Source organism: Meles meles, chromosome 10 (assembly GCF_922984935.1).
Source record: "Meles meles chromosome 10, mMelMel3.1 paternal haplotype, whole genome shotgun sequence".
Classification (NCBI taxonomy): Eukaryota; Metazoa; Chordata; class Mammalia; order Carnivora; family Mustelidae; genus Meles; species Meles meles.
Window position 1 is genome coordinate 49,640,560 of NC_060075.1, and position 71,332 is coordinate 49,711,891.

Genomic DNA, 71,332 nt, shown 5'->3' on the forward strand with positions numbered 1-71,332 from the left:
TTGAAACAATCCATTTATTCCTTCACCACTTCCACCAAACCTACTTCTTGCCACTGGGGAATCGTGAAATACTATTTCTTCAAAAAATGAAAAGTTCCCAAACCGTGCCCAGTTCCTTCAGAAAAGCTACCTTGCTCTTAATCTCTAACAATTCTCCAACATTCCAGGAACTGATTGAAACAATGGTCAGGGTCAAGAGGCCTTTGTGAGAATGTGAAGCAATACTGGGTGATTTCTTAATAAGGCAGTCATCATGTTTTCAGGGAGGACAAGAAGACAACACACCACTCAACAGACCATGGTGAGCGGAGACCTAACAGATGGTAGGGCCACGGAAGCAAGGCTAGAAATAGAGTGGTATTGATTTGGGGGTGCTTCCAGGGGGCAGATAAAGGGCCCTCTCCAGCTATGGAGTGCTCAGAGCTTGACCCCTTTTGCTCCCCAGTACAGTCCAAGAGAAGTGTTTTGGCAGTCCCAGTCAGTTATTAACGGAATGACAAAAAAGGGGCACAATTCACAAGTCATTCTCTGCTCTGCCGAATTCCCCATTGTAAAATGGCTACTTGCTTCCTCGAGCACTAAATTCACCAAAGATTCATCCGTATCTCTGTAGCCATGTTTTCACTGCAGTTCCAAAACAAAATCATCATGTTCCCTATTATCTTAACTGCCCATACTTGATAACTTTCCTAATTAGCATTACACATGTTTAAGTCTCTCTAATTACTTAATGATGGTCACCAGGTAATCCATAATAGCAATTACATATCTGAACTGTCATGGACTATTGGACAAGTACGTAATGGGGCATTTTAAAGGCATTTAAAATGTAATGTTAATTAGGAAGGTTATCAAATATGATACTTACCATAATAGGGAACATGTTGGAATTTTTGTGGTACAAAACAAGAAACTAGTGTTTATTAGTACTTAGATTTTATTAATGTAAGCAAGAATAAAATCAAAGGGTATGGAGAATTGTCTGGAGCCAGGTGCATAGATTTAATGCAAGATTCTCATTGTTTTGTTTGTTCGTTTATTAGAAAAGCATCAATTAATCACCTACTGCATTTCCCTATGTATGCAAGGCTCTTACCAAAAAATTAAGAATATGTTGCTTGCTCATGCTCTGGGGATGTCTGAAATCTGGTAGGAGAGACAGGCCATAGAGAAATGAAATTACCAAAGACCAATTAAACAATTATAATATTGCCATCATTAAAAAAAAAGAAAAGAAAACAATTCTGGGGTACTGGACGGGCTCAGACGGTAGAGCAGGGGTCTCTTAGTCTCAGAATCAGAGTTCAAGCCCCAATTTGGGCATGGAGCCTACTTAAAATTTTTAAAAAGGGGGGGTACTGCCTGAGTGGCTCAGTCAGTTAGTGTCTGACTCTTGGTTTTGGCTCAGATGGTGATCTCATGGGTCAGGAGACAGAGCCCTACCACCCTCTAAAGACAAATAAATAAACATTTTAATAAAAAATGTAAAATTCCAATTACACACAAAGCCTTGAACAAAGCATGACAAAGACTCCTCCAAGAGACAAATTTCAAAAAATTCTTAAAAGGAGCAGGAGGTAGAGATAGATGTGTACTGACAGAGCACCAAAGAGAGAGTGTTCTAGATCAAGATAATTGAGACTGCGGCATAAAAACTCAAGAAAGGACGCTGGGCTTAGCAATCAGAAAACTTGGGTTGACATCTTGGTTCTGCTTCTCACCAGCATTTTGATCTTAAACAAGACAACCTGCATAATTTTTAGTTTTTACACCAGTGAACTGAGGATGATAAAACCTATCTCATGGGCTAGTTGTAAAGATTAAATGAGGGAACATATGTGAAACTATGGTGTTCAACAAAGTGTTTGACATAAAAGGCATGTAGATGCTCTTTAAACAAATGAAAACAAAGTTGTAACCAGAAGTCGAAGCAGAGAGTGTGTTTAGGGAGCAACAAGTCTGTGAGGTTGTACAAGCAGAGGTGGTTCATCTGGTAGCATGCCTTGAACACAAGGTTGAACCACTTTATGTTTGTTCGGAGTGACTATCAGGACCTACTGTCAGTTCTTGAACAGGGGTCTGGGAATGTGACCTTGATACTGCCCCAACAATTATGGGAAGAATGGATGGAGAAAGGATCAGCTGGAGATTAGAAACTATAAGGCTATTGGTGCATTTATGCATGGGGAGGTAAAACACAAGAAAAGGGCTGCCAATCAAAGGAGACAAAGAAAGAGAAGGAAGAGATGAGAGTTGGACATGAAGTAATTTGTATAAAGTTGGTACTTAGCACTATCACCTTGGTCCGAATCACTACCTCTCACCTCTACCCTCAGGATCCTCAGCACTAATTAGAAATGCTTTCAGCTGCAGCTAGCATTTCAGCTGACTATAAGGAGGCTTAAATAATAAAGGCTTTAAGCCGTTTCCAAATCAAAAAGTCTGGACAATGTAGCTCCAGGGTTTTTTCAGTGGTTCCATGTCTGTGTCTCTGTAACTTTCTTGGTCTTTCCCTCATGGTCACAAAATGGCTGCAAAACAACTCCAGACGTCATCAGGTTACAAGCAGAAAGCAAGGCACATGGCAATGGGGGAAACGCCATACTAGCCAATAGCCAACACTAGTATCTGTTCCTTTCTTCAAGAAACACAGTATCTTTTCCAGAAGCCTTCCAGCAGACTTGTTTTTATGACACAAATCTCAGATCTGGGTCACATGGCCACCTCTGGCTGCAGGGAGATTGGAAAAATAAAAACTAGGCTTTCAGACAGTGTGGTGAAAGGAGCAAAGAGGCTAGAAGTTAACTTTTACGTAGCCAATCAACAGTATCTGCCATGCCTTCCTAACTAGTTCCTTGCTTCCAGACTTGTTCTCCTGTAGTCCATTCTCTACTCACCAGCCAAAGTGTTCTTTTAAAAATTTAACTCAGATTCTATTATCCCCCTACTTAACGCTATTCAAAGATTTCCTATTTACTTAGATTAAGTCTGGACTCCTTACTTAGGCTGCAATGCCCTGCACTATCTGGGTCCTGCCTATCCCTCTAACTATACTTCTCATGGCCCCTCTCCTAACTCACTATTTCATCCTCACCATGACTATTAGCTCCTCCTCAGGGATTCTGCACCTGTTCCCAGTTTGGAGATGAATTCTTCTCCCACATCTCACCCAGCAGCAACTTCTCATGCTGCTCTCTCCCCCAGAGAAGTGTTCTCAGACTATGCTATTTCAAGCAGGTTTCGTGACTCAAGCCCCATTGTTCTCTTTGACCAAACCTTGTTTATTTCCTTAACGGTATTTATCACAATCTGTGATTTCATTTATTTTGCCTGTTTTCTTATTGTCTATCTCCCCTTTAAAATGTGAGGTCTATACCCTATGACCCAGCAATTGCACTACTGGGTATTTACCCCAAAGATACAGATGTGGTAAAAAGAAGGGCCATATGTACCCCAGTGTTCAGAGTGGCAATGGCCAAAATCACCAAACTGTGGAAAGAGCCAAGATGCCCTTCAACAGACGAATGGATAAAGAAGATGTGGTACATATATATACAATGGAGTATTATGCCTCCATCAGAAAGGATGAATACCCAACTTTTGTATCAAGACAGGACTTTTGTATCATGGACAGGACTAGAGGAGATTATGCTGAGTGAAATAAGTCAAACAAGGAAAGTCAATTATCCTACAGTTTCACTTATTTGTGGAGCATAAGGAAAAACATGGAGGACATTAGGAGAAGGAAAGGAAAAAGTGAATTGGGGAAATCGAAGGGGGAGACAAAGCATGAAAGACCGTGGACTCTGAGAAACAAACTGAAGGTTTTGGAAATGAGGGGGTGGGGCAATGAATGAGCCTGGTGGTGGGTATTATGGAGGACACATATTGCACGGAGCACAAGGTGTGGTGCCTAAACAATGAATCTTGGAACACTGAAAAAAATAAAATAAAATGAAGATGTTAAAACAATAAAATAAAATGTGAGCTCTATGAAGGTGGATACCACCTTCTTGTTCACCCTTTCATGATCACTTCTTCTCACAGTGCCCGGACATATTAGGTGCTCAATAAATATTTGTGAATAAATGGCTAAATGAGTACATCATCAAGAACTGGGTCTTAAATAAGGAGAGGAGAAAGAAGAACCAGTGAAAGAGAAAGTGTGATCAGAGAGTTAAAAGAAAAATCAAAGGAGTGTGTATTGTATAGGCCAAAAGAGCTTGGTATTCACGGAGGGAGGATTCATCGAATTCAGATGTCATAAAAACAGGAAAAAGAGAAGAGTTGAAACTAACAGTGGATTCAAGTAGGAGGGGGCCTGTGGTAACTTGGGTTCAGAGGTTATACAAGGAGTGCATATTCTACCTCTTGCCTTGGAGTTTCAGAATGAAAGAAAGGACATGGTGGTCCTGAAAGCAAGTAGTTTGCCTTCTTTCTTGGTTCCAAAGACACTATATGGTATCTTTTTTATGCTTCAGTTCTCCAGTGATGCTACAAGAGAAATATCTTAAATCTTCCTCCCCACCTTGGAGGGACACCTCAAATAATTTAAGCACTCAGGATGCTATGAGACAAAATAGATTAATAATAAAAACCCAAAAGACGGATGTGTTTTTGGAAAAGGACCCAAAACAAGCATGTTCATTCTTCTCCACTGGAAGAACCACTGACTCCATATCCTTCAACAATCTTTACCATGACCTATATCCACCCTGCCTTATATAACTCTCATAACTTTCATACACAATTGTCAGTAGCAGGCTGGCAGGAAACCCGCACAAACCAGTTATGAGCGAGGAGATTTCGAGAGTAATTGCCCCATAAACTTCTACCTTTTTCACTTAGCTGCCATGTGATACGGTTCAAGTCATTACTAGAGGGAACAAAGACAATTCTGACTCACAGCCTGTGAACATTATCCTACTAAGGACGAAGCCTGGTAATACTTAGCAAAGAATATCTGAAGGAAATCGGGAATTTCCTGGTGGAGTCTTTCCAGAGTTATTCCCATGGCACAAATCCATGCGACTATTTCCATTATATGTCCATGAGCTTTAAAATATTGTCCCATATGCTCTTAGAAATAACAGTAGAAACAAATGCCTTACCTTCTGTACGTATGTTGCCAAAGTGAACACATAAACAAACGTCTTACCTTCTCATCCTCTTCAGACCAAGATTTAGTTGGACATTACCAGAATGGTTTCTCGTGAATAGCCCAGTAGAGGGAGGAAGCAAGTGGGTCAGAAGTTAGGGGGCCAAGGTTTTCTCTACTTTGCAACCATGAGAAAACCTAGGAACCTCCTCTGGGTCTCAATAACAGTATGGGTCTATCTAGACAGTCTCTTATTTACTTCTGTCTAAAAATTAATAAGAGCACTTAAGGAGATTCAATTATAGCATGAAATAATTTTCTGGAAATAAAACTGATTTTTTTTTAAATTAAAAAACTTAGCAGATGGACTTGAGAGGATAGCTGGCCACTGTGGGGGTGTGAATTAGAGGTAAAAAGAAGAAATAATCTCAAGGAATAGAACAAAAATTCAAGAGGCAGAAAATATGAGGGAAAGGCTAAGAGTCTTAGAGGATATCTATTATGGGTAGAGCAGAAGTTCTAAAGAGAGACAGACAAGCTAATGATGATGAACACATGGAAAAGATGTTCCTTTGTCTACAGCTTCAAAAGACACAAGTTTCTAGCAAGTTCGGTGATAGAGGACACATCCATAGGAATATCACTGTAAAATTTCCGAACCCTAAGTAGAAAAAGAGAAGCTTCACAGCTTCTAGACAAAAGTTGAGTTACTCAACTCAAAAAAGAGCTCTACTCACACTGATCTTCTTCCCTCCAGGCAAGGAAACTGAACTAACAGCACAGATGTCTGAGGAAAGGGAAGCTGCAGTCTGTGAATGCTTAAATATTTCTAGATATCACTCACCTATAGAGGTAAAGGAAGATACTTGCATATATAAAAGAACACAAAGAATATATCACCCAGGCATCTCTTCTGAAGAAACTAGTTTAGAAGTAAAATTACTAACCATCTCAGCCTAACCTAGGAGGTAAGAGCAGAAAAGAAGTGGGAAGGGAAGTACCAAGTACAGGATTTTGAAGATCTCATCCGGGAGAGAAAGGAGACAGAGAAAGGGGGGATGCACAAGTACTCCAAAGGTCTAATCTTGGGAGTGGGGGATATCAAGAGGAAGTAGCATCTTATCAAGGAACAGAGTAGACATCTCGCTTCAAGTAATATTAGAGATACTTGTATGTGACGAATGCTAAGAAAGGATCGAAATCAGTAAAAAAGGACAATCAAATGTGGTTCCACCTTATTGCCTTATGAAGAAAGGCAAGTCTGAGTTTTTTTTTAATTTTAAGATTTTACTTATTTACTTGACAGAGAGAGAAAGAGAGAGAGACAGAGAGACAGAGAACACAAGCTGAGGAAGCAGGAGAGGGAGAAGCAGGCTTCCGGTCGAGCAGAGAGCCCGATGCGGGGCTCAAGCCCAGGACCCTGGGATCACGACATGAGCCGAAGGACACTTAACGACTGAGCCACCCAGGCGTCCCAAAGCAAGCCAAGTTTAAATCATTTTTTAAAATGCCATTTTTACCTAGGAGATTGGCAAAACACAAAAAGTGTGATAATATCCAGGCTGGCTTCCGGGGACAGTGGGGGCGGGGAGGTAGACTTACATAGTTCCGATGGGAATATAACAAATGTAATCATTTTGAAGGGCAATTTCCATAACCTAGCAAATGTAAAGTGAGCATAACTCCATACCGAATCACTCCATTTGTATTTTTTTTAATTTTTTTTAAAGATTTTATTTATTTATTTGACAGAGAGATGACAAGTAGGCAGAGAGGCAGGCAGAGAGAGAGGAGGAAGCAGGCTCCCTGCTGAGCAGAGAGCCAGAGGCGGGGCTCGACCCCGGAACCCCAGGACCTGAGCCGAAGGCAGAGGCTTTAACCCACTGAGCCACCCAGGCACCCCTCCATTTGTATTTTTAAACGCACATACATGAAACATATATTATTCTAAAGTTATGAGGATATGAAGAAACTCTTAACTGTGGTTATGGGGGGTACTTGGAGCTTGAGAAGGGAATTTGCACTTTCCACTTTCTGCACAGATTTTCTTAAACGCATAAAACTAGTTCATTAAAAATGTACATGTCCTTTACCCACAGATTACATTTCTAGGAAGTTACTCAGCCATCAAACATATACCTGTACAAGTGTGAATAGATATGGGTATAATGAGCATTCCTAAGCATGGATTTGCAATGAAAAGAAGAAAAAAAAAAACTAGAAATAACCAAAACGTCCACCAGTAGGAACTTGTTAATAAATATAGGTACATTCTTTCTTTTTTTTTTTTTTAAAGATTTTATTTATGTATTTGACAGATAGAGATCACAAGTAGGGAGAGAGGCAGGCAGAGAGAGAGAGAGGAGGAAGCAGGCTCCCCGCCAAGCAGAGAGCCGGACGCGGGACTCGATCCCAGGACCCTGGGATCATGACCTGAGCGAAAGGCAGAGGCTTTAACCCACTGAGCCACCCAAGCGCCCCATAGGTACATTCTTTCAATGGTATGTAATGCAACATTAAAAAAGAATGAAAGTGATTTGTATCTATACGTACAGATGTAGAAAGATGAAGTTGAAGACCTTGTTTGCTAAACCAAGCAAATTGCTAAACAGTATTACAATCATATTTGTAGACAGAGGTTTTTCAAGGATATATATACATATGACAGTAAATATTTATGGCAGGAAATTTTACCCTCGTTTTCCTCTGGATGGTGGAAATGAGGACTGAGAACTAGGGAGATAGACTTCTGTTTTTCCCCCTATATGCTTCTGACTTTTATATAGTTTTAATTTTTTTCCATGAGCATATTCCTTTTGTAATTTAAAATATCAGTTAACTTTTTAAAGGGGCAGTAAATGATATGTGTATCTGTATACGTATTCTCATACACACACATATGTGAAACTGTGCTGTGCCTAGGACTCCATTAAAAATGCCACATGGTGGGGTGCCTGAGTGGCTCAATGGGTTGGGCCTCCACCTTCAGCTCAGGTCATGATCTCAGGGTCCTGGGATCGAGCCCCACATTGGGTTCTCTGCTCAGCAGGAAGCCTGCTTCCCCCTCTCTCTCTGCCTACTTGTGATCTCTCTGTCAAATAAATAAATAAAATCTTTTTTTTTTTAAGTGCCACATGGTATGAAACATCAAAATGCTGGTTACAAAAATACCATATTACCACGTGGTGCCTTGTTAAATAATTTGCACTTAATTGTCGAGCATTTTTATCTTGGCATTTGGGGATCCCTTTTCACACCTTCTGTAACTAATTACTCAACACTAATTGCTTCTCTCAGAAATGTGTTGCCCCATTGGGAAGCCCAATTTCAGGGCACATCTACCGTACTGGATAAAATCCTTGTCTCTTGAAATCTTCACTATTCTGCACGGCATTTGAGAAACATTTAAGCTGTAATATCTAGAAATGAGAAAATCAATATAATGTGCTATGTGTGAAGTCCAGCATCTTGAAAATCTATTGCTCAGCAGTTTCATCATTAATCGCATCGATGTAAATCAAACCCTCTAATAAGAAGGATAATTACAAAAATCTGACTGGGTCTGTTACAAGCACATTTTTTATTTAAAAAGGTGAATGCCCGTCGCTAAAGCAGCCTCATCTGCATATTCAAGATGTTATTTCTTAGTAGTTTTCTAATATAAAATATTTGTCACGTTTCTCTTTTGCAGTCTGTGAGATTCCACACATCTTGTTCATGTCTTTCTCCAATGGGACACTTACCTTCAGTGATGAAAGATAAATATCATTGATACGAGAGGAAAATGTTTCACGCACAGAAGTGGAAGGATCCTTTAATGGCATAATAAGCTCAATGCTCAGAATAGAGATAAATCTTTAGAAAATTAGGTTCTTTTGTCTAGTTCATTTCCAGAGGTCTTTTTAGGATATCACAAATGAAGAGCAAACAAATAACCTTTCTTCTTCCTTTTCACGTACATACTCACTTCTTGCCCTCATGAGCAAAGAGATAACAATCCAACTGAACCTAGCATCTAGTTTATTTGTTATTAGTGGACACCACCAAGTACCTACAGAAATCAACTAACAATTCAAAAATGTTTCCAAATATTTGGAAACCGCTCTCCAAAATACAGACCAAGGCAGCCTATAATAAACTATGATTCAGAGGCAAGCTTGCAGGGCCGGAGTCACTTGACCTGGGTGCAAACTCCAGGCTTCTCGTTTTCTGCGGCTGGGTGCTTTAGAAAACTACAAGCATTCTTGCCGAGCATCACTTTCCTAGTTTATCAAAGAGAAATGAGAATTACACCTATCTTCCATCAAGAACATTCAATAACTATTTGTTGACTCCACAAAAGCAAGACTAGGTGGAGAAACAGAAGAACTAACGAACTTGCAAGCACACAGCAGGTAGAATAGAGTATACGAATATTAGAGGCTTGTACCATTAATGCCAACAGAGGCAACCGAATACACCAACTGGGTTTTCCAGCCCCGGCACCAAACTGCCTGAATCTCAATGCTGCCTTACCTCTCCAAGCTTCACCTGTTCAAGTGGAGATAATAACCTTTCTTATTTCATAAGTTATGGGGAGGATTAAGTGGTATAATGCACAGAAGCATTTAGAACAGTATCTAACCCATGGTAAATACTCAGTACACGTTCGCTACTTTTAGTAACGCCATTAAATCAGCTTTGAAGTGTGATATTGAAGACTAAACTCTAATCCCAGCACCAGATCATACCTTCTTCCCTTGTGGGATCTGGAATTGCTGATTGTCTACATGCCCTTTGTTTTGTCACCTTGAGCAATGACCCCTCGTGTTCCTCCCACTGCGTACATCTAACAGAATTATGGGAATTTAAATACTGTGTAGTTCCCCAAAAGCTTTCAACTGCCTAAGTGACATTCTGAACTAACCCTTTACAAGGACAGTCTGATTCAATGCAAACAGAAAAATGAAAAAGCTGAGCCCTCGCACAGTCCCAGTAATACAGTGGCATCACCCACATCTCTAGGAAAAGTGCTTTTCCAGAGTAATAGAAAAAAAAATCGTGCAAATTTACTGTGATTTTTAAGATGTTTGGAGTCATGGATTCTTTTGAGTGTGTTATAGAAAGCATGTTGTCTCCCCAGAAAAAAAAAATGCATATGCCCATATGTGCAAACAATTTCACATATGATTATAAGGAGATCAGATGTTCCCTGAAGCCTACCATAATTAAGCTCAGTTTAAAACATACTTATGCATGCATCAAAAGATACATTTTTTTAAGATCTTATTTATTTTTTTGACAGAGAGAGACATAGCAAGAGAGGGAATACAAGGAGGGAGTGCGAGAGGGAGAAGCAGGCTCCCTGCCAAGTGGGGAGCCCAATGTAGGGCTCAGTCCCAGCACCCTGGGATCATAACCTGAGCCAAAGGCAGACGCTTAATGACTGAGCTACCCAGGTACCCTATATGTATATATCTTTTTTTAATTTTACTTATTTATTTGAGAGAGCAGGGGAGTGGCAGGCAGAGGCAGAAGGAGAAGCAGACTCCCCGCTGAGCAGGGATCCCAATGTGGGACTCCATCCCAGGACCTTGGGATCATGACCCGAGCTGAAAGCAGATGCTTAACCAACCAACTGAGCCACGCAGATGCCCCAAAAGATATATTTTTATCATACAGATGAAAGTTTTTCAATCTGAAAAGGAGAACACCAAAATACTTCATTGTTTCCTTTGATGAGCTTGTACTACTTTTAAAGTTCCAGTATATTAATATTACACTGTACAGCACAGAACAGATTCAGTTTGTAACCTAAATTTGAACTAGATTCAAAGGTAAAAATTCTTACTCGATGTTTGGAAATATGTAGGTGAGTTTGTTGATATAAGTAGGGTGAAATTCCTGTTGGTGGGAATGCAAGTTAGTGCAGCCACTTTGGAGAACAGTGTGGAGATTCCTGAAGAAATTAAGAATAGAGCTTCCCTATGACCCTGCAATTGCACTGCTGGGTATTTACCCCAAAGATATAGATATAGTGAAAAGAAGGGCCATCTGTACCCCAATGTTTATTGCAGCAATGGCTACGGTCGCCAAACTGTGGAAAGAACCAAGATGCCCTTCAACGGATGAATGGATAAGGAAGTAGTGGTCCATATACACAATGGAGTATTATGCCTCCATCAGAAAGGATGAATACTCAACTTTTGTAACAACATGGATAGGACTGGAAGAGATTATGCTGAGCGAAATAAGTCAAGCAGAGAGAGTCAAGTATCATATGGTCTCACTTATTTGTGGAGCATAACAAATAACATGGAGGACATGGGGAGATGGAGAGGAGAAGGGAGTTGAGGGAAACTGGAAGGGGAGATGAACCATGAGAGACTATGGACTCTGAAAAACAACCAGAGGGTTTTGAAGGGGCGGGGGCAGGGGGGGGAGGTTGAGGAACCAGGGGGTGGGTAATAGGGAGGGCACGTACTGCATGGAGCACTGGGTGTGATGCCAAAACAATGAACACTGTTATGCTGTAAATAAACAAATAAAAAAAAAAAGTAGGGTGAAATTCAAGAGAAGTTTCAAGGAAGTGAGGGAAGAGTTCAACACTCGTTTCTTTTTTTAAGATTTTATTGTATTGTATTTTTTAAAGATTTTATTTATTTGAAAAAGAAAGAGAGCAGAGCGGGGTGAACGGCAGAGGGAGGAGGAGATTCCCTGCTGAGCAAGGAGCCCGATTCAGGGCTCGATCCTGGCACTCCAGGATCATGACCTGAACCAAAGGCGGATGCTCAACCACCTGAGCCACCCAGGCGTCCCTTAAGATTTTATTTTTAAATAATCTCGGCACCCAATATGGGGCTCAAACTTACAACCCGGAAATCAAAAATCACATGCTCTACCCCCTGAGCCAGAGAGCTACCCCAACACTCATTTTTATTCAGTAGGGGATACCTGCTGGAAGAGGTGGTACTGGGTCCATGAGGAAGGAGGATTCCTGATGATCCGTGTCCATGGAGATAGTAACCATAGCAATGGAGCCTTGCCTTCCTATTTTCAATCCCAGTTCTGAACCAGTCTACACTGGAAAAGTGTGAATGGGCAGGAAAAGAACAAAGTACTCCACTCTGCGTGGGATTCCCAAGGGCCCAGGGTTCAGCCAGGCTGTGAGTCATAGCCAATCAGAAAGACAAGGAGAAGGTCAGGTTGGCCTTTAAAACAGAGCACATCAGAACATTTACCCACAGTATTCGCCACTCATGACAGTGCCTGTGACAGCAAGGGCTGGTCCAGGTAAAAGATCAGTCTGTAAATCAGTTGTCAGGGCGAAGGACAGGCATTAAAAAAAAAAAAAAAAAAAAGTTAGCAAAAACTGAAAAGAAGGGAGGTCCTATTTGTCCAGACTTCCATAACAAAGTACTTTCCTTAATTAAAGTATGTCATTGATTACTTGGTCCTCACTACTACTACCATTCCAGATATTAATAGAAGGCATGGCAATTCTAATCCTTCTCTAGTAAGTGTCCCAGCCTGTGGAGTCTGAACTTTGATCATGAAGATCTTAGGAAGCAGCTCAAAACAGTCCACCAGAGCCATAAAATTTCTTTGTAGTTCTTGCGTTCTTACAGATTGCTCTTAAAATTATGCAAATTTCACATTCTAGCCATCAGCATATGTTTGTTCGTTCAAAATTATTATGCCTATATTTTTTAACAAAATGAATGAACATTTCTGCTTATTTGAGAAGAATCAGGCATTAAACTTTCTCCATTTTGCAAATGAGAGCCACACAGCTATTTAGTGGAAGAGCTGAGATTAAACATGCAATTTATTGCAAATTGACAGCGTTCTTTCTATGGTTACATGTGGCTAATGAGGAGAAGGCAGAGGGATGGGGAAAGTAAAGGCCTTGTTGGTAGACAGTCAATAGTCCAAAAGTGGGTTTTCCTCCCGTCAACTTTTCTTTTGCCAATACGGATCTCTGACTTTGTCCTCTTGGAAGGGCTGGATTGTTGCTACTGTCAAGTAACCTGCTCCTTCTCCTGATGGTGCCGCAGTGACCCCTTAACGGTTTCCTCATGTTGCTATCTGCATGGACACTTGTGTGTTCAGATCTGCCCACAGTCTCTTCCTGAGCCTTCACTCTCAACACCAGTCAACACAGTGCAGCCCAATGAAGAGACCCCTCTACTTTTCTCCAGGAACTCAGAGCATCAGACCTATTTCAAGTTTAAGTGGGAAGATACTTCTCTTGATTAAAAGACTTGGTTGGCCCTACCAGGTTGTATTTGTGTTTTCAAAGAAGAATGCATCTATACAAGTAAATCTCTAGTGTAAGTAAAATCTCTAACAAAGAAGTTCAACAGAGGGTAGGATCTAGCAAAGAATCCCTGTTTTACAAAAAAAAAAAAAAATCTGTATGTTGAATATTTAATATCTAGCATCAAGCCCAGCAAGCAAAATACTAAAGATGAAAAAATAAGAAATAAAAACTAAATGAGAGCTTTGAAGCACTATATTGCAAATATCAAAAAATGGAAAATACTCCCTTAAGGCCTAGACTTCCACATCTAGCCAGACTAATTATTAAGGAGCCTAAAGGATCTGAGATATTGCCACCAAGGTAAGTTTTAGGACTTGCTATAAAGGATTAAGACAAGGGGCCAGCATTAAATTTAATTCAAACATAATCAATGCTTTTGCTCCTATTCTTATAAATTAAGTAGGCTCCATGCCAGACATGAGGCTTGAAATTACCACCCTGCGATCAAGAGTCACATGCCCTACCAACTAAGCCAACTAGGCATCCCTCTCCTTTTTCTGACTTAAGGTCATTAACTTACCCTTTCTGGCCTCAGTTTCCTCCTCTATAAAAATTTAGGCCTTAAGAAAGTCCCTTCTAGTCATGTGTCCATAGTTTTATGATCCAAATCAGCTGCACACTAAGAATGAAGTGAGAAATCCAGTCTGGAACCTTCTGGGGCTCTCAAAACTATGGCAAGTATATGAAGGGCCTCCACATGCCTAATCAAGTTCAGGGCAGTCTCTGTGGTCCTGTGACAGCCTGGACAGGATTTGAGTAAGGTTGGAGACAGTGTGGGTGGGGATGGGGAGGCTATGGCTGCTCTCCAGTGTACAAGTCTCTAATGTCCCAGCATCACTGAGGAGAAGTCATCGAAATCTAGAGCTTTTCAAACTGTGGGTCAAGACCCTCTAATGAGTCAAGAAATTTAGTGGGTTACCAGGTTGTTTTGGAATGGAACAGCATTAAATGGAATGGAAAGGAAACCATCAGAGCATATGAGTAAATATAAATATTGTTTTAGCAAACTTTTGTTTCAGTGTGTGTGTGTGTGTGTGTGTGTACTGGGTTGTGATATGTCTTTCTTTATTGTGAGAAACATTCAAGAGTTTGGAAAACCCAGATCTAGTTGTGTGTGGAGTGAGGGGCATGAGGAGAAGGGCCCTTCCAAGCCAGGCACAGGCCTGGGAGAGGGTGGGGAACAGAATAATGAGATTGGAATTCATCCCATGGCCCAAACCCCCAGCCTGATACTCTGAAAATTACCTCAAGATCTTTGAGAAAAGGGAAGAGAGGAAGGCCTCCCATATCCAGACAGAGGCCCCAGCCTGTTTGTGGAGCTCCCTGGGCACTGGCGTATGGTGGTGGCCTGGCTTTTCTGTGTATTTCTCCCCCAACAGCTCACTATGCAGAAACAACCCGGGCTTCCAAAGTCTTTACACCAGCTGCTGTGCCTCACATCACCGTGATATTTCCAAAATTCAAGATGACCCAAATAGGATTTTCAACTTATCTGTGTCGTGATTCAATTTGCAATTCTCGCTCCATTCTTGGTGTCTACATCTCCTCTGGGGAAGATCATCCCTCTTGATACGGTCTGCACTTCAAAGCTTCCTACCTTATCTGCAGGTACCGGAATGGTTAGAAAGGTATGTGTTACTAATTACTCAGTCCTAAGGGGGTGAGGGGGGTGGGAAGGTAGTGGCATTGCTCTCGGTTTTACATCCCTTATTAAACAGGAGCTAGGTAAGTATTCTTCCTCAAAGAGGACCCTGAGGTTGAGGAGGTTAATTTTCACACACAGCTAGTTAAGTGGAAAGGGGGATTTGAACTCAGGCTTTCCTGGTTACAAAGGCTACACCTTGGGGCATCTGGGTGGCTCAGTCATTAAGCGTCTGCCTTCAGCTCAGGTCATAATCCCACAGTCCTGGGATGGAGCCCCACCTTGGGCTCCCTGCTCCGTGGGAAGCCTGCTTCTCCCTCTCCCACTCCTCCTGTTTATGTTCCCTCTCTCGCTGTGTCTTTCTGTTAAAGAGAAAATAAATAAAATCTTTTAAAATATAAATAAATAAAGGCTACACTTTTTCCACTCCATCAAGTCACCCTTTTTGCTGCTGAGTAAGCCAACTATGTTTCTTATGAATCTGGACCTACTTCCATTTGAGCCGCTCTAGAAAGTATTCATACTGCTCTCCCAGGGGAAGAGTTGAAATTATTCTCAAGCAATAGTGAAAACCAGTGTTGCACGTTCCACAGACTTAAAATAAACAGAGATCACTGAGTGTTGTGTTCAATGGGAATTGAAATTCATATAGGTTGATTGTTCGCTGGACCAGCTTCTTTAAAGAGACAGGACGAAGATCAAACGCACAGAGGCCGGGTGTGGAGAATACTTCTTGGCATGAATACTGGAAATCTAAAGCTCGATTTTCACTATGTGTCAAGTCAAAACTATTTACTTTAAAATATATTCCCAAAATTATAATGCAAATTGTTAGTAAAGCATAATTGAAAATATACAATTCCTGGAGCACCTGCCTGGCTCAGTCCGTACAGCCTGTGACTGTTACTCACGGGGCCATGAGTTCAAGCCCCACCGTGGGTGTAAAGTTATATATATATTAAAAATATATATATACACTTCCTTTCAATAAAGCCTTTTCATGTCCCCACCAAGTATATAAAATTAAGTCAACTTATATCAACGCTTTATATATTTGCAACTAGATCTTATAAAATCCTTGAAATGAGAAGCTGCCTTTTTAAGATTTGACTCTCTGAGGGGTATCTGGCTGACTCAGTTAGTTGTAAGATCTCGGGGTTGTAAGTCTGAGGTTTGACCCCCCACACTCAGCACAGAGATTACTTAAGAAAAAATGAAATCCTTCAGGATTCCTGGGTGGCTCAGTGGGTTAAAGTCTCTGCCTTCAGCTCAGATCATGATCCCAGGGTGCTGGGATCAAGCCCCGCATCAGGCTCTCTGCTCAGCGGGCAATCTGCTTCCTCCTCTCTCTCTGCCTGCTTGTGATCTCTGTCTGTCAAATGAATAAATAAAATCTTTTAAAAAGAAAAGAAAAAATGAAATCTTTTAAAAAAAACTATTTAACCCTTTGAAAGCCATTTAATAATCTTACATGAACATTCACTTCAATTTGGCTCATTCTTAGCTCCTGAGATAAAACATTTTCCTCTGAGATAAATCAGCTGAAGAAACTTTATTTTTAACCTTTTACAAAATCAACATATACACCGACCTACTTTACTGTACCAAGTAACTGATAAGCAAAATTTGAAAAATCAATTATCCCCAGCCCATGCACACCACACTGCTAGGTCCACGTGCCATTCACTGTGTTCTTCATGACTTAATGTCGTGGGAAATGAGACAATGCCTGAAGAACAGGATGAATGGCAGAGTGCCTGGGGCACCTGGGTGGCTCAGTTGGTTAAGCATCAATTCTTGGTTTCAGCACAGGTCATGATCTCAGGGTCGTCAGATCTAGCCCACTGCACCCTGCTCCACAGTCAACATGGGATTTTCTCTCTCCCTCCCTTCCCCCCATCCCACCTACTGGATGCATTCTCTCTCTCTCTCTCTCTCAAATAATAAATAAATAAGTCTTTTTTAAAAATAAAAAATAAAAAAGATAAAGGCAGAGTGCCTAAAGCAAGCACAAAATGAGCTATTTCATATACCTCTTCTCCCAACAATGTGTTGCTTTGTCCTGAAATTGGAATAATTGACTTTGAAGGGAGAAAGGAATAATGTACAGAATTTGTTCTAAACCATGTATATTAGCTAATAGCTGAGGCAACTTCCTCTAACCAACAAGATTGTCCATCAACAAAGCATGGGAACGCGTACTAAGTCAAGGAATTCTCTTAGACAAGACAACATGTCTAAAAATTACATGGTAACGAAAGGAGCAAACTAAATCTTTATGTCACTGGGGCTTAACTTCACAGATAAGGAGATCCACAGTTGATCACTGAAGATAGGAATCCATCTCAAAGTCATCACTGATGCAAAGTACCATCCCACCACTAGGCAAATCTAAATATACCACACATCCAGAAATGCATATACTAGGTTAAAATGGCATTCAGTGAAATTTGGAGGATAATTCAGTTATCCTTCAGCAGAAACTGCCTCTTCAAAGATTTCTAATAACCTTTAAAAAGTTTCATGGATCTGGGGCGCCTGGCTGGCTCAGTGGGTTAAAGCCTCTGCCTTCGGCTCAGGTCATGATCCCAGGGTCCAGGGATCGAGCCCCGCATCGGGCTCTCTGCTTAGCAGGAAGCCTGCTTCCTCCTCTCTCTCTCTCTCTCTCTGCCTGCCTCTCTGCCTACTTGTGATCTCTGTCTGTCAAATAAATAAATAAAATCTTTAAAAAAAAAAGTTTCATGGATCTCATCCTGATAAGGTAAAGACTCCAATGTGAAGAGTATTCCTGGCAGTACTGTGGATAGAGGGGTCATAGGAAGAGGATCTGAACCTCAGTTCACTATAGGAAGGTCATAAGAAATGCAAAGTTAGTACACTTGAAACTTACAAGATATTAAATACTGGTTTTACCTCAAAAAAGAAAAAAAATGAAGAGTTCAAGAAATTAAGAGTCTGACAGAGACCGTCCCACAAACAGTCGAGGACACCAGCATCTGCCACAAATAAAACCCAGAATTTCCCTCTGCTTCTTCTGAGTCTGTGTAAACTCTCACTCCGTTCTTTCAAACAAGAGGCAATCTTGTGACATTCAGACAGAACAGTCCATTATCAATAGTCACATGAAGACAACTAAGTGTTCATCATGCTCCCACTCTGTTGTCCACAAATCTGATTCCTCCACAGATGGGAAAACACAACAAAACTAGCAAAGGACCTTTTGTCACATCTTACTAAAACCTGTAGTGCACAAAATAAGAGTGAGATTTCCACCAGGCCCGTATGGTAATTCTAGCTTATCAAGAGTATCTGACCTAGAGTAGAGTGGTCCATATACTCTAAGAGTGTGATCAATGACTTTCCTCTACGTACCTTCAAGAACAGAGCATGCACACTATCCACCATGAGCTCAAACCAAGTGGGGGTCTCCAGACCCAAGTGGCATTTCCTATTTCCACCAGCCTGCTTTATGATCTGAGTGATATGCTGAGATTTGCAGTTATACTCAACTCTGCCTTTCTTTTCTATCTCCTCTGATCTGATCCAGATGTCCTAGCAAATGCAAGCCTCTGGCTATGGCAACAGAGAAAAGACATGCTTACGAAGATGTCTCTGGTACTTCAAGAACTACTATGTATATATTGAACCAAATCTATTTCCTTAAAAAATAAATAAATAACCTTTCCCCTGTAGAAAGTAGAATTATTGACTCCTTTACAAGGAGATCATGGTAGTTCAGAAGCATATCCTGTTCAGGCAGTGCTAAAAGCAGTTTCCTGGAATTCTAGAAATTCTCTTTAGAAGTACAAGACTTGTGTTTTACATATATTTCTTCCAGAGTCACCAGTACCTCCAAAACCTTATCTCTGGTCTTAGACAACCATGATCCCCAAAGGCCAGTTCTGGTCATCTAGATAACAGAGGCTAGCAGAGCTCCCCAAAGCTTCTTCCCCACCTCCAAGGCACACTGAAGTCAACATGCAAGCTTACCTTCTGGAGCCTGCAAGCAGAGCTTGTAACTCCTCCTTTGTACTTCTTTCCTGGTTGTTTAGTGGGGCAACATCTAGGTGAGATTGCACCCCCTTGCCCTGTTTCTCTCAGCACCCTGCCTTTCACTAATTCCAACTGCTGACCCCAGCGACAAACAGCTGGGATGTCAACTTCCCATGAAGTCCCAAGAGTGTCATTAAGAAATGCAGCTTTGGGGCTCCTGGGTGGCTCAGATGGTTGAGCATCCGCCTTCAGCTCAGGTCATAATCTCAGGGTCCTGGGATCGAGCACCCCGTCAGGCTCCCAGCTCAGCAGGCGGTCTTCTTTTCCCTCTCCCTCTGCCTTTCCCCCTGCTTGTGCTCTCTCTGTCTCTGTATCCGTATCTCTCTCAAGTGAAAAAAAAAAATTTTTTTTTAATCTTAAAAAAAAAAAAAAGAAAGAAATGCAGCTTTGAACTTTGGATATGGACATGTTAACATTGTCCAAGTGAAACACCAAAGGAATATGTAATCACCCCCCCACCCTTGGCATCAAAACAAAATGAGAACAGAGGTGGACTATTTCCTATGCAACATCCTGTGCCTGCTCTAAATCCACAGTAGCCATACAAGATCCATTTTGCCTAGAGCAAACTGAAAAACCTATAAAGTGAAGTCGTTGGCCAAATGGTCTTAAGGGTCATTGCTGGTTCTGAATGGCAGGGTGCCTCCAGTTTATGAGCTTGGTATATCCAAACCATCAAAGTTGGATAGGTGGTAGATAATCTTTTTTTTTTTTTTTAAGATTTTATTTATTTATTTGACAGAGAGAGAGAGCAATCACAAGTAGGCAGAAAGGCAGAAGAGAGAGAGGGGGAAGCAGGTTCCCTGCTGAGCAGAGAGCCCGATGTGGGGCCCTATCCCAGGACCCTGATACCTGACCTGATCAGGACCCAGGACCTGAGCCAAAGGCAGAGGCTTAACCCACTGAGCCACCCAGGTGCCCCAGGTTGGTAGATAATCTGAGTGGATCATCTATATTTAAAGATAATAAAGAGACCCAGATCTTTTCCTAGTAATCCCAATCTCAGTTCAATTACAATTAATAACACTTACTAAGTACATAATACATGCTAGGGTAAGCTTATGCTTTCCCTTGCCAGTGGTCCCAAATTTCTCTGTGCGTTAGGATCACCCAGGGGAGCTTTGATAACCACAGATGTCCAGACTACAGCTTCCAAGATTCAGATTCAGAAAGTCTACAGGTGATTCTAATGTGGAGCCAAAATCAAAACCTTCCACGGCTAAAGCCACCGTGACCACCAGTCTGCCCCAGCTCTGTGGCAAACCCCAACAGGCCAAACCTACATAAGTGGCCTCTAGTTTCCTTCACCCCAGAGAAGGTGGTACTTGAGATCAGATCATACTGCCAGTCCAGCGGGGAAATGGAAGTTGGAATTAGGAGTAAAAGATTAGGAAAAGAACAAAGAAAAGGAAAAGGGATTAAAGGGCTTTATGCTTATTATCTCATTTAATTGTAACACCATCCCAGGATGAGGAAACTGCACTTTGAAGCAGTTAAACGACTTGCTACATCACTCAGCCAGTAAGCAACAAAATGAGAATTTAAACCAATCTCTCCCCTCAAAACCTATGTTTTCCCCATCCTATACTACCTCTCCTATAAATCTACCTTCTAGGCTCCATACCATATGCATCTCCTCATCTTCATTACCAAAGAGATGTCGATCTGGGTGCCGACAGTTTGCTTCCCTCCAAGTCCTGTCTCTGGATCAGCATGCAAGAGAGGCTTGCATTCACTTTTAGCCTGTTTAATCTTAGATACTGTATTAGTTAGGATTAGTTCCATTTCATGCGACAGAAAATCCAAGATAAGAGTGACTCAATTAAGATAGAAATTTACTTCTTCCTCCTGTAGAAGTCCAGGGGTAGGTGGTCTGGGAAGATTCTTCAGTCCTAGAGACCAAGGCTCTATCTCATTCTGCCTTGCTCAGCTTGGCTTCCTTCTCATGGTCCAAGATAACTGTTTGAGTTCCATCCACTAAGTCAGATTCCAGCCGGAAGAAAGAAGAAGGGGTGAAGAAGGAGCACACACACCCCTTTTAGTAGGCACTTCCTTTGAAGTCAGGCTGCTTACATCCCATTGGCCAGAACTTAATCACGTGGCCACCTCCAGCTGGCTGGGAAACGTAGCCTTTAGTATCAGTGGCCATTTACCTTACTGAAAACAGGGCTTCTTTTACTAAAGAAGGATCTGACAGGACATGGGAATCAAGTCTTGGCCATGATTCCCTCCCTGGTACTTCAGTCTTCCCCTCTAGGACCACAGCCCTAACCTGAACCCCAGCAACCTACGATGTCTGGGAGCCTTATTTGCCTTGCCCTCCTTGCACCCATTTCTCTTGCCAGTCCCACAGCTTTTATGTTTTACCTCAGCTGCTGAGTACTAATGCGTCTTCAAGTGCTGTCCTTTTGCTCCTGGGGTCCACCTTCCCAACTGAGTAACCCAGTACTGACAGCTGAGAGAACAGGGACTTTACTTGCTGTGTGACCCTTCTGGGTATATCCATCAGGATTCCCCAGAGAAATAGAATCAATTACATTTTCCCCCACACAATTATGGGGGATGAGAAGTACAAACCCAGGAAAGTCAAAGCTTTAAGTTCCAGTCCCCACCCAAATCTGAAAGTAGGAGAAGACTGACGTCCCAGAGAGGCAGAGAGAAAGAATTCTTCCTTATCAGTCTTTCATTCTATCAGGTCTTCAACAGATTGGATGAAGCCCTTCCACACTGGGAAGAGTGATTTGCAGATACACCCAGAATAATGTTTAACCACGAATATCTGGGTACCTTGTGGCTCAGTCAAGTCAACATATAAAATTAACCATCACACCGGGCTTTTTCCCTCATTTTTAAAACGGTGATAACAATCATTTTTAAAAATTTTTTTTAAACAATCATTTTTGTCTCACTTAGCTGTGGTAAAAATTAAGAATGACAGTACATGTGGAACTTTTTAATTAAAAAGTGTGAGTCCACTATACAAATGTCCGTGAGTATAATTACAAATAGGAGAGTACAAATCATAGTCACTTGATGCAGAAAAGAATTATCTTTTAAAAGTAAGTAACAAGTTAACCAAAAAGAATCTCCTAGGGGCGCCTGGGTGGCTCAGTTGGGTGAACATCTGCCTTTGGCTCGGGTCAGGGTCCCAGGGTCCTGGGATCGAGTCCCACATTGGGCTCCCTGCTGGGTGGGAGGCCCTCTTCTTGCTCTTCCCACTCCCCCTGCTTGCGTTCCCTTTCTCGCTGTGTCTCTCTCTGTCAGAGAAATAAATTTTTAAAATCTAAAATAAATAAATAAATAAATAATCTCTTAGTTTACCTCTTATCTCTACACACCCTCCTCTGGAATTTTTCCAAATCTTCCATTCTGTTTTCTTTCTATTCTGCTTTCTCTTCCCCTTTTCCTTGTGGCAGTTACTCTGCCCTGCACTTCTGACAGTCTTTTACACAGCTTTACAAGAAAAGAAGAGAGAGGTTGAAATAGGATTCTAGATGAAGAAATGAGTGCTAGTTGTACCAGAAGAATGATCAGAGCAAACAGTGCTATCCTGCACCTGACTGGCTCAATTGGTAGAGCATGGAGACTGTTGATCTCCGAGTTGTGAGTTCAATCCCTATGTTGGGTGTAGAGATCACTTTAAACAACAACAACAACAACAAAACCCAGGTGATGTCCTAAGCGCTTCGTATGTATAAAGTCATATAATTCTCACAGCAACCCTACGAGATAGAGTCTTTGGGAAGTAACCTCTTAGATAGCCCCCAGTGATCCCTCACTCCCGGTTTTGATGCCTTCTATAATCCCCTCCCTTTGAGTGTGGGCTGGATTAGTGACTCGCCTCAAACCAATATAATATGGCAAAAATGATGGAATGTCATAAGATTGGGTAACAAAAAGACTGTGGTATGTCTTGCTTTGCTCTCACTCTCTCTTTCTCTTTCTCTCTCAAGTCTTCCCAGTGTGCGTGTGTTGCTTGGTTTATTCATTCTGAGAAAAGGCTGCTGCCGTGTTGTGAGCTACCCTACGGAGAAGTCCACACTCCTAGAAACTGAAATAAGCTCTCAACCAACAGTCAGTGAAGGACTGAGTCCTTCAGTCAAACAACCCACTGGCAAGAAACTGAATCCCTCCAACAGCCACAGGAGGGAAGTTGGAAGCAGATCCCCCCTCATGACCCCACTTGAGCCTTAAGATGAGACCACAGCCTCGGTGGACTGACTTTGAGCCAGAGACACCCAGTTAAAATTGTAAAAAGCTTCCCACTCCCAGAAATTGAGAGGATGTTTTTTGATTTAAGCAGCCAAACTCTGGAATAGGAGGAGTAGGTAATTGCTACAGACTTATTGTTGTCATCTCTATTTCACAGATGAAGGAACAGTGTCTCAGAGAGATTAAGAAACTTTCAGTGGTATAAGCTCATAAGTGGCAGATTGAGGATTCAAACCCAGGAATTCTGGTTCTAGAATCCATGCTTTTTGAGTTGTTTGAATGGTTTATGTTTTAATAAATAGATGTTTTATATTTTATATTTTACATTGCTTATATTTTATTTATATTGCTTATATTTTATATTTTGTATAATGTAAAGTTGCTATTGCTGAAGATGTACAGGCTCTAACTCAAGTAATAGATGAGTTCTCTTTTGCCAGGGCCCCTTTTGAAGCAAGTGTATTTCCTACCATAAGATCACTCTAGCCACAGTTGGCATCACTAATGAGTTCTTCTCAAGCAAAGTACGAATTAGTTGTACAAACACAATCTAAGCCGTATCCGCACCAAATTGGAGGACAACAAAGATATTGCATAAACCTAAGTCTGGTATTGGCCACATAGTAGGCGCATAGTAGATTATGTATTGGTTGATTCATTGGGCTAAACTGCTCATTGACTGTCTACCAGAGAAATTGGAGATTGTATTTTTGGAAGGCAGAGTGGAGTTGCCATCTTTAAAAACAGACACAAAAATCCATCCTGGTCCCACACTAGCTACCCTTATCTAATGCATGGATAATAACACATGGAAAGCATAGAACAGTGTATGGCACGTGACAAGTATTCAATAAATGTTAGCTCTTCAACCTTACTGCCTAGTACTACAAATCCAGTCTCTGGAGTTCACAAGAAAAGGCAGAGAAAGGGAGGAACCACAATTACTGCTGATCTGAAGAAAACTCTCAGTGCAGTATTCACTCCCTGCTTTCCTTGAGCCCAGATACCCATCAGTCAGAAGCATGGAGAGTTCCAGCCTGGCAGCTGAGTCCCCTGTTTGGTGGATTCAAAAGGTGACATGTTTTGGGAATGAGCTAAAGAGTGGAACTACTGAAACATGATACAAGTAGGAAATTGGGAATATCAGATGCATTAGTCATAGGTCTCCTACTCAAATTCACCTCTCGTTCACTGTCAAATCACTGAGGAGGCCAGGAGAGGACCTTCTCTCTACCAAGGAACTACTTCCCTATATATCCTCATTGACTTTCTTGCTGTCTCAGCAAGATCTGTACTTCTTTCACTGATTCCTTTTCCCTTTACTCTACGGTTTCTCTACCCTACACATACGGACACATTCTATTCTCTCATGGCCAAGTTCTTTCTTCCTTGTCTTCCTTTACAAAATATTATATTTGGGAATGACACACATGAATATGCAAATCTCTATTCTGTTCTCACAGCTTAATAATATATACTACACGGTGGCAGGTAGGAAGCCCTCAAATATTTGCTGAATAAAACCCTCCTTGACTGATTCCTCCAGGCTGGATGGAAACAGTATCTGACAACATGCTTAGTTCCCTAACTCTAGTGAGAGCTAGAGGAAAGAAAACAGAAATATTATACATAATCTCTATCAAGCCCTATCTCCTCCCTAACCTATACAATAGGAAAATGCAGCTAGGAAAATAATGTAATACAGATTACACAGCTATTTAGAAACAGAACCCACACTAGAAGGCCTATCAACTGTCTTCCAGTCTGGGGCTATTCACATGTGGGTACAAATGCCCCTAACTTCGAATGGGTACCACTTTGTCAGGCCTAGGAAACAGAAGACAGTCTCAAAGGGGGATCCGGATTCAGACTCAGGCCTCCATTTCTGACCTCTAGCAGACTCCTGGCAGGGTTTGACATCCACACTTCATTAGGGCTGTCTCCTCTATAGATTTTCTATCCAGCACCACAAGGCTGTGGGCCCCTGCTCACTTTGTGTGGAAACATCCTGTAAAGGGGCCCTGGACTGCCCCTTCTCCTCTACCCCAGGGCTACTTGCAGGCTATTTCCCCACCTTCCTTGCTTCAGCAAGCCAAGCAGCTCTGGTGCAGGTCTCTGTGCAACTCGGCTCCCAGCGCCTTGATGAGGCGTGTTTAATCTTCCACCCGGATTATTTAACCTCCGCATCCTTGTTAACAAACAGCCATTATTAACGAGATGAGAGACCACATGGGGTGGGCTTCTACAGACAATGCTCGCTCCCTTGGCCTTTCTGCAAGCAAATTCATAATCTTCAGCGACTCAGACGCCCGAGCCCTCCTGCCAGGCCCGAGAGGGAGTCAGGAAATAGTAGAAAGCGGGCGATCTGGACCCTTGTCCACGACTTCCCGCGCCTGCAGGGTCCGGGGTCTGCAAGATGGAGCAATACCTCTCCCTTCCTTCCCTGCCTCCCTCGCTCGCTCGCTCTCCCATGGGATTGTTACAGTGTGTTATAAATTTTACCTTTCCAGTGTGCAGGAGAGGCGAGAAGAGGCTGTGTCCCAGCTCCGGGCCGGCCTGTCCCTGTGGACACCAATTAAAGGCACTAATTGGACAGCAATACATCAAAGTCGCTCCCGGGAGTGGGTCCTCAGAGCGCCAGGAATCCATTAGTTGGGCTTTTGTTTCCAGAACACAGAAATACAGAGGAAGAATAAAACCACCTCGACGCGGATGGGAGTGGCGCGTGTGCTGTACCGCATGGACTCCGCTCTGTGTTCGCTGGGAGCCCCCCTCTCTCTCTCCTCTCTTACTCCAGGCTCGGTACATCGAATGCTCTTTCCTGCTTCTCTGTTCCCACCCACCTCACTTACATCCCCCAAGAGCGCCGCCTAGAAAGGTTCTCTCTTCCCTGGACCCGCACACAGGCAGGGCCCGTGTAGACGCCGCACACAGTTCAACCTAAACGCGTCTGTACGGATCCCGGAAACATCAACTCACCTCCCCGCGCACCCTGCTGTGGGTCTTTACCTAACTCTGTTGAGGAAGGGGAGGTAGACACCTCGGGGAGGCACATGTCGCCTCGAAGTCGTGACGGCCGCCTCGGCGGCGCTGGGCTCTCACGAGGCGCCCGGACGCCTGCCGGAGGGGGACGACGAAGGAGGACGACGAAGGGGACTGGCCTCCTTGGGAGGGGTTATATCCGGATGCGGGGAGGGGCACTTCAGTGGGGGAGGAAAGGGCTCTTCTTTGGAGAACTTGGACGCAGCTCAAAGGCCTGAGGGCACCCAGAGAAGCCGGCTCCGGGAGGCGCCCAGGCCCAGAAGGACGCGAAGTGACCCCAGGCACTTCCCGTCTCAGGACCTCCAGGGTGAGCGGCCCTGCGGAAATGGGGGCCCCTCAGTGGGCTCAGGAGGTCCCAGAGTCCGGGAGCCCCCAGCTACCCCCGCCCCGCGAGCACGGCTAGGCCGGCGGACGTCGGCGACGAAGGCAGTTCGGGTCGGCTCCCGGCGACACCGAGCCCTCCGGGGCACAGAGTAGAACGCCCTGGGGGTCGGCGTCCGCGGGGCGCAGGGACTCGGGGTGCCTGACCCGGGCCGCACCCAGCAGCCGCGTGGGCCGGGGAGGACGGGAACGGCAGCCAGGCGGGGGGCTCTGAGGGCCACGCTGCGGTTTCCCGCCCGACCTGAAACGGGCGAGGCCGAGGCCGAGGGCGAGGGCCAGGGCTAGGGCTAGGCCGGACCGGGTCCGTGCGGCAGCCAAGGCGCAGGCTGGAGCGACCCGACTCGGCCTCACCTGGACCGCGGGGAGGCCGAGACGCCGAGACCCGAGCGCCCCGCATCCTCCGGGGGCCGCGCCCGCTCCCTTCCTTCGAGGAGCCAGATTGGAATGGCTGCTTTGGATCCCATTTGTTACTAACCCCGGCATTTGTTTTCCATTTTATAAACGCTTCTCTTTAAGTAATTGTCCCTGTTAACAGCGTATACCTTTCAGCAGCCCTCACTGCGCTATAAATAATCTCGATGAAGATGCAAGGATATGACTTTCACAAGATTGGACAATTGATTCAATCTGTGACCCGCGATCGCGAATAATATTGGAAGGCTATTTAAACAGATGAAGGCCTAAATTGTCTTGCTTGTATCTGAATTAATTTCTCATTCATCATCATTATGAAGTGATTGGTCTATTCAAGCTCTTCAGCCTGCTGGAACGGAGCGGGATTTAAATGAGATTGTAACACAATTTAAATGCTTGCCGACTTTAACGAGGCCAATTGAGCAGCTGCAATAAATACAAATATTTTTCTAAACAGCCTTGTTTTAAATAATTACTTAATGCTTTCATGTTATTTTTAAGTGGCAATCTTTCTCTCTCTCTCTCTCCTGCCCCTGCTCGGAATATCACATACTTATTTGCTGAGAAGACGATTTTTGAAAGGACTTTATGTTTCCGTTTGCTTTGTAGAAGGTAGCATGCGTCTTGTGGTTGGCTTTTTTTTTTTTTCCCCCACTCAGGGTCAACATTTCGGGGTCCTACAAGCTGGCACACATGGTGAACTGCACTTCGGTTTTCCCCTAATGCAGTCCAGTGTGCCTGCCCTGGCAGAGCCAGGCAGAAGCTAAGTGATGGAAGAAATTTGCCCTTTGGACCAAGTCACTTATCCAGATGCGTTGAGCTGGGTCTTGCAAACGAATCCCCTCGACTGGACTTACAAATGACGCCCCAAAGAGTGGCATCGTTTTTAACTTGTTCTGATGACCATCATCATCTCGAACAAATCAGAATTCCAACATATCCCAAAGGTGTCCCATAGGAAGTTCAATCTGCCCACAGTTTGGCTCCCCTGCAAGTCGACCGGAATGGGGGAAGGAAGGCTGAGGATTTCTTTGGTTAGGGAATAGGCAAAGAAGGAGAACCTGGCTACAAAGATTAGTCAGGGGTGGCATAATTAGAAGAAATCCCCCCCTTTTTTACCCCACCTCCTTTTCCCTCCCCGTACTCACTGACTCCTACTCCCTCTCTCACACTGGGGTGATGGTGCATGAAGAAGATGCTAAGAAGGAAAAGCTCTTCCCACTTGGAGAACGCCATCCTCAATAACCCACCGCCAAGACACCCCTGCCCTGCTGGCGACATATGGCGGCGGGTGTTTCCTCAATTGGGGAATAATGGAGGCAACCGAGCGCGAGAAACCTGGGGAACAAAAGAATCTTTTAAACTTTCATGCAAAGGCTGGGTGGGGGTGGGGAGACACGCGACTTGCTGTGGGGGACCTAAACTCCCATTTGCAGCGATCCCTCAGGGCCTTGACCCTTTGGGAAGCCTAGGGTGAGCGAGCGCATTCGGAATCACTTCACCTTCTGCCTGAGAGGGTGCAGGAGGACTCGATGTCTGAAGTGTGAGGGTGCAGGGTTAGAGTGGCTGAGAAGACAGAGCCAATATTGTTAGTTGACAAACCATTTGTGGGGCAGACCACACTGGGGGATGTGATCATATTGCAGGCTAGAAGGGAAAGGAAAAAGAAAAAAAAAAAAAAAAACGGGGACAAGGGGTGGAGGAACCAAGTGATTTGCTATGTAACTGGGCAATTTAATGCCAGAGTTAAGGAGCTGCTGGCCAGAATCATTTTGTCTTCGGAGGCTCTGCCGAGCTCATCCTCTTTATCCTGTTGTTTAAAATGAGCATTATCCCAAACATATGCAATGCAATCAGTTTGGTCACACTTACAAGAACACGCTTTAATAAGGCAATCAATCACACGCTAACAAGCGGCGACGGCCGGCGCTGAGCGTGCACTCCGGCTGCGGGGCGGCTGGTCTTGCCCGGCAGGGTGGATGGTGGCTGGGCGCAGGTCTGCTCTCCCAGACCCCCACGGTCGCAATAGGGTTGAGGAGCCCAGGGAAAGTGTGAGTCAGGAGTGAGGTGTCAGACTTCCCAAGGGGTGACCCTGGACTCCGGGGCCCAAAGGGGCCTAGGAGAAGGGAAGGGAAGCCAGAACCTGAAGCTCATGGCTGCACAGGACCCTAATAGCTGTACAGGACCCTAATAGCTGTGTGAGACCCAGACCCTCTGTTCTTCCCACCTGCAAAATGGGACCAAGATGGGGCAAAGCTAAGTAGAGGCTCTTAGAACGTTGAAAGAATAATAATACCATGCCAGCCCTGTTGCTTGGTTTAGCCTTCTTTTACAGGTAAGGAGACTGAGGCTGTGGAGTGGCAGTGCCTTCTTTACCATCATCTCTCACCCTCCCCCACTTCCGCCAAAATGTAGGTATTAGGCCAGGTGTGGTTGCTGGGTGCAGGTGGGAAAAACCTGTTTTCAGGTGCAGGGGTGGAAAAGGGAAAGTGAGAAGTGGTGCCCAGCACCAAAACGCAAACCTTGGCAAAAGGGAAATTTCATTATGAAGTAATGAGTAATTCCTCCTGGCAAGATGTATTGTTATATCTTCCACTTCAATTTGGAGGAAGAGAGGCTCAATTACCCAGAAAATACAGTCAATTAAAGGCTGCTGATTGGACACGAGGCCGGATCATCGATCTTGTACTTTCCAATATCGCTGCAGACACCTCATTTTCCCTCCCTATTAACTGAAAATACGCCTGGCATTACGGCAACCCGCAGCCCATTTACCTGTCGCAAGCAATCTCAGCCTACAGCAGAGTAACCGCGAAATTTGCCTGGGTTTGGCACTGGGAGCTTCCCGGCTGCAGAGGTAGCTATGAAAAGCTGGGGAGGGAGGATGGGATGGAGAAGTGGAAGGGAAGATGCTGGAAACCTCAGTTCCGGCTTTTCTTAGAAGGGCAGGGGCCACTGTGTGCAGGAGAGTTTCTCTGGACCCTGAAGAGAGATGGAAACTAATTAAGGATTCCCCATCTGCCCACTGATATATAGTGACAGAGGACCGTTGAAGTCCATGCAATTCCAGGCTCCCAGCTGGGCATTGCACCCATCTCTCCCTTGCCTGTTCAGGACTCGGAGGCAGCCACGGTGGCTCTCCTTTGGGGACAGAAGATGAGGGTGAGATGGCTGTTTGAGCACCATTTGTCCCCTTGCCCTGACGACGCCAGAATTTCATTCTTGGAGATGACTTTCAGGCGGAGGATGATTCAGACACCGCCCCCCCCATCCCAACCCAGGAATCCTCCTCCCTCCCCTCCCTAAACCCTAAGGTGCAGACTCTGCTGGACCCGCATTCCCAGCTCTCTGTAGTTCTGGAGCTCCGCCCCTACTGTCCTCGTTCCCCTCCACCTGGGGTTGAGGTGGAAGCAGAATCACAGTCCAGGGTCCCTTTTCCTCAAAGGCTTGGGGCAACCGGAGAAGAAACCATTGTAGGGTTGAGCCCCAGATGGGCCAGTTTGCCAAAGAAGGCCCCTGGTGTGTACAGAATTAAGAAAACATGCACCTCAGGGCTGCTCGGAGCCTCCCAGCATAAGTTTGGGAGACCATCTGTGGCTCCATCTTTTAGTTTTCTACGCAAGCTCAGGATGGTGGCTGAACTAGCAATTCAGAAAGTGTCAGTGCACTGCCTGCTTCCCAAGACACTAAAATGTTGAAGGGAGAATTATGTCCAGCTTTTATTGCAGTATGGTTAACAAATTGTAACAGCAAATTCTTCAGGCTTCAAAGGAAAACCAAACCAAATTCATTCCCTACAGGAAGAACCAGTCCCTCCCAAGCAGGGTGAAGCTTGTTGTGGGGGGGTACACGTTCTCCTATCCCTTAAAAACTGGCTGCAAGAATGAGTGTTGAGAGTGAGATTTTGGGAGTGGCTCCCAAGCAAACCCTGGTGAAGGCGAAAGACAAGGTCCCCAGAAGGGGCCAAAGGCTCCTGCTAGTATCTGAAAGCCCAGCCCCAGTGGAGACTTGGGAGAAAAATGAGACGAAGTAAAATGCCAACTGCAAAGGGAAAGCCAGAAAGCTCTTGGTGAAGAGAAGGTGAACAGGCAAAGGCTTGAAAGAGCCTCTAATTTGCTGGCAGATACTGAGGGAGGGAGACAAGGTCCCCGCTTCCTAAGCTCTTCCCTGGGCGCCTTGTTAACAGTTCAACTCTGGGCTCTGCGGCCCATCGGCCCATCGCATGGTGATCATTATTATACATTCAACATTCAAAAACCCTCCTCACACACATCACTTGCTAATCAGGGTGTGTATTGGGCCCAGGGAGAAGAGAGACTTGGTAGGAGCTGCCAAGAGGCCCTGAGGCTTCTGCAGGCTCTCTGCCCATGTTAAACAAAAAGTGGGGGTGGGATGGAAGTCCTAGAGGCGGAGTTGCAAGCTGAGAGAAATCAGGAAGCTAGGAGAGAGTAGAGATCAGGTGCTGGTAGACCAGAACCAGAAAATTTGTAACTGAGGTTCCAGAAAGGCAAGAGAGCCCCGAGGTTCCAAGGGAGGGCCAGGATCATCCGGGACAGTAAATCACCTCTCTTACTCTCTCCCCTTAGATGGCTGGTGCATTGCCATCCACGAGCCCCTTGCCATGCCTTGGAAAAGCTGGCAAAGATTAATCTCTATCTGCTCTGCATACACAGCATTTTTCAGAGAGACAGCAATTTTCTTTCCAGTGCTTGGGCTTGGCCTTGGGGATGGGGGTGGAGGGTCCCGGTTGAGGCAGGGGTGAGGTGGCGGGTGGGAGAAGGTACTGAGGGGCTGGATATCAGTTGCTGTTGCTACTCAATTTGTTTGGCTTTGGAGCCGCGGCCCCCACCCCAGTCAGGGGTAATGGGTCGGTGAAAAACGGCAAAGAGGGGCCGCCCCAGAGGAAGGTCTCTCAGCCCTCGCGTCCCCATCCCCACTCCTGATCCCCAAACGCGCCAGCCAAGCCACGGCCGCTTCCCGGGCGTCCCAATCCTCGAGGCCAGCCCCTCTGGTCCTTTTCGGCCCTCTTCTTTCCCCCCTCCTCGGTGCCCTGGGGGCGGGGAGGGGCGCTGGCTGAGTCCCCGCGGGAGTTCCCGCGGGGGTCCCCCCACGGGCGTCCTGTAGCCGGCAGCCCGCGGGCGGCCCCTTATCTGGTGAGGGGCACCTCCTCCCTCTGGTCCAGCGCGACGGAGGAGGCCTTGCTGAGCACCGAGGGCGCGAAGGTGAGGAAGGAGTCCGAGCGGGAGGTGGAGGCACAGGTGAAGTCCGAGGTGGCGGCGGCGCGGGGCGCCAGCCCGTTGGCCGGGCCGCTGTGGCAGGCCAGGCAGGAGCAGGGGCCGCCGGCCGCCGTGCCCAGTCCGTGAGCCGGGCCGGGGTAGAGCGGCGGGTGGCGGAAGGCGCACAGCAGTTCGGGCCGCGGGTAGGGCTGCGAGAGCACGCGGAAGGTATCGAGCGGGCGCAGCGGGCCGCTGAAGGGCGAGGCGGCGGCGGACGCGGCGGACGCGGCGCCCAAGCCCACCGGCGAGTAGTAGGGCAGGGGCAGGTGCGACGGGAAGGGGTAGGGCAGGCCGCCCGCGGCCGCCGCGTGGCTCATCATGTACGTGTAGAAGGCGGGGTCGGCCGGGTGCGGCCACGTCATGGCCAGCCGCTGCCGTTTGTCCTTCATGCGCCGGTTCTGGAACCACACCTGCGGGGAGAGGAGCGGGTTCGGCAGCTGCACGCGGCCGGGGGCGCAGAGCCCAGAAGTCCTGCACAACTGCAGGGGACGATGCCGGGCGCGCAGGGAAGAGCCGGTGGCAGAGACCCACTGGGTGGGGGTGCAGATCCCACCACCACCACCTCCTGGAATCCCTTATGGGAGGTTTAGGGAGTGGCTTCAATCTGTGTCCCTCCTTCCCTCTGCCACGCGGCCAGGACCCCTGGGGTGCCAGAGTCCGGCGTGGGCCCGCAAATAGTGAGGTAGACTAAGGACCCTGCGGGTCTGAGGCGGCAGGCAGCGGTTCCCCAGAAACATCTCCTCTTCCAGTCTCTTCCAGCCAGTCTGTGTCTGTCTCTCTCTCTCTGTCTCTCTCTTGGTAAAGGCACCCCATTCCCACTGTTTATTTGGCTAGAAAAGGGACAGAGTCAACCGCAAGCCAGCAGTTCCCGCCTAGGGACTATCGGGAAGGTAAATCCGCACACACCTGGTGCCTTCACCCGGCCTGGACACCCCCAGCCTAGTAACCACGTGGGCAGGGAGACCCCAGGCCCTGATTCTTGGCTCGGGACTCAGGGACTGGACAGTCAGTATTCCTGCTGAGTGGGCACACACCCTTTCTCCCTGTCGCCAGAGCTCATACCTTGATGGTGGTTTCCGGCAGGTTTAGGGCGGCGGCCAGCTCGCATCTCCGCGGCCTGGACACATAGTTCTCCCTGTAGAACTCCTTCTCCAGCCGGGCAATCTGCTCCCGGGTGAAGGCCGTGCGGTAGCGGCGCATCTGGTCACTGGCGCTGCAGGCCAGGGTGCCCTGTGAGCTGCCGCTGCTGTTGCTCTTGGGGGCCTCGCTGCCACTGTTGGGACTGCTGGCCAGTGCCTCTGAGCTGGGCCCTGCATAGGAAGCCCAGAACACATGCACACACAGAACACACAACAGACACACAAAACACTGCTGATGTGGGGCTGTAGGCCCAGGGTGTGTGTGGAGGGTGGGGTAGAAAGGGCCCCCTCCTCCTCTCCATAGCCTCAGTTTCTGCCTCCACGGGGGCACAAGGGTCTTTGAGAACACAGGAAGAGAGGGGTAGAGGCTCATCAGTCAGATGAGCACAAAGCAGCCCCGTCCGTAGGCTGGGCTGCTATTTGGGAGACCTCTGTCTTAAGGCCTGCTGGGTACAGAAACCTCAGCCATCCAGGGCCACCTGACCTGAGCCACAGACGGGATGCAGCCTCTCTGAGCTTTCTGCCCACCCTTGGCAAGAGTGGACAAGGATATGCGAATCTCACAGGCAAGTTGAGATGCACCTTTGTGCTGGAGTGTAGAGAGCTCTGGGTCTGAGCGGATTGTAGGATGCTGCACACAGACTGAGTCCTTCCTTTTGTGTGTGCCAAGCTGCCAGTGCAGGTGTGGGAATGTGTACTAGGTTGCATGTGTTGCAGGGACGGCATAGGAATGTGTGTATGAATATCATATTACCTTGGTATATTTGGGACTAGGGAATCTGGGTTGAATGGACAAGAGGGTAATGAGTGGATGTGGGTGCACAGCCAGGTGTTGGCTGCCAAGGTGAGGGGGTGGTTTTTCTTCCATACCAGGGTCTTCCCATCTACCCTCACAGCTTTGGGGAGGAGTGTCTGCTGGTAGGCTCTCCCTCCTACTAGCTTTCCAGCCCTCTCTGGGAGACTTCCCTGCCTGGCCACCTCCCCCACAAACTAGCCCCCGGTCAGGAAGGGGTTCTTCAGTTAAAACAGTGTGACAGCACCCCTCCTTTTGGGTCTAACTCAAGGAAGGGTGGGGCTCCTGCCCCCTGCAGCTCCTTTTCCTTTGGGTGGAGAAGTGGGACTAGCGAGGAAAGGGGAAGGGGGGAGGGCCAGAGCTCTGCCTTTTCAAATGCAACCGGAGACCAAAGGCAATTAGATCATTGGGACCATTTCCGACCTGGCGCCACCGAGCCCGGGAAGTGACAAGGTAATTTGGACCTCTGACCGACGTGCAAACTGGTCGGAGGGTTGCAGCACCCAGGCAGCCCGAGTCTGCTGGGATTTTACGGTCCTTTATGGACTCCGGGCTTCCGCGCCTGGTTGCGCCTTACACCCCTCCAGCCACAAACTGCCCCATCTGCGTTTGATCTCGCCCACTCCGGGGAAGGTGTCTTCTCAGAGCAGTTGAAGCAGTGCCACAAAACTCTGGGGGGTTGGGGTGCACTTTGAATCCCCCTCAAGCCCAGGGCTTGCGTCTCCCTCCTCCCCCAAAGCACAGCTGTCACCCTGGTCCCGCCAATGCCAGAGCACAGAAGGAGACCCCTGCCAGGGCTCAGATACCAGGGGAGAGTTTCTCAGGTGGGTCCCCCCAGCCACCCTGCCCTGGGGGAAAGGAGGGTCTTCCTCCCCTCCAAAGCTGAAGTGCAAGGTTGGCGCGGTGGGAGGCCCGGGGAGAGAAGGGGTGCGGTGGCTACCTTTGCTGTGCTGGTACTCGTCGTTCCCCGTGGCGCAGTCCGGGGTGCAGCTCACCTCGATTTCTTCATAGAAATCCGACTCGGTGTCCGAGCTGCTAGGTTGCCCCTGACCCGAGAGGCTGTCGGCGGAGGGGGCCGGAGGTCCGGGGCCGAGCACCGCAGCCCCGGCTGTCCGCGGCTCGGCGCCTGGCCCCGCAGCGCCGCTTGCTAGTCCGTCGACCGGCTCCTCCTCTAGGCCTCCCCCGCCGCGCTCCCGGGCGGCCGGAGGGCCGGCCCGCGGGCTCAGGCAACCACGGGTCACCACCATCTTCTCCGGCGGCTCAGGCAGCGGGCTGCCCACGGCTTCGGACAAATTGGAGACCCTCTTGCCAACCAGAGTACCAAGCTGACCCGCGTCCAGAAACATAACCATGTCCTTTCGGCTCTCCATCCCGGGGCTCGCCGGAGGGGAGAGGGAGGAAGCCCCAAATGACTCCTAGCCCCCGTCTCCCCGGGTCCCCAGCGGTCCGACAGATCTTGGCTGCGGGAGGGAGAAAGAGAGACCAGGCGACTGGGCGGGCGCGGAGCGGCCGGAGCGCGATGTCGACGGTGACGGCGGTGGTGGCGGTGGGGAGCTGGGGTCACCTTGTGATGCGAGCGCTCCTCTGTGCCGTACCGCCTCTGGGAGGAAGCCCCATTGCCCTCTTCTTTCTAAGCTGTCATCCTCCTGCTGCAATCGTCATTACAGTACCGCTGGTGACGCCACTCGGCGAGCGCAAGTGGATAAATAGAAACGTCTGCCACAGCGAAGATGAAAGGAGACCCGCAGCTAATGGCTCGGCAGTGATGCGCCAGGTGTGGACCTCGCTCGAATGGGGAGGAGAGTGTGAAAACAGACAGAGAGGCACACACACTGAGAGAGGGAGACACCCAGGCAGAGGGCATGCAAATGGAATTCCGCAAAAAGAAAAAGAGAGCTTAAGGCCCGCGGCGAGTTCCGCAGGAGCTGCGGGACTCGGTAATTGAATAAGCTTCTGATTGTGGGATTTTTTTTTTTTTTTTGGATTGTTGTTTTGGCTTTTGTTTTCTTAACTCGGTGCCTTGATCTAACACTGATGAGAGAATCCATAACTGCATTTTAAAAGTGTGAAGGCTGACTCACAAGCCTCGCTTCTCGTCATTATTACAACTGCCCGTCCTGGAGAGCTAACATCCTAGGGGCTCCAAAGTCTTTTTACAAGCTACTGAAAAACATATTCCCTCCTCCCACCCCCCAGTTGTCTGGAGAGCTTGAGCCTGGGGGATCTTCTTTTTCCTACCCTCTACCCCCAGATGCCTCCTTCCTCCTGGAAACCAAGAGAACTTGGCGATTTTTCTTCCCCAAGGGGCAGGAGATAAATGTCTTAATATTTTTTCTTTAAGGACCTGTCTTGGCGGCTGACTCCAAATGTCTGTTGATTTCTTTTCTTATTCCCATTCCCTATCTAGGTGGCCTTAAGCTCTCCACAGCTCGGCTTGACCTCCAGGAGGCTATTCGTAGAAGAAATCGTTTTCCCATTTGCCTGGGCCTCGCCTGCACTTCAGGTATGTAGGGTGGGGAGAGGTTCTAAGAGTGGCCTTTTTTTCTTTTTCTTGCCCGTATTTTAAGGTATTCGTTCAGAGGCAACGAATTCCTCTGGAAACAGGTTTTGCGAGTGAAGAGAGACTGAGAAATGCAGCCCCAACAGGGCAGGACCAGAAGCTCCTAGCTGGGAAAAGGTGCTGTTCCCACCCAGAGACTGGGTGCAGCGGTTGAAAGTGCTCCAGTACAGGGCATTGGGGCTCGCAGAGCTTTGGCTCACATGGCTCTCCCCCAGATCCTGCCCACCGGCTTCAGGGGTCCTGGTGGTGAACTCATCGAAAATGCCCTGAAATAGCTCGTGACTAGAGGCGCTCAAAAATCTCTGAGGACAGAAGGGGAGCCTCCAAGACAAGGCTGGGGGAGTCCGTAGTGCCATATATCTTTGGGAGCAGCCCCAGGCTCCTTCTCAGGTCTTCTTCCAGGAAAGGTATGATATAACCCACTAGAAAACAGACCCCTTCCCAGCTCTGAACAAGTGTGTTGGGGCCAAGCGGGGCAGCAAGGTCTCTCTCCACTTTGCTAAAGGCAGAAGACAGGCCCCTTCTCTGCTGTGCTACCAACTAAAACTCGCCTTACTCTGTCCCTCCTCGGAGCTTCTAGCTCCCAGGGGCCAGGGCTGCCCTGGCACTCCGTCCCTCCAAAGCCCCAATTTCTGAGATTCTAAAGGAAAGTGTATCACCATCTTTTTTTTTTTTTTAATCTCCTTCTATCTCTTCCTCTGTTCTCCTCCTTTCTCTTTCCCTACTCTTCTCTCTTCTTCCCCTGCCTCAGTTTTCCCATCTGTGGGCTTCGGGGGTGGTGGGCCAAGAAAGAGGTTCAAGCAAGACGAAAGTTCTCTTTTCACTCCAGCTATCCACTTCCCCTATGCAATCAGAAGGCGCTCATTAACCTCGCCTGGGGTGTGGGTGTGGGGACAGGAGGATCCGGAAGGTAAACGTGGGCAGAAACATCTCCACTCCCTGGGACTCCCAAAGCCCCCATCTGCTGAGCACAGCTAGTTCAAAACTCCTAGGGACTATTGTAAAGGAGACAGGAGCGACTGGGAGTGGAGGGGATCAAATCCTAGAGCCTTTTACTGCGTTGCAGAGTTGTCCTAGGATGCTGTCACGCCTTGCCCTTCCCAGCCAGCAGCCGGAGCCTGAGGGAGAACCTCGCTTGCTCTCTCCTTCCTGTCAAAGTCGAGGCCGCCGCGCCAGTGTTCTAGCGGCCTCAGTTGGGCCCTTCCGGCACCGAGCCTGGGTCTCCCCCATCCTCTGCTCCCCCCGTGAGCCTGCCGCCTTCTCACAGCCGCCCCCGCTGCGCTCACCTCCTTGGGGCCACGTCCGCCAGGGACTCCCGGCTCCCCGCCCCGCCCCCAGCTTTGCATTCAATGGGAGTGCTCGGCGTTTGATCCTCTTTTCCTCTGGGTTTTCCCTGCCAGATGAAAGCCGAGTCGGATTGAGAGATCAAGAGGTACCACTTGCGTCTCCTTCCTGGGTCCAGCCCACCCAAGCGGGGCTTCCCCTGCCGTCTCGGGGAGGAAGGAGACTCCAGCGGGGGCTCAGCCTCTCCGGGAGGGGGGCTGCCTCCTGTAGGCTTCGATCTGAAGCTTCAGGGACGCCCCCTCCGCCCCATCCCTCTCCCCGCTTCAGCCTCCGCCCTTTCAAAGCCACCTCGACCCCCCGCCCCCGTCTCTGGGGGCTTATTGCACCCTCTAGCACGGGGGAAAAACAAAAATGTTTAACGAAATATCACTTCTTCCGAAAGCATCGTTTGGTCAACATCAGATGAAGAGAGGTCGGATTTTTTACAAGAAGAAAACGGGCCGGGGGGGGGGGGGTACTGAATTAGAACACTATTTGTTTATCTTTTTTTTTTTTTTAATGGGGGGAGGCTATTTTAACAGCGTGGTTATCACTGTATCATGACGGTTATTCCGGATGACACTGTTCCAGAAGGAAGGTAAATTTGCAGAGAGTGAAGTCCGCCGCGGGCAGAGGCCTGGGAAACCCTATAAAAGCGGAGAGGGGGTGATAGCAGCCTAAGCGGGGTGAGGCCTGGGCTCCCACTGCTTCTCACCTCCCGCAGCAGGGAAGGACCCCCTTCCCCCACCACCTTGGGCCCGCTGTCCCCTCCCCCGCTAGGAAGACAGGTTTAGATCCAGCAGGCTCCTCGCCCATTGAAATTCTCTGGACTTCAAAAGCTCGAGGCTCGGCTTCCGCCCGGGCTGGGCTGGGCTGGGCCGGGGCGGGGGGCGGGGGGCGGGGGGCGGGGGGGGGGGAACCCCTAGGGAGGAGACGCGGAGATAAGATGCGCGGCTCGTGTTAAATGGAATCGGAAGCCCGGCTTGGGTCACCAGACGCGTTGATCCCGTGGAGCCTCTTGGCTTCCCAAGCAAACCCCGCTCGGGAGAGCGACGGCAGGGGGTGGGGAATGCCTCGGTGGCCTTCGGACCCCGCTTAGGTGCGGCAGTCTGGGACCCTGGGTATCTGTATCAGATGCCGGGCCTCCCAGCGGCGAGCACTCTTCCCGGCCGAAAGGAAGGGGCAGAGGTTTCCGGAAGCTGATTTGTCTGCTTCGGTGCCAGCAAAATTTTGATCAGGAAAAATTGTTTTTGCTTCTCACTTTGGTAAGCGCAAGAACAAAGGGAGCTTCCGTTGAAACAATAAGCGTTGCCCAGCTGTCGTGGATGTTGATCTTGGGCCCTTGTTTATCTTCCAAGCCATGTCTCCCGCGTGGACATCGAAGTTCCCGCGCGGCTGGGTCTCTGAGGCGGCTGCAGTGAGGTGACTTGTGCGGTTGGTTCCTGTCTTGTCCCTGGCAGCAGCCAACGCCCATCTGGGAACCCAAAGCTCAGAAGCACCGCAGAATGTGGCCCTTCAGAACCAAGGTCCACTCGATCTCAGACGCTCAGAGGTCAGACTTCCCGGTGCCAGGAGATTAGGCCTCATTCACTTGCCCCAATCCCTCGCCCACCCCATAAAGGGAGTCCCTGGAACGCTAACTTGCAGCAGGGACCACAGAACAGTTTGTCCTGCAGGGAGAACCTGCAGCTTCTGGAACTCTGATTTGGACAAAGTCCCCTTCTCTCTCTGCCTCCCAGAACCGAGGGCCAGGAGCCTGGGACAGGAAACTGGATGCTTTCTGACTTCTGCTCCTTAGGTGCTTGGAGCCAGCCAATCCTGCAGTGGCTCTCACATCTACACCTGTCAGCCCCAGGTTTCTATAGGCCCAAGCCCAGTGGCTTTCCCACCCTGAGCTTCAACGACTGCCGGAGCAACCCATATTCCTACACGCACCACTTGCCTATCCCAGAGCTGGAGGACCCAGGACAGTCATTACTGAAGGCCCAAGCACCTCCTCAAGCTCGAGGTCTGCTCCTGCCTCAAGCCACCAACTAAAGGGATCCATGTTCCCTTGGAAGGGCAATTACCCAACATCCAAGCAAGCAAAGCCCAGGCATACCTCTCCCTCCCCTAGCAGAGATGGTATGCATTTTACCTTCACCACTAATATCCTGAAATTTGCTTTCAAATTTATAAGCTCATTTCTCATTTAATGTACACAACATTCCTTTAAAAATCCTCAACAGGCCACAGTACCTTCTCTCCCACAGTGATAGGGCAACCAGTGGTCTTGGCAGACACTAGCCCAGTCTCCCTTCCAAGTCCCTTCCTGGCCTGCAGGGGTTCCTCAACACCCAACAGTGCTCTAACCTTCCATAAGGCAATCCTGCACAAACCTCCTGCCCCTTCTGGGATCTAGGTGGGCCCAGGGGCCTCTCAGAGAGGTTGCTCACGTGCCCTCAGAAGTAAAAGGCTCAGAGCCCATGTTGCTGGACTGTTCTCACCTTGTTCATCCATGATTTCCCAGGAGGGCAAAAAGAAACCCTATCTGGAAGTCTGAGGACCCCACATGCTAAGGGTAATCACTGTTCTAAGCATCGCAGCTATATTAGCTCTTTCCATCCTCACAACAGGCCTGAAGAAGATAGTATAAATCATCCTTATTTTGCAGCTGAGTATTCAGAAGCATAGAGAGAAGGCTCACATGTAAATGACAGAGTGAGGCCTAAAGCCCTATCCTTCTAGCTTCAAGTCCACACTCCCAACTGGATTTACTAGAAAATGCCAAGCATTGCATTCTGAGACTTTCCTTTCAAAAACTCCACTTGTGGTTTTTGCCAAGGCCGCTTCTCCTACTCCTCACTCCCAATGAATTCACTGGGATTGGGAGAAGAGGGGGTAAAGGGGTACGATTAACCGATTAACCGTCTGATCACTCACTCTGAGCATGAAGAAGAGTAAAGAAAACAATTGTCCAAACCACTTGGAAATGTATCCTGGAGAAGGCCTCCAGGTCTTGCCCTCTTTTAAGACGGGGATCAGAGACTGGGTGGGGATTGTGCAGGGACCAGTGCAGAGGCTGGAGCCATCCTTAGGGAGTTGGGTTCGGAGAGCCTAACTGTCCTGCCTGAGCAGGAGGAGGAGAGTTCTCAGGTGTGAGCTCCAAAAAATCAGGGAGATAACTGCAGCAAGTGATTCTGGAGGCCCTAAGAGACAAAGTCCAGTTACTTTATGACCATAACAATCCCCTGAGGCCCTAAGCATCCCCAAAGGGTCAAAACTCACTAGAGTCCTGCTTGCCTGCTTTAACCTCTTGGGAGTCATGGCCCCTTCACATGTCTGGCAAAGCTCTCCCCCAGAAAAATGCACAGAGGCACTGAAGTTAGACTTCTGTTTCTGAGACTCCTCTATCTGCTATAGCCCTATCCCAACCACCAAACCCCAGACACAATTGCCAGATCACTTTGATAGGGGGTGTGGCTTTACCAGGACGTTTTCCCCGTTGAAGCAGCTGCCTTCCTCAAACTGTCCTCCAGGATTTATTGGCCCAAGAGACAAAACCTAAGGGCATGGCCAGGCCGCCCCACCCCGCACCTTGGCGGGAGCTTATTCTTCAGGTTCTGCACCTGCCTCCATTCGAAACCTAGGCCCTGGAAGTGCATGCTGGGAGAGAAAACCTCCAGGCTGGGGCTTCTATAAGAGGCACAGCTTAGTCTGGCCTAAGGATAACAGGGAAAGGCGGTGCAGGGAACTGGCCAGTTATTATCAGGAATCCTGTAGACCGTGGGAAGGGACAGGGCATCAGCAGGTTTTTGGTTTTTGTGTTTTTTAATAGATTTTGTCCAGGCACAAACCCTTTCCAAGCCCTGGACTGCCCAAAGGCAGGATGAGACAAAGCCATGCCCCTTTCCCAGTAGTGTGTTCTCTCTACTCTCACCCCTGCTCAGGAAGAGGGAATCTGCCTACTGTGGCGGTCTCGAGGTTGTCCAAACCCAACGGGGGAGATCCGGAACCCCTATCTGGGTGGAGTCATTACTCAAAGGGAGCTCTCTTCTATGACTCAACTAGCCCTAAGTGGCCCTAAATGTTCCCTCCCAGGTGCGAGTTTCTTTCTGTGAGTGTTTCTGTGTGCCCACTGAACGTCTGTCTGTGTCTCCTGGTTCCCGGGCCAAGGAGTAGGCAGCACCCCCTTCCTCTCTCTGCACTCGGGCCAGGAGACGCGGTGGCGCCGGCCTGCAAGCGGAGGAGTCGGTCTCCCCTTGTGGGGGTAGGAGAACCGCCCCCAGGCGAGGAAGTCCAACCGGTTGGGCGGGCTAAGCCTCGCCCTCCAGCGAAATGGAAAAACCCTTATTCTGGGGACTGATTTTTACAGAGCCCTCTCCTGACCCGGACTAGTTCTTCCCACTGTGCTTTTCAGAGCCCCGATGGGGTAGAGTTCCTCGCGCTGCGCAGCAGCGAAACTGACTCTTAGGTTGAGGTACTAGCCCGGGGTCACACAACTGGGGAGTGGCCGAGCCAGGATTTTAACCCGAGTCGTCTGGCCTGCAAAAGCCAGATTCTCTCTGATGTTAGCGCTGCGCGCCCAGGGCCGAGGATTCCGTTCCCTAGCAGCGCAGACGGACAACGAGGTGCCTGGGCTGTGACTGAAAGACGCGGACAGGGGTCACCTTTCTCAGGTGGTTGATGTCCGCTCCTGCGGCCCCTGCGGCAGCTGAGCGTCTCCGGGAGCCGCTGGGGCTGTTACCGTAAGTCTCAGAGGAGCGGGGCACAAAGGGTGGGAAAGGTGGCTAAAAAAACGGGAAGAGCCGGAGGGCGCCGCGGCGTGGAGGGACTGCGTTCCCATCTCAGAAGCCCAGAAGTGAAAGAGGTGCGCACACGCCCTCGGCAGTGAGTTTCGGAGGGTGGGGTACCGGCTATGAGGAGCTCGCGTGAAGGGAGAGCAGGACGGATGTCGGCCCTGAAAACAGGGTGTCACCCGCCCAGTTGGGCTCCGGACGAATCCCAATTCCTTCTGCTCCCCTACAAGGCCGTGCCAGGAGCGGTCTGGAGCCCCCGAGAGCCCCTTTCCGGCCTCAAAGTGGGTCGACCGCCCAGTCCAGTCCCCGCGACCCCTTTCTGCGCCCTCCTCCCCTCCGTCCCTCTGCTGCAAGAGTGACAAAGCGCAGCTCCCGAATTGCTGTCTTGGTGCGCCCCCCACTGCCGACCGCCAGAGGCGGAAGTTGCGGTGAGTCCCAGCATCCTCGCTGACTGGGATCCCTCAACTCTACCGGGGGCAACGGCCCAAACCCTCTATCCCCCCAGCCTAACGTCGCCCTAAGCGGCGGCCTCTTAGCTGGACCCCAGGAAGGGTGGGTGGCAGTTCAGCCTAGGCTCCTAGGGACAGGTCATCTACCATGTCCAGGTGAAAAGTTGGAGGTAGCAAGCTCTCTTAATTCGCTACCCTGCTTCCTCCCTTGAGATGGGGAGTGGAATCCGGCCCTCAACCTGTTGAGGCCTGTAGAAGGCGGGTCCTGTGAATGGGGATGCCTTACACATTCCCGTGGTCAGCCAGTATGATTAATGACGCCCCAACACATGCATCGACTCTGTTTGTCGTTGGGACGAAACCCTGGCACTGGGGAGCCCCCTGGACAACCCTATCCAAGAGTTGTCCTTAAATCCTTCTTTTTTGAGCCTCTCTTAGTTCTGAGGCCCATTGATAAACTACATAGCAAAATTTCCTGTTCCCTTCGGCAGTGTTTCTTGAAGTGTGGTCCCTGTATCACCTGGGAATTTGTTAGAAATGTAAATTCTCAAGTCTGGCTTTAGTCTTATTGAATTAGGAACTCTGGAGGGGGAACCAGCAATCTGTTTCAGCAGGCCCTCCGAGTGATTTTGGTGTACCCTCCAGTTAAAGAACTGCTGCCCTATGGATTCTGTCTTCCTGGTTTCTAAGTTCCCATATTCTCCACTACACCTGGAATGTTCGTTTGCCTCTGCACAGAACTTTATGCCTCTGCTTATTCATTCTTGTTCTATTTTATCCCCTGCACGTATTTCTTTGTGCACTAACTTATTACCTAATGATGTCATTATCACTTAATGATGTCATTATCTTTTTTTTTTAAAGATTTATTTATTTGACAGATAGAGATTACAAGTAGGCAGAGAGGCAGGCAGAGAGAGAGGAGGAAGCAGGCTCCCAGCTAAGCAGAGAGCCCGATGCGGGGCTCGATCCCAGCACCCCGGGATCATGACCTGAGCTGAAGGCAGAGGCTTTAACCCGCTGAGCCACCCAGGCGCCCCTAATGATGTCATTATCTAATTTAGCATCTCACTCATCTTCTCATTCATCCACTGCCTAAGCATATGCCTCACTTGGTGGCAGACCAGAAACTGCTCTGTGATGGCAGCAGTTGGAGCAGAGTGGCAAGCCTGCCCTATTCAGAGATTTCTCTCACAAAAGGGAGTCAAAAGCCCTGGCATGTGATTGGTTCGAGGGCCGCAGGGTAGAGAAGAGCAGCCCTCCATGTCCGGGTGTGCATCCTTCTAGAGGACAGATAAAATGGAAAGATGGGCCTTGGGAGTAACTGAGAATGAGGCAATTGAGGCACAGAAATAGATTTTCTATGGACTCCCTCAAAGACTATGGGCAAGGACCCAAGGGACCCAGCACCAGCTTGAAATACACAAGTATGTTTCTTTGCGGATTTCTCAAGATGGTGATTTAGACATTTGTTGGTAGCTGGTTAGAAGCAAGCAGCCAAAAAGGCCTGAGACTCGTAGCTATAGATACAGATATTTTCGCATTCAGTCACACTTTCCTAGTATCAGACATATTTTGGGATGCTATTTAGGAAGATAAATGTATAGCTAATGTTATAAGCTAGGCAGCATGAGGCCAAGGTACTACCAAAAATACCCAATAAAGGTAGCTATAAATATCTTCTGGGAATAGAGTGCTATCCTAAATGCTTTACCTGCTTTATGTCACTTAATCCCTATAACTCCATGAGGTAAGATGGAGAAACCAAGTCAAAGATGGGTTAAATGCTTACTCAAGATCATATGGCCTGTTAGCGGCAGAGGTGATATTTGAATCCCAGTAGTGTGAAGCCAGAGGCCAGGCTCCTGCTCCCAGGATTCAGCCCCCTCCTGTGGAAGCTAGCGGGTCATGACCTGTAATCTCAAAGGATTGATTTAATTTCCCAATGTGGCTAAACTAGTCACAAGCCTAGAATAATACTATTCTATTTAATAGGAACTTCATTAGGCATTATTATCAGTAGTATTCATAATAATTAACAGTTGGTCTTTTCCTATTCAGGTAACATTTGCACACCCACTGTCCCATTTGATAAAATAGTCACATGTAACAGGAAGAACAGCTATTCATATAATCCCCATTTTACAGATGAAGAAACCATGACCCAGAGAGGTTAAGTGCCTCCCCCCAGATCACTCAGCTAACAAATGACAAAGCAAGGAACATTGTTACTCCTTTTGACATCTTTGTCTTTGTTTCTTATTTTTTCTTTCATCTCACTTCAGACCCACATTCTTGTATCATCATCTGAATCCTTGACATTGCCTCCATTAGTTTCGGCTGCTCCAAAGACGTCCCTGTCCAGCATTTGGTTTGCTCCTCCTACAATCCCTGATGAGGTCGAAATGGCCAGAGTTGTTCTTTCCAGTTTCCAGTTGAAGAAGCCAAGATTTGGAGAGTTCAGAGGACTTGACCAAAGTCACAGATCCACGATAAGGATCAAAGTCTCGGACCTTTCATGGGCAAGGGTGGATTTTGTAGATAATCCTGCAGAATGAATGAATCATTCTTACTCCCTGTCCCATCCTTAAAGCCTGGCAGTGCTGACAAAGGAAAGACTGACAGTTGTGGAAAAAGTGCCCACATTTATAAGTATTCTAAACATAATGTGCTATTAATGCAACTTTTTATTATAATGGACTTACAGTCATTTCATAGCTTCCACTATTGGCAATATGTCAACTTTGGAATGTTTTCCTAATTATTCCAGAGTCAGCCTTACTCTTCTTGGAAAGAACAGAAGAACAGAAGAGGAAAGAAAGGTCACTGTTTTAAAAATAGGCCTGGAAAGGGCCAAAGGAACCCAGATCCAGAATGTAACTTTGCCTTGGTCTTTGGCCCTAAGGAAGGGGTTTGTACTTTTGTAAGTGACAACAGTGAAGCCATGATTTTAATTTAATTTTATTTTTTAAGACTTTATTTATTTATTTGACAGAGAGAGAGAGATCACAAGTAGGTGGAGAGGGAGGCAGAGATAGAGGAAGCAGGCTCCCTGCTGAGCAGAGAGCCCGATGTGAGGCTCAATCCCAGGACCCTGAGATCGTGACCTGAGCTGAAGGCAGAGGTTTAACCCACAGAGCCATATTAAATATTAAATTTTAAATTTTAATTTAAAAGCCATATTAAATATTTAAAAATATTTCATTTTAAATACGGCCCATCAGCACCGGAAGGCTAGATCACCTGCAAAAATGGATCAGATTTCTTTCTATTCCTTCCTTCCATCACAGTCCTCATTTTTTTCCAGTATAGGCAGTGGAAAAAGGAAAAGCTCCTGTGCTCAGGCTCTAAGGGAAGAACATGAGGGGAACATAAGGGAAGGCACACTTTTGCTTATATCTCAGAACAATCCTCAGAGGGGAGCACGGAGTTGCTCACTTTATAGGCGAGGAAACTGAGGCATAAGGAGGTTAAGCAACTGAGGTCACAGATAGTGAATGAGAGCCAAAGGAAAACCTGGGCTTGTAAATATGCAGTTTAACTTCCGGTAGCTACAAACCCACTTTCCTATGGATGTAGATTCTGAGATCTTCTGACCCAGTAGGAAGGAGCATCCAGGAACTGGTCTGCAGTGCTGTGAGGCCTGGATTTTGAGTCCAGCGGGGAGAGAAACAGATCCTGGGGATCTTTGGGCAGCTGCCATGAGGACAGAATTGATGGTGGAGGAGTGCTCTCAGATTTGCCCAGTCAAGATTTCTTATACTTCAGGGACAGTTGGTGACAAGTTAAGAGCATGCGCTGGAAGCCACACAGACCTGAGCTTGGACCCCAATTCTGGCACTTACTAGCAAACCTTGAGCTTGAGCAGACCAAAGGTGCAAGATGTCAGATCTGAGATACCGCTGCCTGCCTCTTAGAGCTGTTCTGAAGATTTAATGAGATATGAAATGGAAAAGGCCTAGCACATGAGGCACCTGGGTGGCTCAGTCGGTTAAGCGTCTGCTTTTGGCTCAGGCCATGAGCCACGGGTCCTGGGATCGAGCCCCACCTCAGGCTCCCTGCTCAGCAAGGAGTCTGCTTCTCCCTCTGCCTGCTGCTCCCTTACTTGCCCTCTCTCTCTCTGTCGAATAAATAAATAAAATCTTTATTATTTTTTTTTTTTTAAGAAAAAGGCCTAGCCCAGTGCCTGGCCTATGGTGAGTACTCAGTGAATGCAAATTCCCTCTTGAACCACCGTGGCAATGCCCCTACTTCACCTAATGTGTCTGTGATTCACCTTCCTCAATATCGTACCCTTGGTCAGTGAGAATCAGCAGTGAATGTAAAGTGAGGGGGAGTGGTGTCCAGGGAATCCATAATGTGTTTATGCTCCCTCCCTATGTGGTGACTAACATTTCCCAGGAATAAATAACTACATAGCACTAGTGCATTTGCTGGAGTTCAACAAATACAGAGATGGTGGGTGCACAACGAAATAAAGAATTATCTGGCTGGCATCTTAGCAGTACTATCATAGATAGCACAGGCATCCTGTGTCCTTCCTATGACTCCATTCACTAGGATCTAAGAAAATCAAGAAAATCAAGACCTGCCTGGTGTGCTAATGGAACTTTTCCCTTTATGGTAGTTTAAAGGCATAGCCAGATGATCCGTAAATAGTAAAAAATGTAGTGGCAGTTTAGTGTAATAGTTAAGTGCACAGACTCAGATTGCTTGGGTTCTAATTCCAGCTCTGCCGTTCACTAGCTGGGTGATGTTGGCTAAGTTGCTCAACTCCTATAAGCCTGTTTCCTCATCTGGAAAATGGGGCAGTGGGATAATAAAATGAGATAGTACATATAAAGCACTTTAAAGAGTATCTAGGGGCGCCTGGGTGACTCAGTGGGTTAAGCCTCTCCCTTCAGCTCAGGTCATGATCTCAGGGTCCTGGGATCGAGCCCCACATCGGGCTCTGCTCATCGGGGAGCCTGCTTCCCTCTCTTTCTCTGCCTGCCTCTCTGCCTACTTGAGATCTCTCTCTGTCAAATAAGTAAGTAAAATCTTTAAAAATAAAAATAAAGAGTATTAGCATATACGAACCCTCAGAAAGTGTTAGCTGTTATGACTGTGGTGTGTTACTTCCCTGAATGTGAGCCTGAGGGAGCTCAGTGAGTTTGTGGAATGAAGGAAAGATGAGTGAAGCTAGAACCCCATGCTTCGAGCAAATATACCAGTGGTTGCAACCTATATTTGGGGTTTCCGTATCGGCTCCACCACTAGTGGGCTCGGATGGGTTATGCCCATGTACAATGGGTGTGAATACTAGCTGCCTTACTTTCTTCACGTAGTTATTGCCCCAAATAGAGATCTATTGCCTGTCATTTTAGCCTTTAATCTTTGAACTCATAAAAGTTTTCTTCTGCTCATTAAGGAGTACGCCCTCTGGGAGGAGCCACGTGGTAAGCTATTACCTGCTCAGTCCCTAGCGACACATCAACACTTTACCAGTATCACAGGAATGGGAGAGTGGAAGGTGGGAGACAGGATTAAGGAAATGAGGAGAGCAGGAGATGAGAAGCCTTCCAAGACTTCTCCCTTCCTTCACACGCTTCACTGAGGAGCCTCCTGCCCAGGGCCTCATAGTAATGTCGCTGGCTTAATGCCACAACTATTGGAAACTGCCAAATGAGAATGATTCCTGACAGTCTCTTTTCTATTTTGAGGGAAGAGAGGAAGTTTGGGGGATGTGAGACTTTCTTTGGCATCTATGGGACATGGATAATAGAAGCAGTGAGAGGAGGACGCCATGTTGGGCAGTTTTTCGTTGAACTTTGGGAGATGGAAGCAATATATTAGGAAGATTCTACTTTCCCCAGCGAGCTGACTTAAAGGTACAGCACACTGAGAAAGCAAAATTCCCTCAATCCTTCCCACCAGCTTCTACTCCCAGTTTCTTGTCCCTAGGCCCAGCAGAAGATTCTGCTGTTCCTAATCTTCCTGGTGAAGGTCCCAGAAACCCCCGAAGGACACTTTGGTTTGGCTGAATCAAAATAATATGTACTGCCATCCTACTGTGTGCCCTACATTGTGCTAGTCACCGGCTAACGGGGTTTTCAGAAACAGCTATCTCCCCTCCCTTCACAATGAAAGAGCATGCAAACTTCAGCTGTCCCAGTGGCTTTCCAGTGTAAAGACCACAGTCCTCTGCCTCTCTTTCAGCTTCGTGTAGCCTTAGGACTAAATTCAGCAGACGGAATATCAGCAGGAATGTCACAGGGCAGCTCCCAGGCATCTTCCTTAAAAAACAGAAATCTATAAGTCCATTGCACAAGTCTTTATTGTTCCTCTGTCCTGCTGCCTGGGGCTTGTGTCCTGACATGCTGGACCTACATATGGCAGAGCAACAGGGTGGACATCATGGAACACACAAAAAGGACCGAGGGCCTACGAGACAGTGGGAATTGTAGGATTCGCATTTTCCAGGGGCATTTGCCTTTGGCACAGGTCATGATCCCGGGGCTAGGATCAAGCCTTAATGGGAAGCCTGCTTCTCCCTCTCCCTCTGCCCCCACAGCCACTGCCTCCCCCTGCCCGGCTCTATCTCAAATAAATAAATAAATAATCTTTAAAAAGATCAACAAAGAGGAGGGAAAGAAAGAGGGGCCTATAGGAAAATGTAAATTTCTAAATTTTTCTGGGTGGTGATAAAGTGGTGTGTGGGGGGGTGTTTTCCACTGACAAACTATATAGCATCTCTGTAGAACTTCAGTCTGTACTAAACTTATTTTCAGGCAGGCCAAAGAGAAAGTTACTGAAGCACAACCAACGAAATAATTATTCTTATGTATACATTATACCACTTTAAAACATTATTTTGGTGCATTGGGTGGCTCGGCTCAGGTCATGATCTCAGGGTTCTGGGATCAAGCCCTGCTTTGGGCTCCCTGCTCAGCGGGGAGTCTGTTTCTCCCTCTCCCTCTGCCCCTCCCCCCTGCCTGTGCTCTCTCGCTCTCTCCCTCTGTCTCAAAGAAATAAAAAATCTTTTTAAAAAATTATTTTCCCAGGGCGCCTGGGTGGCTCAGTGGGTTAAAGCCTCTGCCTTTCGCTCAGGTCATGATTCCAGGGTCCTGGGATCGAGCCCCGCATCGGGCTCTCTGCTTGGCAGGGAGCCTGCTTCCTCCTCTCTCTCTCTCTGCGTGCCTCTCTCCCTACTTGTCATCTCTGTCTGTCAAATAAATAAATAAAATCTTAAAAAAAATTATTTTCCCTGCAGAGTGATAACATCTAAGTGAGATATTGTTGAAGGGTTGTGAAGAAGGCAGCTGAGAAGTTTCTCTGGAGACAGAATGAAAATGAACAAGCCTTTCTCAGACCAATTCAGAAAAAGAGCCAACTCTTTTGTTTCTATTCTGTTCTCAATTTGCTGTGAGACTTTAAGTGAGCTATTAAACATCTTAGACCTTATTAAAATGGGGTGGTAATTTCATATAGAGTGGGTATTGTTAAGCCTTCTTGTTTTTAAATCCAATCTGAGCCCCCCCCCCCCGCCGCCCTCACACACACACACACACACACACACACACACACACACACACACAAATGTAGCTTTTGTAAGCAGTCCACTGACTGCTGGGGCGTAAGAGGATCTGTCTGAAGAGCTAATGCAGTTATAGATAGATATTCCATATGCTAACTTAACATAAATGCTTCAAATTTTTATTTCCTTGATGGAGAAACATCAGGGTCTCTGGCCTGTTTTACATGCTTTAGCCTTGGGTGGGAAATGCCCCTAAGTAAAATAAGAAGCCATTTCAGAAGTATTTCTCCTTTCCCACACCACTTATTATCTCTAACAACTCATTTTCCATCCACCGTGTTTCCCTGGACGGATTTTACGATAGGGAGTCTCCACCACTGGGGTCTCTGAGAGTCCAGCCAATTCTTTCTGGCTCCCCAGTGGAAAATGGAGGACAAAACTCGGAATGATGACAGGGCTGGCAATGGGATATGGCCATTATTTTTCTGGTTTCCATCTACCCTGCAGGTGGCAAGTTTAAAGGTTTGGGAAATTCCCTGATTTCGAGATGCACCAATTTCTGATGGGATCACACTAGCACATGCAAGTATAATTGCTCCAGTACTGGCCAGGTCTATTTTCAGGCTGTGTGTAAGGATGGCAAACAGCTGCCCACAGGTCTATAAAGTTTCTTACACAAGAACCCAGCCCCTGAAAGCTGAAAGTAAAGACACATGCCAGCCCTATGAATTCTCTCCATTCTATACTGTAGATGGAGGCAAGGGAAGTTTCGCTGGGCTGACCAATGACTACGAGGTCGAAAGCCCTAGAGTCCAAGTCAGAGTCCTGTGCAACATCTTTGGCCAATGGCTGTGCTGTATTGAGGCCCCAGGCAGCCAAGAAATTTGGCCAGTGGTCAGGAAAGTGGGCTCTAGACCTGAGCTTGCCATTGCCTGGTCTGGGTGACCTTGGACAAGTCACTTCATTCTTTGGTGAATACAGTACCAATCCCAACTCTGCTACACACTCAGAGAACTGACTTAAGCTAATTCGCCGCATTGAGTATCAGAGGAAGCCAAAAGGATTTGTTTTCGAGCATGCCCCCATTGTGTCATCCTATGACTCCAGCCCCGACTCCTACTAATGCTATGGGAGCAGTCTGGTAGTAGCAATGAGAGAGACGTCCTTGTTCGTGTTAGGAAATGGAGAAGACGGGATGGCAGATTCTCAGCTCCCAGAGCTGATTGTGTTGCCAGATACTTCACTGTCAAGTGTCTTTACAGGTTGGCGACTGTTTTGAATCGTTACAAAATTCTGTATTGGCCAATGACTCGAGGCCCTGTCTTCTGCAGTGCACTGACCCACGGAAGAGTTGCACTCGGTGGGGACCTCGCAGGAAGAGTGACGGATGCAGTAATCCCTACACTACACGGAGAACACAGATAATTTGGACCAAGGGTGGGCTGGCTGTTCCGAGCCCCAGAGCGCTACTGCTCCTACCCCAGCCTCAGTTTGCCCCGTGCACCCGGAATGGTCCAGTTCAGCCTGGGTCTGTTTTCCTCTACCCACAGGTGGGACCTCTTCTCCACGCAAAGATGGGCCTATCGGTCGCAGGCAGGAAAAGAATGTCGCAGGCAGGAACTGAATCGTCGGGGCGCTTAGGCCTCGGCCGTGGGTCCCCAGCCTCCTGGGTGCGGCCAAACCCGAGACGCGCGGGGATGCTCTTTGCAAACACCGCTGCGGGTAGGTGAGGCGGGGCGCGGCGCCAGAGTACCGGGCTGCTCCCGCGGCCGCGGCAGTTCCGGCCTTGCTCGAGACCAAGCCGGGGGAGAAACCCCAGGGCGCGCGGCTGCGGGGCGGCGGGAGGGCAACTCGCGTCGCGGGCGTGGCGGCGACAGGGCCTGGAGCCTGCGCTGTAGCCGGAGAATGCCCTGAAACGACCGGTACGTATTTGCTGGGAGGAAATTCGATCCTCGAGCCCTTTCCTGCCTGAGCTTAAAAATGGATTCTCCATCTGCTGCCAAAGCCTCGGGCTCTGGACAGCCCTGTCCTGGCCCCCGTGAGTTGTGCGAAGTCCTGCAGACAGACCCCCAACCCCCGGAGGCCCTTGCTCCACCCACCCCTCTGCTCTGACACCCACTGGCCCTCCCCGACGTTGGTGTTCTTTCAAAGACCGGTCACCAAAAAAAAAAAAAAAAAAAAAAAAGCCCGGTCACCTATTCCAGCCAAGCCCAAAGGAGGTGATGCGCTGTCAAGTTCAAATAAAGAAGCCCATTTTCTAGGTATTTCAATCTGTCCAAAAGAACTCTGAAGACGGATGACATACAAGGACACTGTTACCCTCACGCTATCGGTGAAATGTAAACAAATAACAACAAAAAAAACTTCACACACAAAAAACGAAAAGCAACAACAGATAAAACCTCTTGAAGCAATTTTGACATTTTTGAATTTACAGTTGCTATTTCGTTTGTCCTCACAATCTCACTTTCTTTGGGAAATTTTCCTACACAATGCATTTAAAAATATGTATTATGTTGGGGCGCCTGGATGGCTCAGTGGGTTAAAGCCTCTGCCTTCGGCTCAGGTCATGATCCCAGGGTCCTGGGATTGAGCCCCACATCCGGCTCTCTGTTCCCCGGAGAGCCAGCTTCCTCCTCCCTCTCTCTGTCTGCCTCTCTGCCTACTTGTGATCTCTGTCTGTCAAATAAATAAATAAATAAATCTTTAAAAAAAAATATGTACTATGTCATTTTAGTGATAACAAAAAAGTGGAAATAACCCAACTGTTCATCAATGTATAAATAATATATTTGAAAAATGAGTACACATATCAAGAAATACTGTATATAAAAGATTTGTGTTCACAGGCAGACAGATCTAAGCTTATGTTAAATGAAAAAGAGTGAGTTATAAAAGACAGTAGATATGGTAAGATTCCCTATTCGTTAAAATGCGAAAGAAATTGTAAGTAAATGTCCACAACACACTCAGATATGATTAGCAACTTATTTCATGGTGATTATATAGAAAATATATGTATATTTTATATGTGTATACATCTGGAGAAATATATACCTAACTGTTGCATTGTTTATCTTTGGGGTAACCTGAGAGGAGGGAATATGGAGCATTAACTTCCCACACTCTATTTTTCTTTTTTCTTTTTTTTTAAGATTTATTTATTTATTTGACAGACAGAGATCACAAGTATGCAGAGAGGCAGGCAGAGAAAGAGGAGGAAGCAGGCTCCCTGCGGATCAGAGAGCTCAATGTGGGGTTCCACCCCAGGACCCTGTGTTCACGAAGGCAGAGGCTTTAACCCACAGAGCCACCCAGGCACCCCCACACTCTATATTTCTTCAAAGTTTGATTTCTTTGAAAATAAGCATGCATTAATTTTGTATTTCCCACATGCCAAAAACAATAAAGATTTTTTAAAATCACACCCCTTCCTCTCCCAAGATTGTCAGATTATTAGCACTTGTCCAGTTCTCTCTGAGCTTTCCATTATTATGTTAACTTTTCCTCCAACCTCCTCTCATCCCTGTACCAGTATCCAAGAAACTCACATTCCTTTCATTTCAACTTACAAATTGCCTCTTTCATTTGTGCAAAGAATTTTTTTAGATCCTTTAAATAAAAAGAATGAAAAAAGTGAGAATATTACTTCCCCTTTACCTATTCATACTACTCAAACAGAAAGATTAGGTGCAGTATTGTTTTGTTTTATTTTATTTTATTTATTTTATTTTTTGGCCCTTGAAAGCATTGCAGTTTTTTTTATATATTTTTTTTAATATTTTATTTATTTGACAGAGAGAAATCACAACTAGGCAGAGAGGCAGGCAGAGAGAGACGAGGAAGCAGGCTCCCCACAGAGCAGAGAGCCTGATGTGGGACTCGATCCCAGGACCCTGGGATCATGACCTGAGCTGAAGGCAGAGGCTTTAACCCACTGAGCCACCCAGATGCCCCTAGCATTGCAGTTTTTAATCCATTACTTCTCAAGTTCTGTGTAGATGTGGCACATATTCTCTCCCAGGGCAGCCAACCATGAGCGATCTTTAAGACACAGTGTTTGTTTCTATTTAATCCAGAAAGGCAGAAAGGTGTTATACTCCGTGGAGGAAATACCATTGAAAAGTTGAACAGGATTTCCAGGGACTGGAGTTGGAGTGGGAAAGGCACTCTTGGCTAAAGGAAGGACACCATGAAGGAGGCTAGGAGAGGGGAATGTGACTTGGACCATGGGCTGTGATTCTGGGATTGTTTAAATTAGTCTGAATATTGTCTCAGAAACATGAGCTCAATTCATATTATGGGAAATAAGCATGGCCACACTTCAAACATGCAGAAATGAAGGGCTTGTCTGGCATTTTAAAATATCCACATAGAAAAATGGCACCCAGCAGCAATAAACTGAGTGGGTCCGCTCCTGCCAACATGTCTGATACGGTTCTTACTTACACATAAAACAACATCATATTTCCTTAGGCAAAGCCTTGGAATATTCCAGGATCACACACATAACTCAGTTTTTGCTCAGACCCCTGATGTCCCTCTCTTCTTTTTATTCGTTTTTTTATTTATTTGACAGAGACCAGGAGAGCCCAGAGAGGGAACACAAGCAGCAGGAGGGGGAGAGGGAGAAGCAGGCTTCCCACTGAGGAGGAAGCTCATTGCTGGGCTCAATCCCAGGACCCTGGGATCATGACATAAATGGAAGGCAGACACTTAACCAACTGAGCCACCCAGGCACCCCAAGATATGCAATTTAAACAAGATGATGTACACAAGGCTTTTAGAACATTAAGCCTCTTAGAATATTATGACTAAAGTTTATAATATAAGGCTTTTTATTTATTTGTTTTAAAGATTTATATATTTGAGAGAGAGAAAGAGTGCATGAGCAGGGGGAGGGGCAGAGGGAGAGAGAGAATCTCAAGAAGACTCCCCACTGAGCAGGGAGCCAAGCTCCACTGGATCTCAGGATTCTGAGATCCAGGACATGAGCCAAAACCAAGAGTCCAATGCTCAACTACTGAGTCACCCAAGTGCCCCTATTTATTTATTTTTATTTTAAGTAGGCTTCATGCTGGACATGGGGCTTGAACTCAAGATCCTAAGATCAAGACTCACATGTTCTACTGACTGAGCTGGCCAGGGGCCCCAAGAATATAAAGTTTTTTAGAATACTAAAAGTTGAATCACAGCCACAATTACTGCTTATTCTTGAACCGTTCTCCCCTCCTTAAGATGCTGCTAGCTCTACATTCTCTAAATTTTCTTAGTTCCATCTCTTATTTAATGGAGATTCTAACAGTGGGCCCTCCCCTGCTCTCTGCCTTCTCTCTCCTGTCCAATGGGAGGCAAACCACCATACCATAGTCTAAAGAAAACCTCATTGAAAACGTGGAGTCTGGGGATCTGAGTGGCTCAGTCCTTAAATGTCTGCCTTGGACTCAGGTCATGATTCCAGGATCCTGGCATCCAGCCCTGCATCAGGCTCTCTGCTCCATGGGAAGCCTGGTTCTCCCTCTCCCACTTCCCCTGTCTGTTTTCCCTCTCTCGCTCTGTCAAATAAATAAATAAAATCTTAAAAAAAAAAAAAATAGAAGAGCTCTTTAAAAAATTTTAAAAATAAAAAAAGGAAAGAAAACCTGGAGTCTGTTCTTCCTCTTCTTCTGTGATAGCTTCTGAGTTTTTAAAACAACTTTATCCACATATATTTAATATATCATAAAATTCACTTATTTCAGGTGTACGATTCAATGATTTTTAGTTACTTGAGCAAGTGGTGCAAACATCAAAATAAATCAGATTTTTAAAAAAGTATGGATTACTTTATGAATTTGCATAACATCCTTCAGCAGAAGCCATGCTAACCTTGCTAAACTTCTCTGTTATCATTCCAATTTTAAAAGATTTGTGAGCACAGAATAAATTAGTTTTAGACCCTTTTCAGCCCCCTTCTTATGGTAGGATCCTTTATGCCCTCCTACAGTTAATCTCCGCTTCCCACCTCTGGCAAACACTAATCTACTTTCTGTTGTGATATATTTGCCTTCTCTGGACATTTTAGATACATGGTATCATACAGGAGGTGGTCTCCTCTGTCTAACTTCTTTCACTTAAACGAAGTTTTTAGATTTATCCATGATACAACACACGTTAGTAGTTCAGTACTTTGTGTTTTATCACCTGTCAGATCACAGTGATTTCTGCCATGTCTGTAAGAATCAATGTTGATAATATACAGTGGAAGTTAACTATTAATTCACCTACCATGCTCTAAGCACTGGCTGAGTATTTTATTTGCGTCATAGAACTTAAACTTCACAACAGTCTATCTGTTAACCCAATGGGCCATCTAGGTAGATTCTATTATATACATGTTTGAGTTGAGGACACTTAAGTTTAGAACTGTGAACAGACTTGCCCAAGGTCACAAAGCAAGTAAGTGGCAGAGGGGGGCTTAAGTCTAAGTCTGTGTGACTCTAGCGAGCCAGAGTCATCTTCAAAATTACAAGGGGTCTTTGTATTCCATATGCTCCCATCATCAGAAAAACAAAACCCAGGAGCGTATTCATAGGAAGTCCACCAAACAGATGAGAAATGATCAGTGCTTTGTCAACTATAAATCCCCACTTGTGTGTAAGGAATTTTTACTTCATCATTTTCTCCATATTTGATGCTACTCTTGTTCTGGGGACTTTTTTTTTTTTTTAAGATTTTATGTATTTATTTGACAGAACACAAGCAGACAGAGAGGCAGGCAGAGGAAGAAGGGGAAACAGGCTCTCTGCTCAGGACCCTGGGACCATGACCTGAGCTAAAGGCAGCTGCTTAAACCGACTGAGCCGCCCCTGCGCCCCTGTTCTGGGGACTTCTCACTCCTCTGGGAAAGAGCTGGTGTCATGAAGGACTCAGTTGTACTGGATACAGATTTCTGATGTTTGAGGAAATTTTTCTGGGCACTGTCCTGATGCCATCCCTAGGCCAGGCAGCTTAGGAAAATAGGCTGGAACTTTACCCATCACCCAGTCTAACAGGAAATGAATATGCCGGGGGAAAAATTCCTTAGGATCCATGCTTTCCAGTGTTTACAATGTTTAGGGTGGAACTCGGGCAGTGCATAGTAACAGTGAAGGTGGGCCATTCCATTCTCCCACCCTGTGGTGTCTGAGGGGCTGTTCAGTAGGAAGATTCTGCTGCCACAGGCAGAAACACTCCTCTCTGAAGATTTCTAAAGAAAACTCCAGTTGTTATTTAAAGTCATAGAACCTCTTTGAGGTTTTATGATCAGCCTCAGGCCCCACATTTATGGGGAGCCTCAGACTGGAGACACTAGCCTTCAAACATGTGTGGTTATTATTATAAACGGATTAATAATATTGGTTTTAGTAATAATAAATACTGCCACAGACCATGCTTCCAATCTGTCCTAGTATGACTGAGTAATACTTAAACACCCTCATTAGTCACAGAAGCGTCCTCACAGTGAAAGGTCTCTATTCCATTGAGCACCTCAGGGATCCCAGGAGGTGCCTAGTGTTCTGTGAAGGGGTGGGGGGTGAGAACCCAAGCCTTTGGTCCCTTGAAAAGGTCCAGGAAAAGCAAGTACTCAGACAAATTCCATTCTGGCTCAGTAGCAGCTAACTTAGATCATGGAGCCTCTTACTACTGGCCCTTCATGGCTGCTGTGCAATCCCCATCCCCTACGACCTATTTGTTGCATGAAAAGAACTATTTTTCGGTGTTAAATGTCCGTCACTGATTACACGCGTGTGTTCACTTTGTGATATTTTGTTCCCTTTATGCATTTTTTGGTGCATACTATTTCAATAAAATTTACCCCCCCCCAAAAAAAAATACGAATAAAGAAAAATATTTCAGGGTGAAAGAACCTAGTGGGGTTCCCGTCGCCCAGGCGGTGGCTATCACGTGTTTATTGAATAAATGATCTCATCGGATCCTACCGTGTGCGGTAAGCAAACGCGCATTGTATTGTTACTGTTGTCACTATGACCTTATCTTAACAGAAGTTCACGACTGGGCTCCGGTCTGCAGCTGGTTACGTCTTGGAGCCCGGAGGCCCTCCCGGGTTCCTCTCCCAGGACAGAGCTGGAGGACGGTGGATCGCTGCCCCATTTCGGGCTGGTGGCCCGCCCTGCCGCAGCCCCGGGCGAGGGGACGGAGGAGGCCGGGCGGCCCGAGGCGACTCTGCCGGCCCGCAGCCCCAGGCGAGTGGGCAGGGCCGGAGGAGGCCTCCTCACGCCTCGGTCGGGCTCACGGGGTCCCCGCGGGGTCCCCGCCGGCTCCGGAGCCCGTGTTTCTGGGGCTTCGGGCCCTCCCAGTCGCGCGCCCGCCCCGGCTGTCTTCCGGGCAGCGTCCGTCCATCTGTCCACCGCTGTCTTCTCTGTCTCCAACCGACCTTCACACCCTAGTCCCCTACCCTGAACGACGGTGCCCTCCGAGCCGCCCAGTGAGCATCACTATTGGATATCTTTCCCTGCATGGGGTGGTGGCGGGACAGGAAGCACGGAAATGTGAGAACGGTACAGCTTTTGCTTACGTGAGCCACCAAGAAAGCCTCCGACCTGGGCTCCCCTTTACGTGGACTCAGTGCCCAAGTTCACCTATGGACCTGGCACAGCGTAGCTAAGAGAGTCCCAAAGATCCTAGCCTCTGTGCCCCAGCTGTGGTGGGCTCACTCAGGTCCCTGAGCCTATGCCTCATCTCCCCCATGGACAAAACTGAAATAACAACAATGCTCCGCAGGAGAAAACCTCTCTTGCTGCCTGCCTGGGTCCGGGTCGCCCTGTAGGACCAGGACAACACCTCAGCCTCCTTGCTGTTTGTCCCAACCAGACCCCCAGGCCAGCACACGGTTCATCGTGCCGCATCTCTGGGTTCTCATCTCAGCCCCCAGTGCCTTCATCTGTGTAGTTGTATCAGCCCATCTTTCTCTCGCGCACAGACCCCCTTGCGCACGCTTATGAACTGTTAATGTTGTGAGGCTAAGTACCCCCTTGCTCATGTGAAATGCCCAGCGCTGTCTAGCGCGGAGCCTTCCTGAATCGCTCAATGTCTGTTCCCAGCAGTAGGTAGAAAAGGTCTGCTCCACCTCTAGCCTCCCCCTCCTAACCTCCCCCACCGCCCCGCCCCCCCCTTCCTGCAGCTGGTGGTGCTAAAGACTAAGCCTCCCCCCCTCCCCCCAACTCAGAAGCCATATTCACCCTAGCCGTGGTGACAGGTTGATGACTCCTATAACAGGCCCCTTTCCTCCTCTGGGGGGTTCCTGCCTGCATGGAGTCTGGTGGAGGGGCCACCAGCAGGGCCGGAAACCTGGGGAGAACGTCTCTGGCTGCCACTGATTTCTGTTTCTAGAACTGATGTTTTTCTACAATTACTACCTTCCCTCCTTCATTACATCTCCTGTGTTCCTGAAGTAGTAAATACTGGAGATGTGTATTACACGCCGCATAACTTACTTTCAGTGATCAGAAAAAGCTTCTATTAATAGACCCACTGTCCACAGGGAATCTGGCTCTGAAGCTCAGAGAGAGGTAAGGCTTCTAGAACAGTGTCTGTCTGCTGAGCACAGAGATGCCCACCTCCCGAACTTTTGTCCTCTGGGCCACTGTCTCTACCCAGTGCATTAACAAGAGGCAGCAAAGATTAGTATTTGAAAATATGTCCCTGGTACCCAATGCCTGGGGTCAATCCTAGTCCAATCCTGGCTCCTTACTAGCTGGGAGATCTGGGTCAAGTTACCAAACCTGACTGTGCCTCTGTTTCCCCATCTGTGAGATGGAAGTGATGGTAATAATAGTTCCTAGAGCTGTTACACAGATTAAATGAGTTATTGTTTATAAAGTGATTAGCACTCTATAAGCACTCAGTCAATGATTTCTATCAAATACCTAAACTTAATACATCTAAGATTCAGACTGTCAAAGATGCCGAGGTACTCCTAAGTGATTATAGCCTATTCTAAAGGAGGGACTAAGGATCCCCCAAGTTAACCCTATGTGTATTATTGATTTTCAAGCCTTATAGAACTGTCCTTAGGATTGACCAATTTTTCTCAATCTTTACTTTTCTTCATTTGATTTGTGTGTATGTGGACACATTCTGGAAGGAAAATTCATAGGAAAGAGAAAGGAAAGAAGGGAGGGAGGGAGGGAGGGATGGAGAGGAGGAGGGAGGGGAGAAAGAAAGGAAAGGAAGGGAGAAAAAAATGAGGGAAGGAGGATTTGGTTGAGATGGGTAGATTGTGATAAAATTCTGTTTTATTGTTTTCTATCAACATAATAATAATAATAATCAGCTCAATAAATTATGCCAAACTCATATGTTCCTAGAGCTTACACATTCCAAAAAATTTAGGTGAGAAGAGGGTGCTCAGAGTCGGAGTGACTGAATTTAGGAGATGGAGGAAAGAGATGGCTACAGAGCTCTAGGGCCACTTACTGGATCAGAATTTGCCCAACAATATCCTAGGGGCTCCCTCTCAACTCAACACTTGCAATAGGTTCTCTCTTCCCTGATAATCTCAACAGCACAGGTTGTACAGAAGCCCAGCCATCCCCACTTCAAGACCATGGATGCTAAGAAAGACACTTTTTTTTTTACTCAAGGGTGCAGGAAAAAGTGAGTTCTGGATCCCCCTCCCCCAGCATCTATCCTAAATACACACACACACACACACACACACACACACACACACAGAGGCATCCTAGATTCAGCAAGTCTAAAGGTTTGGATTTTGCATCTTGGAAACTACATGCTTGTCCAAATGCTTCATGCGATTATTGCAGCTAAGGTTTAAGACAGCCCTTGAGGAAGTGTTCATGATCCAACTGGACAGAGAGGCCAAAGGAAAAGGAGTCCCCCATCCTGTTCCTCTGGCTTTCTCAATCCCCACCAAGACCATTTCATGGAAAGCACTCCACTTTTTCCTCAGAAATGCCTGCCTCAGGGGCGCCTGGGTGGCTCAGTAGGTTAAAGCTTCTGCCTTCGGCTCAGGTCATGATCCCAGGACCCTGGGATCTTGCCCTACATCGGGTTCTCTGCTGAGCAGGGAGCCTTTTTCCCCATCCCCTCCCTGCCTGCCTCTCTGCCTACTAGTGATCTCTGTCTGTCAAATAAATAAATAAAATCTTAAAAAAAGAAAGAAATGCCTGCCTCGGGGGTCTGGGTGGCTCAGTCATCTGTCTTTGGCTCCCAGGGTCGCAGGGTCCCAGGATTGGGTCCCACTTCAGGCTCTCTGCTCAGCGGGGAGTCTGCTTCTCCCTCTGCCTCTGCCCGCCACTCCCCCCTGCTTGTGCTCTCTCTCTGTCAAATAAATAAATAAAATCCTTTTTTTTTTTTAAAAAAATGCCTATCTCATAGAAACCTAAATGGTGGCTTCCAACTGGGGGCAATCGTAGCCCCTAGGGGACATTTGTCAATATCTGGAGACATTTTGGTGGTCACAACAGGGGTAGGTGCTACTGGCATCTAGTAGATAGAGGCTGGAGATGCCGATAAACATCCTACAATGCCCAGGACAGCCTCCGCAGTAAAGAAGGTTCCAGCCCAAAATGCCAATAGTGTCTAGGTTGAGAGATCCTGACATGAACCAAACTCCTACTGCCTCTGAGGAAATAATGTCTCAGAATTCCTCCAGCTTCTTAAGCAGAGAGCAAACCAGAGTATCAGGAGAGCCCCAGAGAACCCTTTCTCAGGCCCCACACCAAGAATGGGGAGGTCCCTGCAGACTCCCTCCTTCGGCTTTGCCTCCAGAACACAAAACCCTGGCATCTGAAAAGATTAAATAAAACCCATGATTCCCAGCCCCTCAGGCTTCATAACCCTGCCCCTCATCTCCTATTTCCCTCCTGCACCCCCTCAGTCTTGGAGCACAGTTGGAAATTCAAATTGCAATCTTTACTGTCCAGCCCTCAAAGGCTCGACCTGCTTCCTCTCCCAGGGACAAAAATCTCCTCAACATCCTGCCTCCCTTTGAGAGGAACCCCCCAACCCTGCCTCTTTCACCAACTGTAAGTCATTCTTCCCCACCTCCCTCTACCCGGCCTTCTCTTTCTAATTAAATCACATCCAGGGTGTTGGGAGGGAAGGGGAAAGGATCCCAAGACTTCCGCACGGAAGGTTCTGGGGGCCTACAGCCTCATGTTTTTTGTGAGGTGCCAACCACACTGTGATCATTAAACCCCGCAGTGGTGGGGGGATTTTCTCATTGCTGTTAACCTGGGAACCAGCTACATCTTGTTTATCAGACTTGCTTTAATTCGGCTTGGTCAGGTTCCAAGTGTTGAGGTGGAGATTAAAGGCAACTGAAGAATCCAATTAGCCGCCCAGTCTTCTTTAAGCCAAAAAATCAGGTCACAAACTAGATCAAAGTGAAATTATTTCTCGACAGCTCTGTTCATTAAGGGGAGGGTAGGAGCTCACACTGCTAAGCTGAGCTCATTACTGGGATTGGCATTTTAAATACAGTATCTCCCCCAAATTACAAGTTTCAGAGGTCGGAGGGAGAAACCGAGATTATCTTATGTGAAGTCTCTATTTGGCTAATAGAAAACAGAAAGTCAAAGAATAAGCATGTAACTTCTAGGAAAAGGATTAAACGAGGCCCTAATTTTCCTGGGCTGGAAAACCAAATCTGGAAACTGGAATTGGCAACAATCACTCCCAACCAGAGAATTCCTCCTCCAGGGAATCTAGAGAGCTGAGAAATCTAAATTTCCCAGGTGGCCCTATTCACCCATTTTCTTGAGAGCCCACCCCTTCCCCTGGCTCACTGCAGCTGCAGGGGTCCCCCCACCTCGCAACTCAGCCCAGGCTCCCCCCAGCCACAGGATGCAGGCAGCCCCAGCCACAGGATGCAGGCAGCGGTTGAAGAGAAACCACTCACCATTTCTGGATTCTGGGTCCCAGGGAGAGTTGTTTCCAGCAGTGAAAGACTCCCCTTGGGCCTTTCTGTGTTTCTGTGGGCTCTTTTGAGGGACCTGGAGAACAGAAGAGGAAGAGAATTAGGAAGGCCCTGATCAGGTTCACTTCCCACAGGGAAGATTAAATATGGGATTGCTGCGAGGACATTTAGAACTCTCGACTCTACATGAGAGAAAGACAAAAAAATTACATTCAAGAAAGCAGTAATAGGACACATGCCCTCCTTCTGTGAGCACTGATTTTGAACAGAGCCAGGATATCTGCAGAAACAGTGGCCTTTCCCCCCCTATCCGTTCAGCTTGCAAAATTCTGTAAGCTGCTCAGGCAACCAGGAACCTCTGGGTTAGAAAACACTATTTTTCAGATCTTCTAGGCCAGAAGCCTGTGGGACACTGAATGTGGCTCAAATTTCTTTTGGGGGCTTTGGTGATGGTCACTTCCAGGATCTCTGAAATCTGAACCCCTAAGGAGACCCTTTCTCAAACTTCCCAGTCTGTCTGTCTCATCCAAGCAGGGCCTGGGACCTAAGCCAGTTGTAGCTGGAGACCGACACCCTCAGATGAGGAAAATATAGGAGAGGGTTAGGAAGACACAAGGGGAGGGAGGAAGAACAGTAGAGGGGAGCTTTATTTTTTAAAAAGATGTTATTTATTTAGGGGTGCCTGGGTGGCTCTGCCCTTAGGCCTCTGCCTTCGGTCCTGAGATCCAGTCCCGCATTGGGCTCCCTGTTCTGCAGGAAGCCTGCTTCTCCCTCTCCCACTCCCCTTGCTTGTATTCCCTCTCTTGCTGTCTTTCTCTGTCAAATAAATTAAAAAAAATCTTTTTTAAAAAGGATTTTATTTATTTATTTGAGAGAAGAACACAAGCAGGAGAGAGAGGGAGAGGGAGTAGAGCCCACACACACACTCACTGAGCGGGGAGCCTAACACAAGGCTCCAACCCAGGACCCTTGTATCACGACCTGAGCGTAAGGCAGACGCTTAAGCTTAACGTACTGAGCCACCCAGGCGCCCTGGGAATCTGAAAGCTTTAGTCTGGACCTCCTGCCCAGTTCTTGCTGTCCCTAATTTCTAGTGGCTGCAGAACTACCCAACTCCTTCCTCCAGGTCTGAAAGCCTTGGCAACCTCATAAATTTGGAGGCACCCAAGGCATGGAGTTTACTTTGGGGCTTCAGCCACCCCAGACTCCCACTAGGTTTTCCCTTTCATCTTCTCCGCAGCCAGAGCCTGCACCCTCAAGGGGGGCGTTGGTAGCACACATTTCAAGGAATCTCTCCCACCATTGGAAGGTAACTATAGCCCATAGGGATTCTCCTTGAATGATGCATTTGGAGCAGGAACACACCATGTCTGGTGGGTTTTGTTTTTCTTCTCTGAGTATTTTCCTCCCTGGGATTATGTCATCCTCCCACCTAGATCCTTCCATACCCGCCTGTTCTGGGGCCGGCAACAGCCCCGCCAGACGTCCAGAAAACGCGCCCTGGATCCCACACAGATACCCTTAACGTGCGCCTCCACACGAAATGACCGCCAAATTTGTTTTGTTTTGTTTTGTTTGTCGGTGGCCTAAAAAGAGTTTCGAAATCTGGTGGTTTCCGAAGGAGAAATGAGAGGACATGGGCCCACCGTGGAATATTGCGCTAAGGGAGCCCGGCCCGCTGATTTCCGTGGGGAGTCCGCCTCCAGTAAAGAAGCCCTGGTCCGGGAGGGCACCCGCAGCAGCCGCTGACCCACCGCAAGGGCGGAGGGGGGTGGTTCTCGGCAAGGGATCGCGGAGCACGAGGCACACCCAGCCTGGTACTCGGGCTGAGCACTGCCCCTGCCCCGGACCTCGTCCTTTTTGTTGTCCTGAAAGCCTGAGCTGAAAGGGAAATTTGGGAAGATGAGAGCTGCTGTTGAGCAAACGCATGCCTGTGTCCCCCTGGGGCCCGGCCACCGTCCCGGACTGCTGTCCCTGCAGTGGTCACTCTCACTCGGCGGGCGGAGCCGCTGCCCTGATACGGGAACCGAGGTGTCTGTGTCGCGGGGTGGGAGGTGCCAGTCCAAGACCTTACAAGGTTTCCAGAGAGCCACTGTCGCAAGGCCCTAGCCGGCTGGGGGTGCGAGGGGCCGACGTGCCGGCCCGGGGGTGGAGGCGGGGGTCCCCCGTCCCAGCTGTTCTCTTGGCCGCGCAGCACAAGGTACTCAAAATAGCAAGTTCACCCCGGGTCAGCCCTGTAAGAGCCGATCCTGCACTCCACCCCAGTAAAGGCTCCGCCTGCGCCTTTGGAGACCGGCTCCCCGGCCCAGGGCTTTGGCCTAGCGGTCGCATTTCAACCCGGAGTGTAGTCAGAGTGGGGGTTGCGGGAGCGCCGATCCGCGCCCAGATGGGGAGGTGGGAAGGGTGCCGAGGAGACCTGAGCAGCTGCAAAGAGTGGGAGTGCTCGACTCTGCCCAAGGTGGGGGCCGCCCGCCGCCCGCGAGGGCTCCAGGCCACCAGCCCCGGCCGCCTCCCGGTGCCAGGCCAGGCTTCCGAGGGCCATCGGCTCTGCAGACCTCCGGGGGCAGCTCCGTGCGCTCCTCGGCCGGCGCCTTCTCTGCGGCGCGCCCCTGAACCTGGCACCGAAGCCGCCCGATAGACACTTCGAACAATACGGGAGGGGAAAAAAGAGAGAGAGAGAGAAGCCAGTTTGTCCGCATAAGCTCCTACTCTCAAAGTTTCCTGGCTTCTCGTAAAGGTGGCCCGTAAAGGTGGCCGGGGCCGTTTACAGTAAGAGCAGAATAATGTTTGTGACTGTGCGACATAATTATCTCCAGATTTGCCTCTCCCCCGCTCCCAACCACGGTTTTCACCAGCGAAAGCGGCTAATGCATTTGCACACATTAAACATCTTGAACGCATAATTACAGGCTGCAGACAGGCGGGACAATAAAATATCTCCGCTCGATATTTTTGGAAGCCTTTTGCGACCGTGCCTGGAATAAATAATCGCTTTCTATGTCTTCGGCCATCTAACTACAGCCACCGTTATTTCCGAACCTGCTCCACCCCTGCCTGTGCTTTTGAGGGTGTTGTTTTTCTGGGGGGAAGGCGGGGGAGGGTTGACGGATAGGAGGACGGGGCCATCTGGAGAGGTCTCGCTGGCCTCGGGGTCCACTGCGTGCGGGGTGCACCTGGAATACAGGGGAGGAAAATATGTTCACAGCCGTGGAGGCCGCCTTCATTAGAGGGCTGCAACCCGGGCCATCTAGGCCTCACAGCCTCTGGGGACCGTGCCCTCCCCATCTTCTCCCTACTCAAAGGCTTAAAGAATTTGAAGAAGGTGCAGAGTGTCAAATTCCCTCCTCAGAACCCTGAGAAGAGCATCTCTAGTTTGCTACCTGAGAAATGTGCTGGAAAAGAAAAAGGCTTCCTACTGATGCAGCAAGACAGGGAGGAGAAAGCTGGGAGTGGTTATGTCCTCCCATGGAGGCCTGGGACACTCTAGCTTCCCTTGAGTCTTCGTTGCCTTGTCTGTAAAATGGAGATGATTATAATAACCTCGGGACCTACTTCACAGGTCGTTATGAGGAAGCACTTTAAAAAAATTTTTTATTGCCATATAACTTACATATAGCAAAGCATAAAAATCTTAAGCACCCAGCTCACTGAATTTTTATATGTGTATACACTTGTGGAACTACTACCCAGATCAAGATATAGAGCATTACTAGCCCCCAAAAGCTCCATGAAGAAGTACTTTTAAAACTAACTTCAGTTGGTGATAATGTTACTGTCCCTAACAAGAAGTCAACACCTCAGTCAAATATGTGGAGCTTTGGGCGCCTGGGTGGCTCAGTGGGTTAAGCCTCTGCCTTCTGCTCTGGTCATGATCTCAGGGTCCTGGGATTGAGCCCTGCATCTGGCTCTCTGCTCAGTGGGGAGCTTGCTCCCCTCCCCCAACCCTCCCCCTTCACCACCCCCCACCCCACCCCCCTACCCTCCCCCCTACCCTCCCCCCCCTCATCACCTCCCACCCCACCCCCCCACCCCGTCTTCTTGTGATCTGTCTCTGTCAAATAAATAAATACAAATCTTTAAAAAAAAATTAGTGGAGCTTCCTGATACTTGGGGACAGGAACTGACAAACCAAATATACACATAGATGATATTTACTATTCACATCATTACTAGGAGCTGTTGGGATGACTCTCCAGCCTGAAGCAGCATGTAAGGCCCTTGTACTCCGGCACTCAAGGGTTGACCAAAAATTTATAATCAGGCTTTAATTCATTTTGAGACAATGGGGTACTCTTGCTATGAATGGCTGGGCTCTATTTACTGGGGTTAGCATACTCATTTCCAGGTTAGGGTGAACCCAGCAGAGAAAGGCCTAAGGTCCCCTCCCAGAGGGTAGAAATCCAAGTGGATGACTACAAGGCTAAGGTCTAAGCTCTAGGGTGACTTATTTCAATGTCTCCAGGAATCCAAACCTGGTTTGATGTGTGGAGGAAATTCCCCCAAAGGAATCTGGGGGAGTTAGGCCATGAGATAAACAGGGTACCTTATTTTCTGAAGTGGAATGAAACTGGTACACATTACAAATAATGTAAAAGAGGGGTGCCCGGGTGGCTCAGTCGTTAAGCCTCTGCCTACCGCTCAGGTCATGGCCCTAGGATCCTGGGATCGAGCCCCACATCCAGTTCAGTGGAGAGTCTGCTTCTCCCTCTCCCACTCTCCCTGCTTGTGTTCCCTCTCTCTTTCTCTGTGAAATAAATACATAAAATCTTAAAAAAGAAAACAAATAATGTAAAAGAGTTTACAGCAAGAAGTGAATTCTCCATCAGACCCTCTGACCCTCTTCTCCCCAGAGGAAGCTACTGTTAACAGATTACTTTTCTATCCTGCCAGCCCTTACATGCTCACCTCCTTTTTTTTAAGGCACACTGGTTGGGGCACGTGGGTGGCTCAGTTGTTAAACACCCGTCTTTGGCTCAGGTCATGGCCAGCATTGGGCTCCCTGCTCAGCAGGAAGCCTTCTTCTCCCTCTCCCACCTCCCCTGCTTGTGTTGCCTCTCTTGCTGTGTCTCTCTGTCAAATAGATAAATAAAATCTTTTTTAAAAAAATAAATAAAGCACACTGGTATTTCTAAAAAAAAAAGGGGGGGGGGTGCCTGGCTGGCTCATTGGGTAGAGCATGGGACTGGTCCTGAGTTCTAGCCCCTCTTTGGGGTTGGAGATTACATTTTTTTTTTTTTAAATAAAGCACATGGGTAGCCCTCACTATACCTGCTGGCCTAGCCTTGAATTTTTTCCTAAATAACTTCCCAAGACAGTTCTCCACAATGAGTGTATTGGTTCAGAAAATTATGTTCAGACCTGGTGGCTCAGCTTAGCAGAAAGTCAGGCTAACTTTGTGTGGCCTGGCCGGGGGAAGGGCCACCATAGCCTGGGTTCTAGATCCGGACCTACCCTTACCTGGCTTGGCAACCTTCAAAATGATCAGCTAACTCGGCTGGACCACCATTAGCAGCTACCGCCACCCTTTCTTGAATAACCAGAACCATACTGGGGAAGATATCAAGGCACTGGCTGTGACCTTGCACCGACAATTCTCTGCAGTCTGGGGAAATTGGAAGTGCCTCTTGGAATTTTTAACTCTTCTGTCTAGTAGCTATAAAAATTGGGCTGGGTCATTAGCCCACCCTGGGTATCTGCCTCCGATCTTATTTATTCTATTTATTCGGTCTTCTTTGGCGCCCCATGGGATGACCCTCATCCTGACTCCCATCCAGGCCTGGGCAGAGGAGGGAGGGCACGGTGGGGGTCCCTCAGCCCCAGACCTTGGTCCCCGCAGTAGAAGCCAGGAGACGTCGGAGGAAACGCGTTTACCACCTGGGCGACCTTGACTGCTGCCGATTAAAGTTTAATCCGAAGTGTGTACTCAGCCTAGCCACGTTATTTAAACACATCAAAGGTCATAAAGATTCCAAAGGCGTGAGCAGGTCCTGATGCGAGCCCAGGGGTGGGGGGTGGGGGGAGAGCCGGTGTTTGATTCTGATGGATTTCCAGAGCCAGGATTTGGAGCGCGGGGTGGGGAGGGCGCCTTAAGAAAGAAAGAAAAAGCTTTGCTTTTCCAACGGAACGTGACTTCAAAAAGCGGCGGGGGAAACCGAGTCTCCAGGATCCGGAGCAGACGGCGCCTTTCAATTCCGATTAACTGGGAAGACATCTAGTGGGAAGACATCGCAACTGCAGCGGGTCTCGAGCGCCTCCTCCGCCTCCAGCTCCCTGACTGCCGGGGGGATTAGGTAGAGGTGGGTGGGCAGAAAAGAGGAGCCCCCTCCTCCCTCACTGCCCCTTGGAAGGCGGTCTCGAGAGCCTTACTCACCTTGCGAGGCGCTTTGTCCAGCTCTGCCAGGAAAGGTCCAGCTCTCATTGGCCTTCCTCTCTCCAGCTTGGGGTCCAGGTCAGCCCATTAAGGCCTCACAGGCCCAGGAACCCCGGATTTCCATCTAACTCTTCCTGGGGCCCCTAAACCCACAAAGGGTCCTGGAGAGACCTCCTATGGGTTCTCCTCCAGGGTCCTGAGTGACTCAGGGGACCAACAGATCACCACAAAATCCAGGTGAGGCTGGAGGCCATCCCACCCAAGAGTTGCCTGTGACCGCTAACCACCTGCAGGCTGCTGAGGGTCAGACACACTGCGGAGCTACAGGGGCCCAGCTTCCCTGGGGGCACAGGCCATGTTTTCGCCCCATCTCTTTCAGAGGGCAATGGACTTTGCCTGTCTGCTCCCTCTCACCCAGACCGTCTAGTTTCTGTGGAGAAGTGGGTGTTCCCTCACAACCCTGTGAGAATGAGCCCCACATATGGAAGGTTGTCTCTTGCCTTAGCTCTCCCCATCTCACCAATGCCTGTTTAACCTGAGGCAGACAGAGAGATGGATGGACTCTCTGCCATCGGCCTCACAGATGCCAAATGCAGGTCTCTGCTGGCCGACTTCACCTGTTTAAAGCAGGGCCTCTCTCCTTAGGGCCTCCTAGCTGACCACTTAGGCTGGATCTAAATTCTCCCATCTTGTTCCATTTATTGTGGCATTGGGTCAACTTACAATTGTCAGGGAGGAAGAGTATTACCAGGGCGCCTTCTGTATCATCAAGGGTTATATATATACCACATTTCAGTGTTTGAATCCCAGGACTTTCCGGAGCCACAATTTGGCACCTGCAGCAGGGGGCCTGTGGCTCCACTGAGGTTTTCCAGGCCCTGAGGTGGGGACTGCAGGGGACCGCAATGACTGCCAAGAGTTGCCCTCTGTAGGAGGACCCCACCTTAAGTTTAGTCCATAGCTGTCCCAAATGGCCTCTCTGCTCCTCCTCTTGTCCATCCAGTTGCCTTCCCCACACCTCCCCATACTTGGGGTTTAGATTCTCCCTGATTCTCAAAGGAA

General features: G+C 47.8%; 1 protein-coding gene and 1 non-coding gene across 2 annotated transcripts; both read right to left on the reverse strand.

Annotated features, from left to right (window-relative positions):
• Positions 1–32,290: 32,290 nt before the first annotated feature.
• EVX1 (even-skipped homeobox 1) lies at positions 32,291–35,722 on the reverse strand. The gene is made up of 3 exons (XM_046020094.1): positions 35,293–35,722; positions 33,483–33,730; positions 32,291–32,830 (listed from the first exon to the last, which is right to left on the reverse strand). The coding sequence occupies exons 1-3, from the start codon at positions 35,720–35,722 to the stop codon at positions 32,291–32,293; spliced, it is 1,218 nt and encodes a 405-aa protein (XP_045876050.1).
• Positions 35,723–56,788: 21,066 nt separating this feature from the next.
• LOC123952391 lies at positions 56,789–56,900 on the reverse strand. Its single transcript, XR_006820641.1, has one exon. It is a non-coding gene; the product is annotated as a U6 spliceosomal RNA (small nuclear RNA).
• Between the last annotated feature and the right edge of the window lie 14,432 nt (positions 56,901–71,332).

Bases quoted from the DNA above. Each gene is read 5' to 3' on its own strand.
- EVX1 (XM_046020094.1), bottom strand. From the start codon at position 35,722: ATGGAGAGCCGAAAGGACATGGTTATGTTTCTGGACGCGGGTCAGCTT. The intron at 33,731-35,292 runs GTAGCCACCGCA...CTTCCTATGCAG, and splicing joins CGAGTACCAGCACAGCAAAG to GGCCCAGCTCAGAGGCACTG. The intron at 32,831-33,482 runs GTATGAGCTCTG...CTCTCCCCGCAG, and splicing joins TGCCGGAAACCACCATCAAG to GTGTGGTTCCAGAACCGGCG.